We start from the raw sequence: 72,089 nt of genomic DNA on the forward strand, positions 1-72,089 counted from the left end.
CTACTATCGCAGATTCATCTAGAATTTCTACTGGATTGCTAAACCGCTTACCACACTGACACAAAAGGGTTTGATTTTTAGTTGGGGAGAGAAACAAGAAGCAACGTTCCAAATGTTGAAGCGAGCCCTATGTAGTGCATTGATCTTGTCTCTTCCTGGAGGGACAAAATATTTTGTAGTGTATTGTGATGCTTCTAACCAAGGGCTTGCATGTGTTCTTATGCAACAAGGAAAGGTTATATCCTACGCCTCGAGACAGCTCAAGACACATGAGGTCAACTATACAACACATGACCTTGAACTAGGAGCAGTAGTATTTGCTTTGAAGACCTGAAAACATTACTTATATGGCACGAAATGCATAATATTCACGGACCATAAAATGACTTCAGCATATCTTCGACCAGAAGGAGTTGAACATGAGGCAATGACTGTGGGTGGAGTTGCTGAATGATTACGAATGCGAGATTTGTTATCACCCTTGTAAAGCCAATACATTAGCTGACGCCCTTAGCAAAAATGAATACTCGGGACGCCGAGTAAAGTCGTTGACCATGACGATCCATTTACATCATCCACACAGATCAAAGAGGCTCAACTCGAGGCCATAAAACTCGAAAATGTGGCAGCTGAATCCCTGAGAGGCATGGATAAGAACTTCAAAGTTAGAAGTGATGGAGTCTATTGTTTCATGAACCGGATCTAGACACCAAAGTTCGATGGTTACAGAGACGTGGTTAAGAATGAAGCACACAAAACCTGACACTCCATTCATCTAGGTTCAGACAAGATGTATCTAGACCTTAAGAAACTTTACTGGTGGCCTAACATGAAGGCCAAATTTGCTACCTTTGTGGGCAAGTGACTTACTTGTGCCAAAGTCAATGTAGAGTACCATAAACCTTCAGGTTTATTGCTACAACCTAAAATCCATGAATGGAAGTGGGAACGGATTACGATGGATTTCATAACTAAGTTACCCAAGACAACGAGTGGTTATGATATTATTTGGGTAATCATTGATAGATTAACCAAATCTGCACATTTCTTAGCAATAAAAGAAACTGACAAGATGGAGAAGCTAAGAAGAACTTACATCAGAGAAATAGTTAGACTGCATGATGTGCCAATATGTATTATTTCTGAATGAGATATTAGACTCACTTCTTGTTTCTGGCAGTCTTTACAAAACTCTCTGGGAACTAGGTTGGACATGAGTACAACTTACCATCCACAGACTGACGGACAAAGTAAGAGGACGATTCCATCACTAAAAGATATGTTGTGAGCCTGCATGATAGACTTTAGAAAGACATGGGATACTCATTTACCCCATGTCAAGTTCTCTTACAATAAAATTTATCACAATAGCGTAAAGGCTGATCCGTTTGAAGACATCTGTGGCTGCAAGTGCATATCACCTCTATGCTGGGCTGAAGTGGGTGATACACAACTAGCTAGAGGTCAAGTTCCAGACAGTACTCTCACTCGTCCGGAAATTATTCGAGAAACTACAGAGAAAATCATACAAATTCGGGAGCGACTTAAAGCATCCAGAGTTAGACAAAAAAGGTACGCTGACAAAAGGAGAAAACCTTTGGAGTTATAGGTTGCTGACCGCGTCTTGTTGAAGGTCTCTCCCTAGAAAGGCATGGCACGCTTTGGAAAGCGTAATAAACTGAATCCAAGGTACATAGGACCATTTGATATTCTTTCCAAAATCGGTCTTGTAGCTTACAAACTCCGGCTACCTCAAGAATTAAGTAACATACATCCTACCTTCCATGTCTCTAACTTGAAAAAGTGTCTATCCGACGAGACTCTTGTGATCCCACACGACGAGATCGAGATAAATGAGAGCCTCAACTTTGTGGAAGAAGCCGTAGAGATGCTAGACGTGGAAGTTAAGAGAACCAAACAAAGCCGTATCCCAATAGTGAATGTTAGTTGGAATGAAAAACGGGGACTTGAATTCACTTGGGAGTGGGAGGATCAAATGCAACAAAAGTATCCACATCTTTTTGTTGGATTAGTGTCTAAGTCCATAACTATTTTGGTATGTACTTGACCCGATGGTGCATGGTCCTTTTGGGTTGCCTTCACCAAAGCAACTTGATTGGAGAAATAAATAGAGAGAGAGGTTATTATGATTTATTAATATGTTATAAGAATAATATATTAAAGGAGAAATCATATTTGTCTAATTAATATTGGTCAATAATTCATTAAGAATTAATTTTGTGATCAAGTGTAATTAATTAAACTAGAGGGGCTGAATTGTAATTATGTGATAATTACAAAATAAGGTAAGGATTATCTTATATATAGGGTGAACGAATTTAAGGTGATAATGACTTAGAATTCAACTAGGATAAGGGTTTCTAAGACTTATCTTATGGTTTCTTGGTGGGCAAGCAACTAGATAAGGATAAGGACAAAAATCCTAATCTTTACACCTATATAAACCCCCTAAGGCTCATGAATTTGTCTAACCCTTCCCAAGAAGTCCTAGGGACGAATTCTAACACCTCTCCTCTCTCTTTATACCTTCTCCATTTGCTCTTGGTGTATGTAAGCCATTAGAGGAGTGACACTTGTGACTCTAAGCCTTCCAAAGTCAATTCAAGGAGGAATTGGGATTGTTATTGCTACATAACAATCAAGGTAATATCTTAAACCTAATTATATGTTAATATTGATTTCCATATGCTAGAATTAGGGTTTATAGTCTTGGATTCAAAGCATGTACAATAGAGAAACCTAGATCCAAGCATTAGGGTTTGTATGAGCACATAGGATGTCTTATGACCAAAACCCATCAGTGGTATCAGAGCCTAGCTTGGTTTCAATTGTATTGATGCATTATATATCTAAAAAATTTGATTTTTGGTGTTTTGGAGGCTGGACTCGCCGAGTCCATATCTGAACTCGCCGAGTCCAAGGTGACTCGACGAGTCAACTCGTCAGATAGAGCTTATCTCGGGATTTCTTGTTGTTTTTGCATTGGGATAGTTACCTTATCATGTTAGATAAATATTAATCCGATTATATGATATAGTTGACTATATTTTTGATCTAATTGAAGATATTTATCAATTAATAAGATAATTGTTTCCTTATAAGATAATTGATTAATTATTTTGAGTAAATTGATAAATTGTTTTGCAAGAAATCATTAAACAAATCAAATATGGATAATTATGTAATTAAATGTTAGTTTAGATTATTTGTTATTTGATCCTTGTTGTTATGGAAAGTTTCATATTTTTCCCTTTAGGTTTTATAGTTTAAATTTGAACCCAATAGTTTTGTAGTTTTGAAATTTAAATAGTTGAAACCCTAATGCTTTGAAAAAAAGGTTTCAAAACTTGCCCTCAAGTTTTGGAATTTAAAAGTTGATTAAAAGTTTAATTAGGAATTTTAAATTCTAAAAACCTAGTAATGTTTTGAATAGTTCAAATCACTCCCTTATGGTTTTATTAATTAATTAAGGTGTATAATTAAAAGAAGTTTAATAAATCCATAAAAGTTTAGGTTTACAATTTAATTGAATTAAAGGTATAATTATTAAATTAGACCACCTAGTATTTTGAAAGTATAAAATACACCCTATACTATATATAACATTAAAAGTCTAACATTATATATATGTATGAGTAAAAGTCAGTCTTACTGTTAGTAGGCCTCATTCACGAAGCTAGTCTATAAGGGGTGTTTAAGGAAATTGTCTATAAAATGGCGATTGAATAGGTATCCACTCTTACCCACCGCACTCTTGACTAGTGGAGGGTCGTTAGCCGAACGGGTAGGATAGGATGAAACCTTCCATTATAAGTATAATGAAGTATAAAAGTAACTAAATGTTTTCATAAAATTCCCAATCTTAGTTACTTAGGCAAAGTGAATTGATGCAATTCCATGAAATTACACTTTGTGCCCTTGTGAAGACGTTAGTGGAGCGTGTGTGGTTTACCAGCACACTAAATGGTTCTAAGCAAAGGTAGCAAAGGGTGACTCAATGTTTGTCATAGTTTGGTGGAGCGTGTGTGGTTTACCGGCACATCGAATAGGTAACTGTAACATGTGAGGGCACCATGTAACTTTGCATGGTTATTCACACCCGCTTTGTGATCCTCGGCATCCCAGTCACAAACTAAAGGGGCATATCGAGATTTAAACATGCAATTGAAAGTTTAATGTATCTCAAAGGATCTAGGAGTTTTCATAGATTTAAAACTTAAATTTCTTTTTCGTTTTTCATGGTGGAAATTAGTGAACCGTCATTCACTTACCTTCAAATGTTCTGCAATTTGGCTTACGGCATCCCTCTCCCGAGCTATAGAATATTGTGTTGGGTCCTAGCCTTAGTATTTCATTTGGGTGATTTACTAAGGACTCAATCAATCAACTAACTTGAATTTGTTTTTCTCCCGTTTTGTAGATGTCAAAGTTCGACAACTATGGTCTTCCCAAATCCCGTGGAACAAGCTTTCCACATGAAGATGATATTCCACGATTCGATCGAGGAACAAGAAATCATGCTTCACTTCCCCCTCCTCCTCCAATTATTCTCCCTAACCCACAAGTTCAAATGCTTGAAAAGTTCAAGATCACTCAAGCCCTTTTGGCAAGTAAACGTAAAGAAGGAAAGTCCGTGTGTGCACACGTCCTAGGGATGAAGTCACACATTGATAGGTTAAGAATGTTGGGATCCGTTGTCTGTGAGGAAATGGCTGTTGATTGGGTTCTTCAGTCACTTCCCAACTCATATAGTGAGTTCGTAAGAGAGTACTATATGATAAACTACGACATAACCCTTATAGATCTCACCTATATGCTTATTGCTGCTGAATCAGCAATGGTTTGGCGCAATAGAAAAGCAAAGTTGATTGGTGAATCTGCCTTCAAGATCTCTATGGATATAGACAATGCCAACGAAAGACATGATATGATCGAAATCTTTGATCATAAGAGAAAGGCAATGTCTGAAGTAGTTCCATGTCATGTTCCAAAAGAATCAATTTGCTTTTATTGCCAAGAGATAGGGCATTGGAGACGAAGCTGCCCCATTTACATAAGAGATCTAAGAGATGGGAGAGTCAAAACGTATGGCTTTGCTTTAGGTAAAATCCATTAGGTTGATGTTGGTGAGAAAAGAAACTTTGAAGGAACATCTGGTTCCGATAAGAAAGGAAAATTTTCGAAATCTGATTCGAAAAAGTTTGGGGGAAAAGGAGGCGAGGCGAAGTGGTGTGATAAGTGTAAGAAAAAGCACTTTGGGAAATGTAGCGAGGATGTGACCTGCTACAAGTGTGGAAAGGTTGGACATTTTGCCAATGAATGTCCGAACAACAAAAGAATGTGTTTTGGGTGTAATGAAGAGGGGCACATTTTGAAGGACTGTCCGAAGAAGAAGGAGGCAGCAAAGCCCAACATTCCACCAAAGCCGAAGGCGAGAGCCTTCCAGATGACACTTGAGGCTGCAAAGGATGAAGCTGATGTCGCTTCAGGTACCTTTCTCGTAAATGAATTACCTGCTCAAATATTGTTTGATTATGGAGCCAACTACTCCTTTATTTCGCATGAGTTTGGTAGAAAGCTAGCTTTGCATGTTGATAGACTAGATAATGCTTTATTAGTTGAAGTAGCTAGTGGCAAGGTTGTACCTGTTAGCCATCGTATGAAAAACATCTTGATTGAACTTAATGGGAATAAGTTTCACGAGGCGTTATTGCCTATCAAACTTAATGGTTTCGACATCGTCTTGGGAATGGATTGGCTTAGCGCCAATGATGCCGAAATTTTATGCAAGACGAAGATAGTTAAAGTAAACCCGCCTGGAAAAGCTTCGTTTATGGTGTATGGGGACAAACGGCGAGTGAATTCTGGGATCATTTCTCTAATGAAAGCCAGAAAGCGTTTGACCAAGGGATGTACATCATATTTAGTGTTTGTGATTGATGCTAAGAAAGAAAAGAAGGTGATGCAGAGCATTCCAGTGGTGTGTGATTTTCCGGAAGTATTCCCCGAGGATCTTCCTGGATTACCACCTGATAGACAAGTGGAGTTCAGAGTAGACTTGTTACCAGGAACCACGCCAATAGCAAAAGCACCTTATCGATTAGCACCGACGGAGATGAAGGAGTTGATGATGCAACTTCAGGAGTTATTGGACAAATGTTTCATTAGACCTAGTTCATCACCCTGGGGAGCTCCGGTGTTATTTGTAAAGAAGAAAGATGGAAGTATAAGATTGTGCATCGATTACAGAGAGCTGAACAAGGCAACAATAAAGAATAGATATCCGTTGCCGAGGATTGATGACCTGTTTGATCAATTGCAAGGTTCGAGCTATTTCTCGAAGATCGATCTTAGGTCAGGATATCATCAGTTGAAAGTAAGAGAGCAAGATATCGAGAAGACTGCATTTAGAACTAGATATGGACACTACGAGTTCTTGGTTATGTCGTTTGGACTAACCAATGCTCTGGCAGCGTTCATGGATTTGATGAATAGGGTTTGTAATCCTTTCCTTGATAAATCTGTGATAGTGTTCATAGACGACATTCTGATTTACTCAAAAAGCCAGGAGGAGCATGGCAGACACTTGCGAGAAGTGTTAGAAGTTTTGAAGAAAGAGAAGCTTTATGCAAAGTTCTCCAAATGTGATTTTTGGATTCGTGAAGTCCAATTTTTGGGTCACGTGGTCAACCAAGAAGGGATAATGGTTGATCCAGCGAAGATCGAAGCTGTGACGAAGTGGGAACAACCGAAAAGTCCCACGGAGATTCGAAGCTTTTTGGGATTAGCCAGATATTACTGTAGGTTTATCCAAGGCTTTTCTTCGATTGCTACTCCATTGACAGCTTTGACCCACAAAGGAGCTACTTATGCTTGGAGTGAGAAGCATAAAGAAGCATTCGAGAAGTTAAAGAAGAAGTTATGCGAGGCACCGATACTTTCTCTACCCGATGGAGTTGAAGACTTCGCTGTTTATAGCGATGCGTCTAGTGTTGGATTGGGTTGTGTTTTGACCCAGAGAGAAAAGGTGATAGCATATGCGTCTCGACAGCTGAAAGAGCATGAAAAGAATTACCCGACTCATGATTTGGAGTTGGCAGCGGTAGTTTTCGCTCTGAAAATATGGAGGCATTACCTCTATGGCACGAAGTGCAAACTTTTCACTGATCATAAGAGTCTCCAATACCTCTTTAATAAGAAAGAATTGAATATGAGACAACGACGCTGGCTAGAATTACTTAAAGACTACGACTGCAAGATACTTTACCACCCCGGTAAAGCTAATGTTGTTGCTGATGCTCTCAGTCGGAAAGTCAATCTTGAAAGGAGGAGGCCAAGAGCGTTGAGAATTGAAATTGTCTCGACCATTGTCAAAAGTATAAAGAAAGCTCAAGAGGAAGCTTCTGAGAAAAATGACCGAAAGGAGGAACGTTTGGGTAAAACGTTGGTGTTTGGTACAAACGGTCATGGACTTAAGGTATTCCAAGATCGTATTTGGGTACCTAAGTCAGGAGGAATTAGGGATCTTCTGATGGAAGAAGCTCACAAAACCATGTACTCAATTCATCCTGGTAGCACTAAAATGTATAGGGACCTGAAACCCTACTACTGGTGGCCGACGATGAAGCTTGATGTTGCAAAGTATGTGGCCGAGTGTGTGACTTGTGCGAGAGTCAAGACACAACATCAGAAACCTTACGGGAGTTTAGAACCATTGCCTATGCCTATGGGTAAGTGGGAAGACATTGCTATGGATTTTGTCACTAAACTGCCCAGAACAAAGAATGGTCACGACATGATTTGGGTGGTCGTTGATCGATTCACTAAGAGTGCGCATTTCATAGCAGCCAAGGAGAAATGGTCTATGGAAAAGCTTGTGAATTCTTACGTGAAGGAAATTGTGAGGCTTCACGGTGTTCCGTTAACGATTGTATCGGATCGTGATAGCCGTTTCACCTCAAGGTTTTGGAAAAGTCTACAAGAGGAAATGGGTAGCAAGTTATGTTTAAGTACAGTTTACCATCCGCAGACTGATGGTCAGAGTGAAAGAACAATACAAACACTTGAAGATATGCTGAGAGCATGTACCTTGGAATTCCTAGGTAATTGGGATGAACATTTACCTTTGGTAGAATTTTCCTATAATAATAGTTTTCACTCGAGCATTAAGATGGCACCTTATCAAGCTTTGTATGGACAGAAGTGTCATACGCCGTCTTGTTGGGTTGAGGCTGGGGAAAAGCAGTTTATGGCACCAGAGATGGTTCATCAAACTGCTGAAAAGTTGAAAATAATTAGGGAAAGAATGTTACCAGCCCAAGATCGTCAAAAGAGCTATGCTGACAAGAAGCGAAGACCGATGACTTTTGAGGTTGGAGATTCGGTTTTGCTTAAAGTCTCGCCGTGGTAGGGACTTATAAGATTTGGAAAAAGGGGAAAGTTGAGTCTAAGGTTTATTGGACCGTTTAAAGTTCTTTAGAGGATAGGGAACCAAGCTTACAAGCTCGAATTACCCGAAGAACTGAATGGAATTCACAACACTTTTCATGTGTGTTATTTGAGAAAGTTCACGGGAGAAGTTCCCGATATAATTCCAATTTCTGAATTGAGAATTGATGAGAACAAAAGGTTGATTGAAGAACCAGAGGCAATTGTTGACCGAAAGACTAAGAAGTTGCGATGCAAAATGGTTGGGTTAGTGCTTCTCCGATGGAAACACACGAATGGGCCGAATCTCACCTGGGAGACGGAGAGTGACATGTTGAGTCGCTATCCGCATTTGTTTGTTGATGTGTGATTCCGGGGATGGAATCATTCTAAGGTGGAGAGAATTGTAATGCCTGTGTTTCCGGGCTTGCCATTTTTAGCAATGTAATGGTCTAGGTTAACCTTTGTAACCCATTTTGAAGTAATAAGATTGTATTATTTGAGTATTATGTGTTTTGTGCTTAATTGCTTAATTATGTGGTTTGATTAATTAAGAATAAAAATAAGCGTCAAAATTTAAGTGTAAAATAAACTTAATAACTTTGATTTATGTTGTAGTAGTTGAAACGAGGTTTCCGAATATATATAGAACGCCTAAATCTGACTTCGTATGAGGAAGTTATGATTTATCGAAGTTTCGGCTTAGCAGTATGCAGCCTGTTTTACTCGATTTAAGATCGAGGGGTTTTTAGCCGAAGCAATCTAAATGAGAATCGAAGATCTCATTGTTGGTATCGAAGCGATAAAAAGTTAGGCGAGAACGGACGTCAAACGAAGAAGTTATGAATTTATAACGAAGTTTGTCTGTCGCAGCCTATTAAAAATAAATAATAAAAATAAATTCCAAATTAGCCGACGGAGTCTAAACGAAAGTCGTAGAGCGTAGTCTCACCTTCGCGTGGAAATAAAGAACGTCGAAAACGGAGTTCGTATGAAGAAGTTATGATATTCCGAAGTTTATTAATCATTTTGTATTTATATTTAAATCAGAAATCGGAAGCATTATCCGAAGCGAGTCATTGATATGATCCGAGGTATGCGCTGCGTACTCGAGTACGCCCCGCGTACTCCGAAGGGTGTCAACATTTCGGATGACGCATGCAGTGACAATTCGGAGCCCTGTACGCCCCGCGTACAGGCGTACGCCCCGCGTTCGTGCGAGGGTCCAGCACTATAAAAGGGGATCCGAAGGTAGCCAAAATTTTTGTTCATTTCTTCTCTTCTCTCTAGTCCTTTGCCTCGTTTTGCATGCCGATTCCATCCCGAAGCCCCAGTAATATTCCCGAGCCCCGAGGCAAGTCCCGAGATCCCGAAGATCCTGAGAAGTGCGGTTTCTGAGTCGAAGCTCTGCCCGCGAGAAGTTCGATTTTTGTGAAGATCTTCCAAATCTGCTATGGATTACTACTTCTGCAAGTCGTAGTGCTGTCCGATCATCTTCTGATCAAGTGAGTGTATACTACCTTTCATAAACACGATAATAATACAAGTTTGGTTCGAGTGTATTAAATATATTGTCGTTTATAGGTGTGAGTGTGTAGTTATTTTCTTCTAATACAATAATATTAAGTATTTTATATAAAATACGTGTTATGTGTATATATTTGGTTGTGTTATGTGTGAATGTGTATTCACTCTCTTCTATCGTATAGATCTGATTATTTCTCTATGAGATATGTGTTATGTGTGTGTGTGCCTCATCTGTTATGTGATATATGTGTTGATTAAAGCATGCTATACAGGTTTTTAAACTATGTATACAAATGTATATTTTTGTCTACTAATATGTTGGGTAGAACATGGGTAGATAGTTGGTGTGTAATAAACAGATGAGAGGCCTCGTTGTTGTTTGATTTAGTCATCTAGCGGAGTTTAGATGACGACCACATACTTTTCTAGATAGTCTTGTGGAAACATTAGCAGGTTCGCCACCTGTAGGTGTTAATGAACTTGGGTGTTCATTCGCTGTACTCCATCCCCCTCATGGTTGCCTTATTTGACTTATATTGCTAAGGTACCCCCGAAGCATGTGTTGTCACGCCGATGAAATATTCTTAGACTAGGTCCGTTATGTTAGTTGTTTTAGGGACATTAAAGTGAGAATAACGGGAATGGGTAATTGGGTTATTGTTGGTTGGTGAAAATTAAATATGATATTTATTGAGGGTTGAAAACCTATATGCTCACCAGGCTCCCAAGCCTGACCCACTCAGTTTAAATTGTATTACACGAAGTGGCGGAAGGGCATGAGATGGATGAACCATCAAGTTGTTTTGTTTACAAGTCTGAATATGTTTATATTTGCTATATGACTTGTAATGTATTCGTTTATGCTTATTGGTCTGTATCGGAACATGACACCCCGAGTTATGATTATAATGAAAATACATTTCTTTTATGAAATGCTTTGGTAAACATTGTTTTATCATGCTTTGTTTTTGGGAACAAATTACGCAACTCTTTCAAATCAAAAGGCTTTACTCTGAAAATATTTAAAACCATAAATGAAAATCGGTCTTTTCTGGCCGAGATTTTGGGGATGTCACACAAACCCTCGAATGGGGTGTTTTGGTGTGGATTGGAAGCAAGTAGAGGACCTGCTCGAGGAACTCAGCGAGTTGCTCGCAGGACTCGGCGAGTTGATACTCGAGTCGGCCCCAAAGTCCCTGATAGCGATTCAGGGGTGACTCAGTGAGTGAAAAGAGGGACCTGGTGAGTGGGACCGGATCAGTGAGGGATGGACTCGGCGAGTTGCTCTCTGGACTCGGCGAGTCCAGTCAACTGGAAGTTGATTTTGACCTGGTCTTTGACTTGGTGAGGGGTAAAAGGGTCATTTTACCCTAAGAACATCTAGTGTGTTTGACTGATCGTTTTGTGGGAATTACAGTCGAGGGACGTTAGCAGCAGTAGTAGACAGCCAATTCCTACACAGACTTGCAGCCTATTCGAGGTAAGTAACCTTCCAGTAGCGGTGGGTGTACGGCTACAATGTCGTCCCACCAATAGGAGTTATATGTAGATGATTGTCTCTGTGATATTCATCTAGGGATTACTACTACCAGTGTTGCGTTTATATGCTAGTATGATATGATGCTATGTGACAGTAGGGGGAGATAGTCCCCGAGATATCCGGTCGGTAGGGCCGAAGGGGTAGTCATACCCAGCCATGTTAGTAGGGGGAGATAGTCCCCGAGATAGTCCCCGAGTTCTCCAGTATCCGGTCGAGAGGACCGAAGGGGAGGCCAACACCCAGATATTCTAGGCAGAGTCCGGTCGAGAGGACCAAAGGGGAGGCCGGCACCCAGATATGCTAGGCAATGTCCGGCCGAGAGGGACGAAGGGGTAGGTCGGGCACCCAGATATGCCTGACAATATGTGTATGTTATGTGATTATATGGTATGTGGTACAGTGGGGGAAACTCACTAAGCTTTGTGCTTACAGTTTGTAATTTTGGTTTCAGGTACCTCTTCGTCGAAGGGGAAAGAGCCGGCGCGGTAGCGGCACATCATACACACACATTGTTTCCGCACTTACGAGACTCTCTAGGACTTATACTCTGATATTTTGATGGTTGTATGATTTGTCTTTTGGACATGATTTACATTTTGATATGGTTGATCAGACAATGTTCTTTCTTTTACTATCAATATTTTCTAAAGTAATGTTTTTAAAACGAAATTTTTTTGACATGAAATTTGGGTCGTTACAGTTAGTGTATAATTAACTAAACATGAGTACATTTTCAAAGTACTAGTTTACAAAGATACAATTTATAGTATTACATTACAGTTTAGAATAACAGCTGGTGGAGCTAGGCACATTCACTCATACAGGTTTTACAAAATGATACAAACATAGAACAATGGCTTACAAACAGAACGGTTTTATGAGATTAAAACTACTTTTCATATACAACCGAAAATATAGGATTTTCCTGGAACAGTTTACATATTCAAAGAAAAGAAAACATACTGTCAGACATAAATACTTATGCACTCATTCAACTTTATGTTGATACTCTCATTTCAAATTACTTGTATTCTCAGGGAATCAATAATTAGGTACTCCCTGAGCTTTTGAGAAGATGGAGCTGTTTTGAGTCATATTTTTTGTCTTTTGCTAGAACTATTTTGGTGTCAATATACAGTGATTAAACACATGTAAATACTTATACTTTTTAAATTCAATGGCTGCTAGGTAGGTACGGTGAAGAGAATGTCTCACTAGAGCGTTAACAGATTTACGTGAACTATGACTCCCTTTTCCTTGTATAATGAAATAATTGAACTATTGAAAATTTATGACATGTGTTTTAGGACACCTAAACTATAACATTTATAGTTTGCCTTGTATGCTTTTTTATAATCTATTTAGATAAACTTCATATGAATATCAAATAGTAAATCTTGTCTAGTGGTAATATATGTTGTAAAAACATAATATTCTTCGGTTTTAACCCACCAAAACAGTGACGAGTAAAAATATGACCTTTTTTTACTAGAAAAGCTATTTTTTTAGTAAAACTTTTTAAAAATTTGTTGTTTGTACATCACATATTTTTTAGGTTGACACTTGTAACACAAAATAGGTTATATTTGTATTGTATTTACATGTCAACTTCATATGAACGAAATTTATGCATAAAGAATGATATCTCTATTTTTATACAAATGATACATCATATTCAAATAACTATGTAAACTCCCCATTTTTTGAGTCCAAAAATTTCGTTTTCAATTAAGTAATTCATAAAAATCGTTTACGTAAAACATTTTCAATATCATATTCATCTATAAACCATCATAAACATGTCTCAAAAACAAACATCGAACAATAATAAAAATTAGAGTACAATCCTAGAACACTCAATGCGGAAATCATGTGTGTGTGACGCGCTGCTACGTTGCTGGCTCGTTCCCCTTGGATGAAGAGGTACCCAAAACCAAAATTGAAACTGTAAGCACAACGCTTAGTACGTTCCCCCATCATACCACATACCATACAATCATATAGCATACATATTGTCGAGCAATTCTGGGGTGCCCGACCTACCCATGTCAAGCCATTCTGGGGTGCTGACTGCCCATGTCAAGCCATTCTGGGGTACTGACCGCCCATGTCAAGCCATTCTGGGGTGCTGACTACCCATAATAACATATCATAAACATGATGTCAGACAAATCTGGGGTGTCCGACCTACCCTTTTGTGTTAACAACCGATCGGGGGACTATTCCCCTCATACTACCACTATTACATAGAACATAATATACTGGCACATAGAACACATCAAATAATAGAAAAATAGATAATTATTACAAAGACAATCATCTCAACAGTAATTAACTACCATTGTGCCGGCCTTGGTGCCTTAGACCCACTTCTTCTAGAAGGTAACTCACCTCGTAAACTGTGTGTCAAATCTTGCGGAGGACATCTCTAACAGCTACTTCGATGACTCCCGGCTACCAGAGACACATAATACTTAGTCAGAGTCTATAACATTACTCAGGGTAAAATGACCGTTTTACCCTTCGGTCCAATTAGGACATACTTAAGTCCCGATTCTAGCTTATCAAGCCCAGCTCTCTTATGGGCCATTAAGGATTCCCTAAGGGCCCACTCATTGTCCAATTTCTGATATAGACCTTATTTCCCCAAATGGACCCAAAATTCCCAAGTCCAATATAATAATCCTCAAGGGCCCAATCTTAACCCCAAAAGGCCCAATACTCAAGTTTCTTATTCCTAAGTCAAAAATGACACTTCTTAGTGGGCCATGGGGTGCAAAATCCCAAGCCCATCCTCTTAGGGCCCAAAAGCCGAATTTGCCCAATCTACATGTGTACGCGCAACGTACCTGGCATGTATGCCCAACGTACGCTGGCCTTGACCAACACAGGGAGCTTGACCTAATACGCGCGACGTACCAAGGAGTATGGGCGGCGTATTGGCCAGCTTCTTTGGGAGTTTATTCATGACTTAATATGTTAAGTCTTTACGTCCAAAATGCAGATCCAGGTCCTTTTAGACCTCCTAAACCATAAAGTCACGAAATTTATGTGCTTGCATGCAAGGTTGGGATAAAAACATAATTTTGGTCCATTATACGAACTTTAAGACCATCTAGCCCTTGCATGGTTTTGGCTTAACCACCAAGATCCGATTTTTATGACCCCATGTGCTTCTAAGAGTCCAAAAGGACATTTCTTAAGCTCTAGAACCAACAATACTCAAACACTCCCAACAATGGGGTCCAAAAAGGACATACAAACCCCCCAAATAAACAAATCTAAGCATACAATGGTCAAGTATGGAGCTTGATACCTGAAAAGAGTCAGAAATGGTGTCAATCCTCTGGATCTACAAGCTCTTGGTGGATCCTTGCTTCTTCTTCATGCTCCTTTTTCTTCTTTTATCACTAAAATAACACACAAACACTCTCAAATGGCTTCTAGAACACAAAGCCACACAAAGGGAGCTAGGGTTTTCGTGGAGGCTGGGTAAGAGTGAAGGGAGGCTGAACCAACAGGGGTTATGTTCTTTATATAGGGAGGAAACTAGAATTTTTAGGGTTTAAGGATCTGCACACGTACGCTGGGCGTACTCCTGGTACTTTGGGCATACATGCTTGGCCTCCACGCTTCCTTTCCACGAGTACGATAGGCGTACACGGAAATGTACTTCTCGCGTACGCAGCTTCCTCAGCCCACTAGCAAGGCCCAAAGGTCAATGCCCAAACTGAACCACACCACACTTCAATCAGGATGAATAATAATAATAATAATAATAATAATACCTGGAAAACACCGGATGCAAAAAATCTCCCCCACTAGAATTACACTTTGTCCCCGAAGTCCATTGTCGCTGCTGAAAATAACTCGGGATAGTGCTCTCTCATTTCATCCTCCGGATCCCAAGTCCATTCTGAGCCCTTGCGGTGCTGCGACTACTCATTCACTAGCTCTACTTAGTTGTTCCTCAGTGTCTTCATCTTCCTATCTAGAATGGCTATCGGTCGCTCGATGTAGTTCAGGCTTTCATATACGTGAATATCCTCGTGAGTTACTACTGCACAGTCATCTACCAAGCATTTTTGCAACTGGGAGACGTGAAAGGTGTTATGAATTTGGCTAAGCTCGGCTGGGAGATCCAGCCTATATGCCACCTTGCCCACCCGGGCCGCAACCCTGAAAGGAACGATGTACCAGGGGCCCAACTTGCCCCTCTTCCTGAATCGTATGACGCCTTTCCAAGGCAAAACTTTCAGGAGTACCATATCCCTGACTTGGAACTCCAGGTCCGATCGATGCTTGTCAGTATTGTTGGATTAATGTCTAAGTCCATAAATATAATTGGTAAGACTTGACCCGACCCGGCATGGTCCATTTGGGTTGCATGGCATCATGCACTTGGATAGACTAAATGAGAGAAATAAGACACTTATGGTTATTAATATATTATAAGTTCTAGTATATTAATAATAAGAATAATGAGATTATTTAATTAGTATTGATCAAGAATTAATCTAGGATTAATTAAGTGATCAAAAGAAGACTAATTAAATATATGGGTTGATTGTGTAAATCATCCATACTTGTATAGTGGGCTAATGCTCCATGGATTATCTAGTTGGGCCAAAACCCATATGATGCTCCATGGATGCTCCATGGTGTATTTGAACCCATGGATCCAAGGAAATGGAAAGTCATGACAATTAGGGTTTGCCCTAATTGTAACACTATATAAAGATATTATTCTTGGCAAAAATCGGCCGCTAAAGAGACTAGTATTATTCTAGAGAGGGCTAGCCGATTTCATGAAGTGTAGAATTCTCTCTAAGTTATTCCAAGTGTATTTGGTGTTGTGTGAACCATTTGAGGTGTCACACTTGGGGCACTTGGCACTCAAGCTTCATGAAGACTTTCTACACCAAAGAGGTATGTATTCTATCTTGCTATAGTTATTGTTTTGTATGCTAGATTAGGATAATACCTTGGAAGTTCTTATTTGCATGTATAATAGAGAAAACATAGATCCAAGGTATTTAGGGTTGCATGTACACTTAGGAGTGTTAGAATGCTCAAAACCCAACAGTGGTATCAGAGCCTAGGCTTGCTTTCTCTTATACTTGATGCAAATTGCTGAAAAATGCTGAAAAACTCGATTTTCTGGCTTTCTGGGCACTGTACTCGCCGAGTCCACTGATGAACTCGCCGAGTACATGAGTAAAATCATCCTACTCGCCGAGTAGGTTGATGCCACTTGCCGAGTAGGAGCCCCAGACAGCATATATTCGAGGTTTTTGGCTAGAAATGGACTAGGAACATTACCCTAAGTTGTTTTTGAACTTATAAACTTGTTTTTGGTGTGGTAATGTTCGTGCTAATCCATTTTCAAAGATAATTGTCAATAGATTCATGTTTTGTATTAGTTTAAGGTTTAGACTAATTACATGAAAAAGTTTGATTTGAATTATCTTGTTCTTATGAGTTGCTTAGATTAATAGAAATGTTGAGTGAAATAGTTGTTTTCCATCCATTTTAATCGAAGATTTGAGTATAAAATGTGTTTGTGTAACTTGTCCTCAAGTTACATGAAGAGTCACATTAAAGACTCATAAAACTCATAGAAGTTGGCAATGGTTACAAAATGAAGAGTCTTGTGTCATTGAATAATTTTTATGACTTCATAACTTGTCCTCAAGTTATGGAAGTTCAAGAGTCACTGCATTAAAAGAAAAATATGTAACCATAATTAAATCCATAAGTTATAAAATAAAGAAAAAGTTAGTTCTTTTATTAGTTTAAAGGCTTCCATAACTTGTCCTCAAGTTATGGAACTTGAAGAGTTTTTGGATTAAAACTACTTTAAACACATAAGTTATGGAATTAATTAGTTTTGAATAGTTTCAAAACTTGCCCTCAAGTTTTGGAATTTGAAAAGTTTTCACTTATGAATACTTTAATTCCAAGTTAGCCCTTAGAATTTTAAAAGTTAAAATTCAACCCTTATACTTTATAATATTATAAGTTAATAATATATATATATATATGTATAAGAGTAAAGTCAGTCTTACCGCTAGTACGCCTCATTCACGAAGCCGGTCTATAAGGTGGGTATAAGGTTGTTGCCTATAAAATGGCAACTTAATGGGTGTCCACTCTCACCCACCGCTTGCTTGACTGGTGGAGGGTCGTTAGCCGAACGGGTTTGACAGGACTATAATTCTCCCTTCATTAAAAGTATTAATGATAATACTAAGTAACTAAACTCTTAATAATACCCAATCTTAGTTACTTAGGAAAAATGTGAATAAGGTGCTAACCCATGAAATTAGACTTTACACTTTGTCTAAGTCGTTAGTGGAGCGTGTGTGGTTAACCGGCACACTAACTTGGACTTAACAAGGTAGGTAAAGGGTGACTTAATATTTATCATAGTATCGATGGAGCGTGTGTGGTTAACCGGCACATCGATTGAGGGGTAATTTATTAAGGGTACCAAGTGACTTGCATGGTTACTTCACACCTTGTTTTGTGATCCTCGGCATCCCAGTCACAAAACCTGAAGGGCACACTCGAGATTGAAACATGCCTTTGAACAGTTCAATGAATCTCAAAGATCTAGGAGTTTCAAAACCAATTAAAACCTAATAATACATTTCGTTTATCTTGGTGGAAATTGGTGAATCGTCATTCACCTACCTTCAAATATTTTATAGCTTGGATTACGGCATACCTCTTCTAAGTTATAAAATAGTTTGTTGGGTCCTAGCCTTAATATTTCATATTGGGTGTCATATTAAGGACTTTAAATCAACTATCTTGAATATCTCCCAAAACATGTCTGGTTTAGACATTTATGATCTTCCCAAATCTCTTGAAACAAGGTTTCCTAATGAAGATGATGTCCCATGGATATCATACTTCTTTCTCCTCCTCCAACCATTTTCCCTAACCCACAAGTTCTTGAAAAGTTTAAGGTCACTCAAGCCCTATTGGCAAGGCAAGGTCTAGGTGTGATCACATCTTGGAGATGTAGTCACATATTGACAAGTCGGGAGAGTTGGGTGTCAAAGTCTTGAGAAAGTTGGTGGTTCAATCACTTTCTAAGTCACATAGTGAGTTCCTTTGGGACATCTATGAAATAGACTATGACGAGACCCTTAATGATCTTATCTATTTGCTAAGATCAACTTCCTTAAAACTTGATGGACATTGACAATAGTGACACAGGAAATCCAGAAAAACATTCTCTTCCCAAGGAAAGGGATTGGCCATAGTCAACTGGGTTGACCAAATGGTAAAGGGAAAAACTAAGTTTGTGATAGTCCCGTGTACTATTATCAAAGGGTCCATATGTTTATATTGCCAAAGGAAGGGGCATTGGTTGTGAAGCTGCCAAAATTTACAAAAGGATGTTAAAGTCAATAAGTTTGACTCTACTTCAGGTAAAGTCCACTATCTAACTCTGTTAAGTTTCTATTCTGAGATTCTTGATACATGATGTGACTGGGTCACATGGTGATGTTTTAAGAATAAAAGAGAAGTGAAGAAACTTAAAGAAAGAATATGCTAAATCTGATGGCGTAGATGGATTTCTATCGCATAGTTTGAAGATCGGATTCTTGAGCTACTTCTTAGGAGTTATGAGATATTGCTTAGGAATAGGTAACAACAAGTTTTCATATGGATTGTAAGGATAAGTTTTCCGCAAAGTTTAAAATAAAAGGAAATTTTTATTTTATTTATTTTAAAATATCCTTACAATGGCATTTGAGGAAAAATTGTTGCTTATGTGATTCCATTAAGAGCAAGAGTGGAAATATGAAGTTGATTCTTTCTGTCACACCCCTGAACCAAGGATGGCGGAAACGTCCAGGGATGGAGGACTTCATGTGTAGTATCATAACAACAATGGTAATAGTGATGAAAGTAAACACAACCAACATATATATAATTGAAAAAGTTACATCATTGTATGTATTACATGTTTCAAATTCAATTACAATATGTTGACAAAATGTAATAAGTTTGACGCCTCGACGTCCCATCCTCAAAAGTACTTTATTACCTGTTTAGTGATTTCCTGAGAATACAAGCAGTTTGAAAAAGTGTCAACACAATGGTTGGTGAGTTCACAAGTTTTTGTATATCTTTATGAAAAAGCTCGTCAAGTAATGGCCTAGTTATTCCAGAAAAATCCGATATTTTTCTTAAAATGAATAATGTAGTTTTGTATCCAAAGACTGTAATGTATGAGTAATCTTCCTTATTTACAGAAAATAATGTATGTTTATTTCAATTTAAACGCGTAAGATATTAGTGAAACTCTTGAAATTTCTTAAATTTGTTAATATTTTCTGTGCGTGTAGTTCTAAATCTTAGGACCAAGAAAGTAACAAGTATTGTCCATACTTAAAGTTATAAACGTGGTATCACATTGTAACAACTCAAGTTTTCAAACAAATTTTTTTTTCATTTTAAAAATGTATTTATTTCCATTCAAAACAAGGCATGATAGTTAAGTATTCTGTCAAATACAAATAATCAAAATCCCAAGATCATAAAAGTAGTCTTCAGTGTGTATCGATCACGCCGGCGCCTTCCCACGGTCCTCGCTAGTACCTGAAATACATGCACAACAACTGTAAGCATAAATGCTTAGTGAGTTCCTCAATATACAACTTACGCACATACGCCTTTCCAGGCCCGACCTTCCGGTCCATGTGTCTCAGGGGACTTCCGTCCCTGCTGGGTAAACCTTCCGGTCCTACCCACGCCGACCTTCCGGTCCATCACACAACATATTGCCTTCCGGCCCATAACATATTGCCTTCCGGCCCATAATATAATCGCCTTCCGGCCCACAACATACATAGCACATATAACAAATAACATACCCACATATAGCATACATATCGCATATCATATTCGACCTTCCGGTCACACAATCAAACCCTTCCGGGTTCAGTATAGTGAGAAGACTCACCTCGTAAAAGCTGAACGCTAGCAAATCCCGAAATGACTCGTGCACAACCGACGAGCTACAACCTCCCTATGACATCACATATCTCATTAATACTTATATCTTCTAAGTGTGACTATCCCTAAGAAGTCAGACTTAGGTCAACTCTGGTCAACGGTCAACGGTTAACTCGACCGGACTCGACGAGTACCATGGAGACTCGGCGAGTCTAGACGTCCTCCAACTTTCTGAGATTCATTATCTACTCGTCGAGTATCCTCCTTGACCCGACGAGTTACCCCTGGAAGAATCGCGGGGCCACCCCGACTCCACTCGCCGAGTCTGAAGAACAACTCGGCGAGTCCATGCCATGCAGACGAGTAACTGCTTTCTGAATTACGTATGATCCCGAGATATACAATCATGGGACTTTCTGGACTTCTAAACATCTTATTACTGGGGTATAAACGTTCGGGTAATAACATAATAACCCATCTAATCACTAAATGGGTTTCATAAACCCTAATTTCGCATACACATCAAATAACCGAATTGGAATCCGAAATATTACCTGGAATATGCCCTCTCTGAGTCTCCAAACCGCAGAACTCGAATCCCTTGCTGTTCCTCTAGCCAAAACCCTTCTCCTCATTGCCCAACAATCTCTTCAAGCCCTAAAATCCTCCAATCTTGCTCTAGATGCCCACAGCCGTTTAGGGTTCCTCTCAATCGACTAAAGACGGACAATGATGGCATATAAGGGCATTATATACGATCCAAAACCGAACGGTTAGGGTTTCTGCTGAACAGCGTCGACTCGCCGAGTCCATATCTGGACTCGTCGAGTCCAGTCGCGAATCCGCGACCAAGTCTGCGATCCTACTCGGCGAGTCTAGGCTCCAACTCGCCGAGTCCCCTCTTAACTCACCCCAAAAACATAATTAAACAATACCTGAGATTTCGGGCTGTTACAACTCTCCCCCACTTGGATTAGACTTCGCCCTCGAAGTCTCACTCTGCAAATAGTTCCGGATGCTGCTCCCGCATCTCGCGTTCCGGTTCCCAAGTCATTTCCGATCCCTTACGGTGTTGCCATTGAACCAACACCAGAGGTACCTCCTTGTTCCTCAGAACCTTGATCTTTCGATCTCTGATAGCCACTGGTCTCTCCGCATAATTCAGGCTCACATCCACCTGAATATCCTCCAATGGAACCACTGCCGACTCATCGGCTATGCACTTCCTCAACTGCGACACATGAAAAGTGTCGTGGATCTGACCCAACTCCGCTGGCAACTCCAACCGATAGGCTACCCGGCCTATCCTTGCCATCACACGAAATGGCCCAATATACCGGGGCCCCAATTTGCCCCTCTTCCTGAATCGAATCACTCCTTTCCAAGGAGAGACCTTCAGGAGAACGAAGTCGCCGACCTGAAATTCAAGCTCGGATCGGCGCCTGTCTGCATAACTCTTCTGTCGGCTCTGGGCAGTCAATAACCTTTGTCTCACTTGCTGAATCTGCTCTGTCGTCTGGAGCACGATCTCTGTGCTGCCCATCACTCTCTGTCCCACCTCTCCCCAGCAAATGGGGGTCCGACACCTCCTACCATACAACAGCTCAAAAGGTGGCATACCAATGCTCGAATGATGGCTGTTGTTGTAGGAAAACTATGCCAATGGTAAATACGCATCCCAACTACCCCCGAAGTCTAACACGCACGCTCGGAGCATGTCCTCCAGCGTCTGAATCGTCCGCTCGCTCTGACCGTCTGTCTGGGGATGGTATGCGGTACTAAAATGCAATTTAGTACCCAGCTCCTCGTGGAATTTCTTCCAGAATCTGGAAGTGAAGCGCACATCACGGTCTGACACAATCGAGATTGGCACCCCATGCCGAGATACCACTTCTCTCACATATATCTCTGCCAACTTCTCCGCTGAAGAACTCTCACTGATGGCAAGGAAGTGTGCACTCTTCGTCAACCTATCCACAATCACCCAAATTGCATCAACTCCCCTGGCAGTCCTCGGCAATTTGGTGATAAAATCCATAGTGATCTATTCCCACTTCCACTCGGGGATCTCCAATGGCTGTAACTTGCCATGCGGTCTCTGGTGCTCGGCCTTAACCCTACGGCAGGTCAAGCACCTCTCGACGAACCATGCCACGTCCCTCTTCATACAGGGCCACCAATACTCCTTCCTCAAATCCAAATACATCTTCGTAGCACCGGGATGGATCGAGAATTTCGACCTATGAGCCTCTTCCATCAAAGTAATACGCGTACCGCCCACGAACGGTACCCAGATCCGACCCTGAAACGTCATAAGCCCTCGACTATCCTTAACAAACTCTGAAACTAACCCCACAACCCGCTCTTTCTTCTGCATTTCTGGTTGCACCGCCTCTGCCTGTGCCCCACGAATAGCGTCCAATACTGGAGTCATCACAGTCAGTCTCAAGCATACATCTCGCAATGGAGTGCTCTCCGCCCTGCGGCTCAACGCGTCGGCTACCACATTAGCCTTGCCTGGGTGGTACAGGATCTCACAATCGTAATCCTTGACCACATCCAACCACCTCCTCTGACGCATATTTAGGTTGGGCTGATCCATCAAATACTTCAAGCTCTTATGGTCCGTATATATCGTACATCGAACCCCATACAGGTAGTGACGCCAAATCTTGAGAGCGAACACTACTGCTCCCAACTCTAAATCATGCGTAGGGTATCTCGCCTCATTAGGCTTCAGCTGTCTCGACGCATAAGCTATCACATGACCCCTCTGCATCAACACTGCACCCAATCCCGAAATCGATGCGTCGCAATATACCACAAAATCTTCCATCCCTTCTGGAAGAGCTAATACCGGGGCTTCGCACAACCTCTGGCGAAGTGTCTCAAAGGAGGTCTGCTGCTCGGGCCCCCATGAGAATGCAACACCCTTCCGGGTCAATCTGGTGAGTGGCACTGCGATCTTGGAGAAATCCTTGATGAATCTCCGGTAATACCCTGCCAACCCAAGGAAGCTCCTGATCTCAGAAGGAGACTTCGGCACCTCCCAACTCATCACCGCCTCAACCTTGGCCGGATCGACCAATATCCCTTTCTGATTGACAACATGTCCTAGAAATTGGACCTCTCGCAGCCAGAAGTCACATTTGGAGAACTTTGCATAAAGCTTCTCCGACCTCAATACCTCAAGGACCTCCCTCAAATGCTCCTCATGCTGCTCTCTAGATCTAGAATACACCAGGATGTCGTCGACGAATACAATCACTGACCGATCCAACATCGGTCTGCATACCCTGTTCATGAGATCCATGAACACCGCCGGGGCATTGGTGAGTCTGAAAGGCATCACCACAAACTCATAATGCCCATATCGCGTCCTAAACGCTGTCTTCTGGACATCCTCCTCCCGCACTCTCACCTGATGGTACCCCGACCTTAGATTGATCTTGGAGAACCAAGATGCTCCCTGCAACTGATCGAATAAATCATCGATCCTCGGTAACGGGTAACGGTTCTTGACCGTCAACTTGTTCAACTCCCGGTAATCAATACACATCCGGTGTGAACCATCCTTCTTCTTGACGAACAGAATAGGTGCTCCCCACGGCGAGCTGCTCGGCCGAATGAATCCCTTCCCCAACAGTTCTTGGAGCTGCGAGGACAACTCTTGCATCTCTGGAGGTGCAAGACGATAAGGCACCTTAGCAATAGGCACGGCCCCCGGAACCAGATCGATACCAAACTCTACTTGCCTCACAGGAGGTACTCCCGGCAGCTCCTCGGGGAAAACATCTGGAAATTCACGCACCACAGGGACCTCCTCAACTGATTTCGGTCTCTCGGGAACCTCCCGCGTATCCATCACATACGCCACAAAACCCTTACAGCCCTGCTGTAGACACTGCCTCGCCCTAGCGGCCGAACAAAAAGCTGATCCCGAACGGGTACCCTCGCCGTACACCGAAAGGACTCCCCCACTATGGTCTCGTATGGTCACCAGCTGACGCTCACAGTCGATAACAGCGTCAAATCGGCTCAACCAGTCCATGCCTACGATGACACAAACATCACCCATCGCAATAGGGATTAGGTCAATCGGGAATTCCACCCCGAAAATCTCTAGCACACATCCCCGAAAAACCTCCGTGGCACAAATCACTTTCTCGTCAGCTATAGAAACTCTCAAAGGTCGACTCAACGACTCACGACTGACGCTGATATGCTGACTAAAGGCTAAGGACACAAAGGACCTACTCGCACCCGAGTCAAATAACACTAAGGCAGGCACAGAGTTCACAAGAAACATACCTACGCATGTAATAACATAAGCATAACATCTCGACATTAAAATAATTACATGAATTACAACATACCTTCCACAACATCGGGCGCAGCGCGGACCTCCTCCGCAGTCAGCTGAAAGGCTCTCCCCCGAGCCCTCGGGGCCTCGGCCTTCACCGGTCGAGTCGCAGCAGCTCCGGCAGCAGGTGCAGATCCCTGAAGAAGCTAAGGGCACTCGACCTTCCTATGGCCAGTCTGGTTGCAATGAAAGCAAACCGTAAATCCCTTGGGACACTCCCTAGCAATGTGCCCCTCCTTGCCACACTTGTAGCAAGCACCAGATCGACACGCCCCCTCATGACCCTTGCCGCACTTTCCGCAAGTGCGGCTCTTCGAACCTCCCGTCCTCGCATCGGCGGACTTGGTCCGCTTGGCTGCCGGCTGGAACTGAGCCGGTCGCCGGTCCACCCGCTGAGACTCGGCCTCCTCCCTGGCCTGGGTCTCCAACTCGATCTCGCGCTTCCTGGCATTCGCCTGAAGCTCAGCAAAAGTATGGTAGGTGGAGTTCGACACAAACTCCCGGATATCCCTCCTCAACACTCCCAAGTACCGGCTCATCCGAGCCTGATCAGTGGACACCAGCTCGGGGCAGAACATTGCCCTCTCATGAAACTTCCGCGTAATCACCGCAACAGAATCAGTACCCTGCTTGAGGGTTAAGAACTCCTGCACCAATCGTTCCCTCTCCACCGGGGGAACGTACTCATCCCTGAACATGGCAGTAAATCCCTCCCATGTCACCGCTGTAGTCTCTACCAAAGTGAAGTTCGCCGTCACGAACTTCCACCAGTCCTTTGCTCCCAGGCGGAGCTGGTTCAAAGCGAACCGTACCCTCAGGTGCTCTGGGCATGAACACGTGTAGAAGCACCCCTCTATGTCCGCGATCCACCTCATCGCAGCAATCGGATCCTGCGTCCCATCGAACTCCGGTGGCTTCGTGTTGCTGAACTCTCGGAACAGCAACGAGTCACCTCCCTGTGGCCTCGCAGCGACCACAGCCGCGGTAGCTGCAGCGGTTGCAGCCTCAGTCAACGCGGCGTACCGCTCATCGAATGTCTCCATCAGGGTGGTCTTAATAGACCCAAACATCTCCGGGATCTCAGCCCGGATCGCGGCCGCCACCTCCTCGTGAATCATCTGACGAATATCCTCGTCACTCACACCGCTCGTACTCGCTCCGTGGTGTGGTCTAACCATGATGTCTCTGAAATACAACATAAAACTATCAGAGACTCCTCCGAGTATAATCGTACTCGATACGCAACCCTACTCAGTCCCCGATATCCAGGGGTTCTTACTTGGGTCTCCCACTGACCCGGTGTCCTCGGTAGTACGGGCCCAATACTACCGACCACACCACATCAGTGTTCATCCCAAGTCCTCCTCCCCAAACTCCGGATAGTGAGTACTCTACTGCTGATATGCACTATCTACCCGCATGCTAGCAACACATCTCATATAGGCAAATTTCCCTAGACTAAGGCATCACAAATCAGGCCACTCTAGTCCTACCATGGATACCTAGTCTTCTAGCATGCATAACAATTCATATCATATAATATTGTAAGGTATTTTGGGGATCTTTACCGTTCGGGCGCTGACTGATCGTACACACTGCTTCTTTCTTGCTTACCACCAAACCATTTACAAAAGTTTATGCCTTTATTTAAAAAGTTTCCCTCAAATCCTCGGTTTGAGTTCAGCTACTCCCGAAGGTGCACCCGAATCCCTCAAACCAAGGCTCTGATACCAATTGTAACAACTCAAGTTTTCAAACAAATTTTTTTTTTCATTTTAAAAATGTATTTATTTCCATTCAAAACAAGGCATGATAGTTAAGTATTCTGTCAAATACAAATAATCAAAATCCCAAGATCATAAAAGTAGTCTTCAGTGTGTATCGATCACGCCGGCGCCTTCCCACGGTCCTCGCTAGTACCTGAAATACATGCACAACAACTGTAAGCATAAATGCTTAGTGAGTTCCCCAATATACAACTTACGCACATACGCCTTTCCAGGCCCGACCTTCCGGTCCATGTGTCTCAGGGGACTTCCGTCCCTGCTGGGTAAACCTTCCGGTCCTACCCACGCCGACCTTCCAGTCCATCACACAACATATCGCCTTCCGGCCCATAACATATTGCCTTCCGGCCCATAATATAATCGCCTTCCGGCCCACAACATACATAGCACATATAACAAATAACATACCACATATAGCATACATATCGCATATCATATTCGACCTTCCGGTCACACAATCAAACCCTTCCGGGTTCAGTATAGTGAGAAGACTCACCTCGTAAAAGCTGAACGCTAGCAAATCCCGAAATGACTCCTGCACAACCGACGAGCTACAACCTCCCTATAACATCACATATCTCATTAATACTTATATCTTCTAAGTGTGACTATCCCTAAGAAGTCAGACTTAGGTCAACTCTGGTCAACGGTCAACGGTCAACTCGACCGGACTCGGCGAGTACCATGGAGACTCGGCGAGTCTAGACGTCCTCCAACTTTCTGAGATTCATTATCTACTCGTCGAGTATCCTCCTTGACCCGACGAGTTACCCCTGGAAGAATCGCGGGGCCACCCCGACTCCACTCGCCGAGTCTGAACAACAACTCGGCGAGTCCCAGTAAATCTTCAAGCTACTCGCCGAGTCTGAAGAACAACTCGGCGAGTCCATGCCATGCAGACGAGTAACTGCTTTCTGAATTACGTATGATCCCGAGATATACAATCATGGGACTTTCTGGACTTCTAAACATCTTATTACTGGGGTATAAACGTTCGGGTAATAACATAATAACCCATCTAATCACTAAATGGGTTTCATAAACCCTAATTCCGCATACACATCAAATAACCGAATTGGAATCCGAAATATTACCTGGAATATGCCCTCTCTGAGTCTCCAAACCGCAGAACTCGAATCCCTTGCTGTTCCTCTAGCCAAAACCCTTCTCCTCTTTGCCCAACAATCTCTTCAAGCCCTAAAATCCTCCAATCTTGCTCTAGATGCCCACAGCCGTTTAGGGTTCCTCTCAATCGACTAAAGACGGACAATGACGGCATATAAGGGCATTATATACGATCCAAAACCGAACGGTTAGGGTTTCTGCTGAATAGCATCGACTCGCCGAGTCCATATCTGGACTCGTCGAGTCCAGTCGCGAATCCGCGACCAAGTCTGCGATCCTACTCGGCGAGTCTAGGCTCCAACTCGCCGAGTCCCCTCTTAACTCACCCCAAAAACATAATTAAACAATACCTGAGATTTCGGGCTGTTACACACATGATGTGTAGTCATAAATACCAAAACCGAAAACGTACAGTAATGCCCGTACTTATTGAGATAAATGTGATTTCAAAATCGTCATAAAACTCGTTTAAGTTTTATAAAAGTCCCGTAAACTTTATGTATTGTTATATCCTTATGTGAGTCGCTATAATCATACTATGACTAATGAACCTGCCACGACGTTTCTCAGGCGTCGTAAAACTGAAATGACATTTGTCACCCGTAGACCTGCAGGTCCAACTGTAGCTAGCAGCAAGGTGTGGGGTGTCAAACCCAATATAGATCTATATACAACTATCACGTTCTCCCTCCAGGAGACTCTGATTATAACTAACAGGATTTTATATCCCGCACTCGGACGTACGGAAAGAGGATGTCTTACAATTTAGGTTAACAAGTTTCAAGTTGTATGCGGGAGTGTAAAATTCTTCTGTATGAATGTACCCTTTTCGTACGTGTGTGTTATGTGATGTATCATAAACTATACCTATTATAGTTTATCCAAAATGTTTGTAATATGTAAGAACTATTTTATGAAAAAGCGATAGGATTATGAAATCCATTAAACTATGCTTTTTATAGTTTAGATATGTATGCGTGTTCTAAATGATTGAGTAATCTTATCGTGAATGACATATTTTCAGTTTATGATGATAAAATTTACAACGTATCACATTCAATACTTAGAACTTGGCATTATACACTTTTCTCAACATAATACAAAGTGTTATAAAGATTACAAGCTGTTAACAAATTTTCAGCCTTTCTACACTGTTTTTGAAAATTCATAGAAAAATCATACGAAGTCGAAAACTAAATCCATAAATTTTGGGAGTTCCCAAAATGTGTCTAGTTTGCTCATAATTTTTACCATGATTTTTAATGACCTGCAACTTAGGTGAAAAAGTCCATAATCACAGACTGGTCCGGATTGGTGTTTGAAATGATAGGCAGTTTTGTAAAAATCACCACAATTGTAGAAAAATCGTATGGAGATGTGCAAGTAGTCATTTTAAAGCTAAGAAGTGGAACTACATGCACCTAAAACAGTTTTGAAAACTAAAATGTTTAAGGTGTCCAAAACAGTCCGTGAATGGGGTCCAACTTTTCTGATGAAAGCTGTTAGAAGGATTTAGATATGTTCTTGGTGTTTTGGCTTGTATTCCCCCCCCCCCCCTAAAAACTTGAGAAAACATGAAAATACAGGGGTATGAACTCACCTTGTGTGATTTCAGTAGATAAGTGTTGAAGAAGAGAAGTGTTCAACCCAAGAACACTAGAAGAATCGCTTGAAGATTCGAAGCTCTAACACAAATATAATGGAATTTGTGTAAGATATCCATGATTTGAGTGGAAATAATTGAGATAATCATAAAGGAAATGGATTATGCTTACCAAAGGTGGAGGAAACTCTCAATATTAGCCCTTGAATCTCGGATTTCTAGAGAGAGGGAGTGAGAGAGAAAGGAGTTTGATCTTCTTGTGAAATGAGAACAAATGAGAGAAAATGAGGAGAGAGGGTGAATATCCAGCTCTCAAAGCATGGAGATGACTTGTGAGGGAGGTAAAAAGTACAAGGTATGGTGGGGAGGAGTGTGGGTTGTCATGGAGTGGGTGTGGGGGTTGCTTGCGTCATAACTAAGGTAAGGTCAACACTCTTCTTTTTGTACTTTACCAACCCCTTTTTAAATAAGATTTTATCCTTAAAATGTGATTAAATCATTAATTTAGAGGTCTTATAATTAAAAATAAAGTTTTGGGTGAAAATCTCATGTTAAAATAATTAAAAATGGGTTTAAAACGCAAAAATATGCAAAAACGGGCGAAAAATGTAATTTCCAGCGAGTTTCTTCTGACCTAGGCCGAAGCTCGGTCCCTAGGCCGAAGTCCGGTCAGGCGGAGCTTGGTTCGGACGCGGGTGGCTGGTCTCGGAAGCGAAGGCGCGAGCCAGAAGAAGGGGCGAGGCGAGGGTCTGGTCCGAGGCTCGGTCCGAAGGGAGGCAGTCCGACGCGAAGGCAAGGTTCGGTCCGAGGTCAGGCTAGAACCGAAGGTACTGTTGTGAACAGTAATGAACAGTACTTTTGGTTCGGATTTTCCCTTCTATGCTGGTTCGGTTCGGACCTTCCTTCAGTGCTGGGTTCGGTTCGGATGAACAGTACTTTCGGTTCAGCTCATGAACAGTACTTTCGGTTCGGACCCCCATGAATAGTGCTTTCGGTTCGGTGGGTTCGTTTCCTTAAGTCCGTTTTTCGCGTAGACTTCCGTTCTTGGGCTATTTTTCGCCAATTTCGAGGGTCGGGATGCCCCAAGTGATTATAGAAAGTCGGGAGAGATTTCGAGAGAGATTCCTCGTTCTCAGAGAGATTTGGGAGAGATTTGACGTACTTGGAGAGATTTCGCATACGAAGAGATACGTGAGAGAGATTTCACATACTTAGAGAGATTTGGGAGAGATTTGACATACTTGGAGAGATTTGGGAGAGATTTGACATACTTGGAGAGATTTCACATACAAAGAGATATGTAGGAGAGATTTCACATACTTAGAGAGATTTGGGAGAGATTTGACATACTTGGAGAGATTTGGGAGAGATTTGACATACTTGGAGAGATTTCACATACAAAGAGATATTAGGGAGAGATTTCACATACTTAGAGAGATTTGGGAGAGATTTGACATACTTGGAGAGATTTGGGAGACATTTGACATACTTGGAGAGATTTCACATACAAAGAGATATGTGGGAGAGATTTCACATACTTAGAGAGATTTGGGAGAGATTTGACATACTTGGAGAGATTTGGGAGAGATTTGACATACTTGGAGAGATTTCACATACAAAGAGATATGTGGGAGAGATTTCACATACTTAGAGAGATTTGGGAGAGATTTGACATACTTGGAGAGATTTGGGAGAGATTTGACATACTTGGAGAGATTTCACATACAAAGAGATATATGGGAGAGATTTCACATACTTAGAGAGATTTGGGAGAGATTTGACATACTTGGAGAGATTTGGGAGAGATTTGACATACTTGGAGAGATTTCACATACAAAGAGATATGTGAGAGAGATTTCACATACTTAGAGAGATTTGGGAGAGATTTGACATACTTGGAGATTTCACATACAAAGAGATATGTGAGAGAGATTTCACATACTTACAGAGATTTGGGAGAGATTTGACATACTTGGAGAGATTTGGGTGAGATTTGACATACTTGGAGAGATTTCACATACAAAGAGATATGTGAGAGAGATTTCACATACTTAGAGAGATTTGGGAGAGATTTGACATACTTGGAGAGATTTGGGAGAGATTTGACATACTTGGAGAGATTTCACATACAAAGAGATATGTGAGAGAGATTTCACATACTTACAGAGATTTGGGAGAGATTTGACATACTTGGAGAGATTTGGGTGAGATTTGACATACTTGGAGAGATTTCACATACAAAGAGATATGTGAGAGAGATTTCACATACTTAGAGAGATTTGGGAGAGATTTCACATACAGGGAGATAGAGTGAAAACGATTGAGAGTGTTTTCGTGTGTGATGAATGAGAGTGTCCGGCTTCGCAATGCAAGGTCCTTAGACCCCGTTGTGCCATGTTTTAGGATCTTACGCACTCTTTATGAGTATGCAACATTGTATTATTGTTTTTTTGTTCATTGTTTAGCACTAATGCTAAGGAAATTTAAACACATGAACTTTCCAAGTGGTGTTTTCTCATTAAAATAGTGAGTTATACAGTATTTTCATAATATAAACCCTATCATACAAGGTTTTAATTGCGTTGACCGGTTTGACTCGTTGACCTTGTCCGGCTTAGACTTGACCCGATTTTGACTATTGTCACACTTTCATTTGTGGTAATGTCTATATTTACCAAATAAGGAAAGATTCTCATCACCCAAGTTTCATTTGGACCGAAACTTGGAATCATGCAAGTTGTATAGCATGATGAATGAGAACTTTCAAGTTTTGGAAAAATTAAGACTAATTACTTGTTCACATGGATGTGTGAGTCAAGTAAAGGACTAAAGGATCGAGTACACATTCTTGTGCACTGATTAAGTCCACCACAAAAGTTTGATAAGACTATTCATCATAGTTTACTAAAGCTCAGTAAATATGATTATACTTACAAGCTTAAGTGTAACTCTGAGACATTGGAAAAGGTCCCAATGTATGGCAGAGTGAATAAGAAGAATCAACTTAGGCAGAAGGATAAAAGTTTCTCAAATCTGAAAAGATGGGAGAGTACTTTAGTATCGGTTTTGTGATCATCTTAATGATTAAGAAACCATAGCACAATTAGTTCTCTAAGGAAATCTTAGTGCATTCTTATGACTAAGAAGAGGAACTTGAATTGTTGAAGTGGTTAAATCAAGAAGATGAGTCATACTTCGTTCCAATACAAGTCTTAGAGTCATACTCCAAGATTGTAACTTGAGTGACATGTCTTAAAGAAGGTTTAAAACACTTGTCAAATGTAAGAGTAAAAGTTTTCTACTCTTGTACATTTGAAATTGGTAAGTTGTGATGTTTTGGATAGAACAAAGACCAACTTAGGCCAATTGTGTGAAGTATTTGTCTTGATTAGAATCTACACTATCTCTTGGATGTTTGACAAGGGAGTCTTATATGTCAAGAGGACAGTGGGAGTCTGAAAGGTCTTGAAAGTCTCAAGAACTAATCAAGAATGGAATCTGAAGTTCTTCACTAGCACACAACTTGAGGTTCATAACCTATCGTGTTGACATATTCTGTGCTCATTCCAGTTAAAGTTGGCTTTTCAAATGAGTTCTTAGAGTTCTCAATTAGTTGCACAACTACTTGGAAGCAATGGCAGGCCCTTGAGCTGCCAGGTGGCAAGAAATTAAGATTGAGTTCAATCCATATGGTTTTGGATTTGTCATTATCTGTGTCTTGTGATTATGGTTTTGACAAATTCATATGGGTAGGAACTCATACACCATAAAAATCTAAGTGTCATAAGGTTTCTCTCCGATTCATGGAAATGATGGTGAGGAAACACTTTCACTAAGTAGATTTCATCTAGATAGCAATTGTGATTCTCAAAGTCGTTAGTGGAGCGTGTGTGGTTTACCGACACACTAACCTGGACTTGTGAGAAATGGCAAAAAGGTCTAACCATTATGATTACGGCATACCTCTTCATAATTGTTTAGATACACAAGTGTGCTATCTAAGGGAAGGTATATGATTTTGATAAAGTTTTATCAAAACAATCTAGTATCAGAAATCTGAACTTTGGTAAGAAAGTCAATGAAGTATTGATTTCTAGAAGTTTAGGTGATTTCTGAGTACATGTCAAAGCTAGTGGGAGCATAAGTGATATGCTAATAATCATCATGTTAGTGGGAGCATGATAATTATGATAAGTATTGCAAGTTAGCAATGTTAATTATAGAAAACAAAAGTTTCAATTGGGAAAAAGTTGTTTTGCTATAATTAAGGGAGAGAAAATTATACTTCATCTCAAATCTATAAGCTTAGATCGTGAGGTTTTAATCATTTAGTCAAGGATATATATATGAATTTCATGTTGGAATGGCTCAACATAAGGAAATTCTGTATATGGGTCCATTATTTGCGTTCTAAAATTCGATTATGATTACGGCATCCCTTTTCATAATCTGAATTATGAGAACTTGGCAAATTGAAATGGACATATTATAGCAAAAGACTGGTTTAGTCTTTATATGAGACATCATGAACCGTGTCCCATATGCTTCGGATATAGGATCGATTACATGTGCTATAATCATCCGTTCTAAAATTTTCCAAATGCCTGGGGCATTAAGAAGGGAAAAGGTTTAGAACTGGATATGACTAAAGGATTAAACAATTATCGAGAACAATCTAAGGTTTACCAAAGATTGGTTGCTCAAGGACAGTTGGAAGTATAGTGATAATTCTGGAAGGACCATATTGACATAATCTGTAAGGAGGCAACTCTTGTTCAGAAGTGATAGTCAAAATGGAATCTGGAAATGTTTCAAAGTTAGAGATTTCAATCTGTGTAAGATTAAGGAAACTTAATGCAAGAAGGATATTTCCAAGGAGTTGATCTCCTTTGGAATACTCTGTAATGATTGTTGCCAAGTCTTTGTGAGTTTGTGCATAATCATTACAAGAGTATCAATGCATATAAGTTTAGAATCTAACAGATTTTAGTAAATGGCATGAATTTGGAATTCTTGCATTTGCGGTAAGGATTTGGGAGTGTGAAAAGAGAATCATTGAAGTTATGTTCAATTGATCTAGTTCACAAAGTAAAGGTCATAGACAAACATAGTATGCATACTTGGTGTATGGCATGACTAGTGTTTAGAAAACATAGTGTACATGCTTGGAGCATGGGACAACTATTGTTTTAAATTCAAGAATAAAGTTGATAGCTGAAATAGTATACAATGAATAACATGTAATCATATGGTGATAAATAAAAGGTGTTTTATTTATGTTCAAAGAGTTGATACCATATTGGATTCAATTATTATTGTGTTTCGTTTTGCATGTTTTGACTTCCCGAATAAACTAGGTTATTCTTCCGGAATGACTAAGTTATTCAAACCATCCACAGTCGGTCATATGTTGGAAGTAGATATGAATCAAGACTGTCATGGGTTGGCTTGTAGAGGTCTAAGGTGTTGGACAAAGGGCTACAACACCCATGAGTGCTCATAAGTTCTGAGTATTGGATTCAACCCGCGCTCATTGGAATCACTTCATGGATTTTATCACGAGTGATCATGAGACGATAATATCTTATATTCTTCAAACCTAGAGATATGAGTTGTTACTATGAGTTGATAGTACATTGATTGCACGAAAACGCATTTGGTAACTCGGTGCTATAAAATGTGCCTTTGTGTATGATTCAACAAGTAGTAGAACAAGCCATATGAGTCGAAGTTTATCCATTCCTTTTGCCTTCGGGATAAAAGCGATATCTGTGGGCCCCTCGATGATTTGATGATGACAAATGGAAGTGCTCGGCCGGGCCAGGACTGATTTGATTTGTTCAATTAGTCAGTCGTCATAAATCGGAAATCGGGAAACAACAAATGGACAGAGAGAATGATTATAATCCATGTCTCAGTCCATATGATATCTAGAACGGAGGAATATATGATCCCTTATCTAATAGACAAGTCATTGACAAAGGTCAGAGTTCATCTACAAGGTCAGAGTTTGACGGAAGCTTTTGAGAGCTACGATTGCCAGTTGGTTCCTGAAGTCATACGTAATAATAGTTTTAGACTTATCCAAGTGGGAGACTGTTGGATTACTGTCTAAGTCCATAACTATAATTGGTAAGACTTGACCCGACCCGGCATGGTCCATTTGGGTTGCATGGCATCATGCACTTGGATAGACTAAATGAGAGAAATAAGACACTTATGGTTATTAATATATTATAGGTTCTAGTATATTAATAATAAGAATAATGAGATTATTTAATTAGTATTGATCAAGAATTAATCTAGTATTAATTAAGTGATAAAAAGAAGACTAATTAAATATATGGGTTGATTGTGTAAATCATCCATACTTGTATAGTGGGCTAATGCTCCATGGATTATCTAGTTGGGCCAAAACCCATATGATGCTCCATGGATGCTCCATGGTGTATTTGAACCCATGGATCCAAGGAAATGGAAAGTCATGACAATTAGGGTTTGCCCTAATTGTAACACTATATATAGATATTATTCTTGGCAAAAATCGGCCGCTAAAGAGACTAGTATTATTCTAGAGAGGGCTAGCCGATTTCATGAAGTGTAGAATTCTCTCTAAGTTATTCTAAGTGTATTTGGTGTTGTGTGAACCATTTGAGGTGTCACACTTGGGGCACTTGGCACTCAAGCTTCATGAAGACTTTCTACACCAAAGAGGTATGTATTCTATCTTGCTATAGTTATTGTTTTGTATGCTAGATTAGGATAATACCTTGGAAGTTCTTATTTGCATGTATAATAGAGAAAACATAGATCCAAGGTATTTAGGGTTGCATGTACACTTAGGAGTGTTAGAATGCTCAAAACCCAACAAGTATAACTTTTCTGCCGACTCTGAGCAGTCTGAAGCCTGCTCCGAACCTGTTGGATCCTCTTTGTAGTCTTGACTACCACTTTGGTACTCCCCATGACCCTCTAACCAACCTCACCCCAGCATATCGGGGTCCTGCACTTCCTCCCACACAACATCTCGAAAGGAGGGAAGTCAATACTCGCATGATAGTTGCTATTATAGGAGAACTCAACCAAAGGAAGGTATGTATCCCAACTACCTTCGAAGTCTAAAACACATGCCCGCAGCATGTCTTCCAGGGTCTAGATGGTTTGCTCGCTCTGAGCATCTGTACGTGGGTGAAAAGCAGTGCTGAAGTGCAGACGAGTACCCAACTCGTCGTGAAACTTCTTCCAGAACCTGGAAGTAAACCACACGTCTCGTTCCGAAATCACTGAGACTGGCACTCCGTTCCGAGCTACTACCTCTTGAATGTAGATATCGGCCAACTTCTCGGCCGAGATAATCTCCTGGATCGGTACGAAATGGGCACTCTTGGTCAACCGAGCCACGATGCCCCAGATCGAATCCACTCCCCGTGCAGTCCTGCGAAGCTTTGTGATAAAATCCATAGTAATATATTCCTATTTCCACATTGGAATGTCCAAAGGCTGCATCTTGCTGTGAGGACTCTGGTGCTCGGTCTTGACCTTTCTGGATGTCAAGCACCTCTCGACGTACCAGGCGATGTCCCACTGCATGCAGGGCCACCAATAGTTTGGTCGAAGGTCTTTGTACATCTTATCGCCCCAGGATGGATAGAAAACCGGGATTTGTGCGCCTCTTCCATTAATACCTGGCACACACCTCCATGATATGGGACCCACACCTTACGGTGAAGAGTCAACAATCCACGACTGTCAAAGTCGAAGGAGGAAACTTGCCCCACAATATGCTCGCTCTTCCGATGTTCCTCCTTTAGGGCCTCCTGCTGGGCCTCCCGAATATGCTCCAACAGCGGAGTCACAACTGTCATCCTCATATAGATATCCTTGATCAGTGCTGCCTTGCGGCTGAGTGTGTCGGCCACGACATTGGCCTTCCCTAGGTGGTAAAGGATCTCACAATCATAATAATTTACCACATCAAGCCACCGACGTTGCCTCATATTCAGTTTTGGCTGATCCATGAGATACATCAAGCTCTTGTGGTTCGTGTAAATGGTACAACGAACCCCACAGAGATAATGATGCCAAATCTTCAGGGCGAAAACAACATCCCCCAGCTCCAAATCATACGTCGGATAGTTCGCCTTGTGAGGCTTCAATTGCCTCGAAGCGTAAGCGATAACATGCCCTCTCTGCATCAATACCGCACCCAAACCCGAGATAGACGCATCACAATATACTACAAAATCAACCATGCCCTCTGGCAGGGTTAAGATTGGCGCCTCGCACAATCTCTGTCTCAACGTCTCAAATGCGGCCTGCTACTCAGGCCCCCAACAAAAGACCATGACTTTTGTCGTCAACCGGGTTAAGGGAACGACTATCTTGGAGAAGTCCTGAATGAACCTCTTATAATATCCTGCTAGTCCCAGAAAGCTCTAAATGTCAGATGGAGACCTTGGAACCTCCCACCTCATCACGGCCGCTACCTTGGCCGGGTCAACCGAAATCTCGTTCTGGTTGACAAGGTGCCCAAGAAACTGCACCTTGTGCAACCAGAACTCGCACTTGGAGAACATAGCATACAAGCTCTCCCTCCTCAAAGTATCCAAAACCTCCCGCAAGTGCTCCTGATTTTGTTCCTGCGTCTTGGAATAAACCAAGATATCGTCAATGAAAACAATCACAGACCTATCCAACATCGGCCTACATACGCGGTTCATGAAATCCATGAACACGGCAGGAGCATTGGTGAGCCCAAAAGGCATCACCACGAACTCAAAGTGACCATATCGCGTCCGAAAAGCAGTCTTCTGCACATCCTCCTCTCTGACCATCATCTGCTGATAACCCGAATGCAAGTCAATCTTGGAAAACCAAGATGCTCCCTGAAGCTGTTAAAAGAGATCATCAATCCTCGGGAGTGGGTAATGGTTCATCACCATAACCTTATTCAGCTCCTGGTAATCTCTATGCATCCAATGCAACCCATCCTTCTTTTTCACAAATAAAATCGGGGCTCCCTAGGTTGAACTGCTCGGCCTAATGAATCCCTTGTCTAACAACTCCTGCAGTTGTGTAGACAACTCCTACATCTCAGGAGGAGCCAACCGATACGGTGCCTTGGATATCGGAGCCGCACCGGGGACATGGTCGATCCTGAATTCTACCTACCACTTCGGAGGTATCCCAAGAAGCTCCTTAGGGAATATATCCGCGAACTCTCGTACCACCGGCACATCGCCCACCGCTGCCTTACCCGCCACCCGGGTATCCATAATGTTGGCAACATATCCAGTGCAACCCTGCTGGAGTTAGTGCCTAGCTTTCGCTGCTGAACATATGGCTGGTCCTCACTGTGCCCTCTCGCCCTGAATCACCAGCTCTCCCCCACTTGGGGTCCTGATCCGCACTGACTGCTACACACTGTCGATCACCGCCCCATTAGGGCTCAACCAATCCATCCCTATGATAACCTTGTTCCCCCCGCATTGATATGGGAACCAAATCTACCAAGTAACGCTCTTTGTACAACCACAGAACACAATCTCTGAAAACCCCTGACGCCTGCACTAATCGGTCGTCCGTAATCTCAACCTCTAGGGGGAAATCTAACATGCCCAATGACCTAGGAAACCTCTTGCTCACCGCAAGAGAGACAAATGATCGCGTAGCACCCGAATCAAACAACACCTGAACTGGAATGTCGTTCACATGCAACGATCCTAAACAGAGCATATATATAACATATCAAAATCATAGCGACATATCATAAAAGATTAGAGAGAAGAAATCATACCCATCATCACATGGGGTGAAGTGTGTGTCTCTTTGGCTGTCAACTGAAATGCTCAGCTCCATACCATTGGAGCCTCTGCCTTAACCTTCCGGCCATCTGTAACTCGTACAGTCATTGGATTTGGCGCCACCACTGGCGCTGTTGCTGCTGATGCTATCAATATAGGACAATTGGCGTTTATATGGCCCCTCTAATTGCAATGGAAGCCAATCGGGTCTGATGTCAAAATTGTCGGGGCAGGGAAGTACAATCCCTGCCAAAGTTCCTTGTCTTGCCGCACTTGTAGTAGCCTTACGATCCTGCTCAACAAGCTCCCTTGTGCGGCCTGCCGCATTTTCTGCAGCAGCTTTGGCCCGGCTGGCCCTTCGACCTAATGTCGGATCCCTTAGGTTTCTTCCCTTAAACCCTTGTAGCCTGCTCAGTCTCTGCCTTCCTCTTCTTAAGGTGCTCCAAATTAATCTCCCTCTCCCACGCCCTGGAAATCACGGACTCCAGGGTCGGGCAAGCTGAATAGCTGACACACTGCCGGATATCAGTCCTCAACATATCATGGTAGCGGGTCTTCCACATCTCCTCCTCCCCCGCATACTGAGTTACCAACAAGGCCCTCTCCCTAAACTTGGCAGTGATCTCTGCCACTGTCTCGGTCGTCTGTCTCATGTGAAGAAACTCTCTGGCCAAGAGTTGAAGCTCCACAACTGGCGCAAACTTATCCCTGAACCTGGTCACAAAGTCTGACCAAGTCATGGCCTTAATGGTTGGGGCTCCCAGCGAGTCACTGACTAACTCCCACCAATCTCTAGCTTTGTCCTTGAGACATCCCATAGCAAAGCGGACATTCGACCGCTACGGGCAGAAGCTCGTCAACTGTGGATACTCAATGGCTACGATCCATCTCCTGGCAGCAATGGGGTCCTTCACCCTGTGAAAGTTCGTGGCACCACTCCCTCGAAAGTCCTTGAAGGACAGTGTACGCGTACTCGACTGGCTCGACGCAAAATCACTACTGAATATCCAGAGGCGATCCTCCATCAGCTCAATAATCCCCTCCTTGATCGACCCGAAAATCACTGGGGTCGCCTCAAGGATACCTCTCCTAATCTTAGACACGATGAACTCGCGTAGCCCATCATCAACCTGCTCGGACCCTGCACCTGAGCCTGGCGCTGTTCCTGACCCATATCCTGCTCCATGTCGTGTAATCGCCATACTAAAAGCAAACATAATAATGTCAGGGTCGTACATACTCTCGAGAAATCTCACACACTCTTTAAGTTTTGTGGTTCCATCTCAGCCTTCCTTGATTCGAGTACGAATCCTCTGCTTTTCGTAGTACAGGCCCATACTACCATCCACATCTATCCATACCTTCCTCAAGAACTGCCTTGACCTCACCAAGTCCCTTTCTACTAATACAACTTCCCAACTACTCTCATCATAGGCCTTCCTAGGACACCCTCCGACCTACTCTCCACCATCAGCTGCACTAGGAATCCCTACCACCTTTACCTAACTTGCATGCGAACACTGTTACATATTCGCCGACTAGTTAGTTAAAGCTAGCCAGAACCCTTGTAGCAAAATCAAGCAACATTCGGGCATCGAGTGACAAAATCAAGCATAACCTAATTAGGCTTTCATATTGTTGACTAACAGCCCTAGCATACAGCTCAGTAAGCTCATACAACTGACATATAAGGCATCCTTCCTAGATCCGTAGTTCTATTCTAGCATGCACTTCTCAGCATCATATCATATAACATAACGTAACAAGTATGGGTATCTTGGGGAAAACTTACTTGAGCTCGGCCGATCGCACGCATCACATACCTTGTTCTTTCTCAAAATTCTTTAAGTTAGATTTTACAAAACTATTTTCTTGTAAAATTCCTTGAAGCCCTCGATTTGATTCCAGACACCCCCGAAGGTGTGTCCGAATCCCTCAAACTAAGTCTCTAATACCATCTGTAACATCCCAATTTTCGAGTCCTAAAAATTTCATTTTCAATTAAGTAATTTATAAAAATCGTTTACTGAAAACATTATCGATATCATATCCATCCACACACCCTCATAAACATGTTTCAAAAACAAACATCGAATAATAATAAAAATCAGAGTACAATCCCAGAACACTCAATGTGGAAATCATATGTGTGTGTGATCCATTGCTATGCCGCCGATTCCTGCCCCTTGGATGAAGAGGTACCTGAAACCAAAACTGAAATTGTAAGTACGAAGCTTAGTAAGTTCCCCTATCATACAGCATACCATACAATCACATAGCATACATATTGTCGTGCTTTTATAGGGTGCCCGACCTACACATGTCAAACCATTTTAGGGTGTTGACCGCCCGTGTCAAACCATTTTGGGGAGCTGACTACCCGTGTCAGGCCATTCTTGGGGTGCCTGCTCACCCTTCGGTCTATCTCACCCGGTCACAGGGACTATTTCACCCCTACTACTATCACAAAATAACATATCATAAACATGGTGTCAGACAAATCTGGGGTGTCCGACCTACCCTTCGGTGTTAACAACCGATCAGGGGACTATTCCCGTCCTACTACCACTATCACATATCATATAATATACTGGCACATAGAACACATCAATTAATAGCAAACCAGACAATTATCACAAACACAATCATCTTAATTGTTAATTAACTACAAGTGGCTCGGCATTGGTACCTTAGACCCGCTTCTACTGGACGGCAACTCACCTCGTAAACTTCATGTCGAATCTCGTAGAGGAAATCTCTAGCAGCTGCTCTAATGACTCCCGGCTATCAGAGACACGTAACACTTAATCAGAGTCTATAACACTACTTAGGGTACAATGACCGTTTTACCCTTCAGTCCAATTGGGACATACTTATGTCCCAATTCTAACTAATCAAGCCCAACTCTTATTGCCGATTAAGGATTCCCTAAGGGCCCACTCATTGTCCAATTTCTGATTTGGACCTTATTTCCCCAAATGGGCCCAAAATTCCATAGTCCAATATAATAATCCTCAAGCACCCAATTTTGGCCCAAAAAGGCCCAATACTCAAGTTTCTTATTCCTAAGTCCAAAATGATACTTCTCAGTTGGCCATGGGGCCCAAAAGCCCAGGCCCATCCTCTTAGGGCGCAAAAGCCCAATTTTCCCAATCTGTATGCGTACGCGCGTCATACCCGGAATGTACGCCCAACGTACGATGGCCTTGACCAAGACGGGGAGTTTGACTCAGTACGTGCGGTGTACCAAGGAGTACACTCAGCGTACTGGCCAACTTCTTTGGGACTTTATTCATGACTTAATCCGTTAAGTCTTTACGTCCAAAATGCAGATCCAGGTCCTTTTAGACCTCCTAAACCATAAAGTCGTGAGCTTTAAGTGCTTGCATGCAGGCTTAGGGTAAAAACATTATTTTGGTCCATTATACTAACTTTAAGGCCATCTATCCCTTGCATTGTTTTGGTTTAACCACCAAGATCCAATTTTTATGACCCTATGTGCTTCGAAGAGTCCAAAAGGAAAACTCTTAAGCTCTGGAACCAACAATACTCAAACACTCCCAACAATGGGGACCAAAAAGGATATAAAAACCCCAAATAATCAAATCTAAGCATACTGATGAGTTAAGAAACTCTTTGATCGTTTAGATCTTTAAAAAGGTTAATAAAAAAAAACGTAAACAGAAATATCAAACACAAGAGTGAATCAAAATACGTCGAATGATTCAATAGATTCAAGCCTCAGCAGAGCTCGACAAAGAACATCCGTTGTAGAGGCTACTAGGGTTACAAACGTTAAACAGAAAGTTTCTATCAATGATCGACTCCAAATCTTACGTACTAAGATGCATGCAAGCATCTATAAATACTAAACCCTAGAAATAACTCACGGATGGACAGGCCTAATCCGGAAACAAAATTGGACTAAGAACGAGCCCAAGACGCAACACATAATAGACCCTACAATCTCCCCCTTTGCGTCAATTGGAGCGAGATATCACTTCGGCTTGCTGGGTCCAACTGCAGGAACTTTCTTTGTGGTTTCGAACAGACGTGGAATGAGGGCAAGGATGGTCTGTCTGAAGCGAATGTACCACTGGATCATATCATCGAAGTATTTCATGTCGTCATCAGTGTTCTGCTTGCATCGATTGATGATTCCCAGAACATGTTCTAAGCATGTAGTAGTATACAAATGCTTATCTCCCAAGGCAAACATGAATTTTTGGCCTTCGTTCCTTGTGAACATGACAGAGTTCCGCTTCGGGTCGTATCTTCCCATCTGCATCATATTTAAATCACTTGCAGAACCAACAGGAGAGATGGTAGGCTTTTTCTTTAAAATACTTGCGATCTCCTGATCCATCTTGGCAACCTCCATGATGTAGCAAACTAACATCCTTTTGAAGTGATCTATGATTGGCCTATATTCAGCTTCGTTGGTGAGGAGAATGTTGTGCAGAATGATCCAATCATGTGGATTCAGGTTGGGAAAATCAGCAAGCGAAATAGCATGTTCTTTTTTAGTAGACCCCCTCAGCACTTTGAACCGAACGTTTGTGAAGTTCGCATCCTTAAAAGGTTTGAGGACCCGAACGTTTATGATCTTCTAAGCACTCCATGTCTGAAACTGAGGCTGAGCAGACCTCAGATAGAATTCAACGAGCTCCCTATCAACCTTTGGGTGAGGATGAGGGACATCAGCAACATGGGAGAATGCATGAAATATGAAGGCCTTTCGGGTCATGGGCATATCAAACTGAGAGTCGACAGAATTGACCCTGTCCAAGGAAATCACCGGTTCGAGCCATAGGATGCTGGGAGTATTAATAGCTTCTTTGACAAGCTTCTCGAGAGTCCACAGAGGAAATAAAGTTTTTCTACTCTCAAGAAGATCATGAGCCTCCTTCATTTTTCTTTCGTTCGCCTCGGCCTCTTTGGCAACACGAGCATTCATGTCAGCATCCTTTTCCCGGCCTTGTTTCTTCAAGAGATCAGTGATGGTCTCTTTATCATCATCACCATCACTGTCTTCAACAATCTTCTTCCCTTTATCTTTAGCACCCGAACCTAAAGGTTGACCCGTTGGAGGAGGTTCGGTTGCTTTAGTTGATGTAGAGGCAGGAGGCGGTTGAGATACATCTTCTCCCCCTTGTTTTCGATGGGCCACGAACTCAGGAAGCGCTTCAATTTTACTGAGTAGGTCAAGGGCAGGAGCAAGCTTCTCAGCTAGAGTGCGCCTCATAGAATAGTTCAGGATGGGATCATGTGCTTTGATAATGTTGCAGAGGGCGGAGTGGACATCCGAAACACACATGGAGATGACCGCTCGCTCAGATCGGAGAGACGCAACTTCCTTTTCTGATTGGAAAAGTTGAAGACTCTTGACCTTGAGAGCAGTGGTCTTGTGAGCAAGAGCATCCATCACGGAGTTCTCTGAAGCGAGATCTTCTTGCATCTTTGTCAAGCGCTCCTCAACAGTCGGCTGGAAGGTTTTATTGTCAGCTTCAAGAGACTGAAGAAGACTGGCAAAGAATTGTTGTTCTGATGCGAATGAAGTGACCAGCTTCTCGACAAGAGAGTCAACCTTCGCTGCATTGGTTTCAGCAGCTCCCTGAAAAGACTGTAAAAAATTGTTAGCATCGACAAATAGTTTTTCGACTTTTTTGGTCGCAGCAGCACACGCTTTGGTAGATGCGTCGATAGCAGCAGTGGCAGAGTTGATGGAGGCTTTATGTGCCTTGGGGAACATATCAACTAGACCCTGAATGTCAGCCTCTGAGATAGTGGACCGAGAGGAAGAGGAGGAAGCAATGAGACTGTCGATTTTCTCATGGAGTTCCTTGAGATGCTTTTTAGTGACAGGAGCATCATCGTCATCATCAGTTTGAACCTGGTACGGACTATAGTAGACCGAGTGATTGGGAGATTAAGGCGAAGGTGAAGGTTCGGCTGTGGGAGTAGGTTCGGGTGCGGAAGTATGTTCAGTGACGGGTATGTGTTTGGGTGCTGAAGTATGAGCCCCCGTATCAGATACGTTGGTTCGAACTCCGGTGGTGGTTGTTGTCGTAGCTTATGAGAAAATAGGAGGTGGTATAGGGATAGAGGTGGGTGGTATATGAGTAGTGGAGGTTATGGGGGAATAGAAATAGAGATGGAGATTGGAGGAGGAGAGACAGGTTGAGATGAAATAGGTACCTCAGGTGAAGGCGAACGGGGAGGAGTGTTACCTCGAAGCGACTCCTCTGAGTCTGAACTCTCATCCTCTGATTCATTGGAGGAAGAGACAAGGATGAGTTTGCGCCTGGGCTGAGTTTTCCTCTTCTTTGGTGGAGGTGATTGAGCTGCCTTCGAAGGTTTTCGCTTCTTTGGAGAAGCACCTTTCGCTTCTTTGACAACTTTCTTGTCTTTCCCCTTTTCTGGTTTCTTCCCCCTGGGTGCAGGCCTGTCAGCGTCGTGGAGAGATTGAATCATTTCTGGAGTGAGCTCTCTGGGGCCTGAGCGAAGAAACTCCTTGTAAGTCTTGATGATGCGACTATCCCTTAGAACACACGCATACATTGACTCAGGGATTGAGCCAACGAACTGAAACTTGGAAGAATCAGTCACAATGATCTTTGTTGTGTGGAAAACACCGATCGAGGAGAGAGGAGAATCAGCAACGATAGGGACATGATACTTGTCCATTGCCCACTTTGTGACCACCATCCAGAATTTGGCATAAGATATTTCAGAATGGCGAGAAGTAGGAGCGAGGCTTTGAATCAACTGCTGCCATAAAACCAAGCCATAGTCGAGATTGATGCCGTGGTACAGCCCGTAGAGAATTGTCATAAACAGTAGCCCCATCAGAACCTACACTTCGTTCTGATAATCCTTTGAACAGCACAGTGAAGAAGCCATTCCACTGAGGAGGAAGACATGATTTCTTGAACTTGGTAACAGTGGTTAGAATCTCGGTGTAACCCATGTTGTAAAACATGGAGAACAACTGTCCCATAGGAATAGACTCAGGGTTAACCCTTGACTCATCAGGTTCGAACCCTAGAAGCGAACAGAATCGTTGTTTGGAGATGGAGTTTTGGTGTCAAGAATGTTAAAGAAAATGCGATCGATAGACTTGTCATAGTGGGCTGTTGAGAAGATCTGCGATAAACACTCCATTGGAACGATTTCAGCCTTGGTCAATGCTGGAACCAGTGGAGAGTGTTTAAGACAGTCCACAATTGGGAACATGAAGGCGTTGTAGGCATGTGGGATGAGATCAATGATCAGGCTTTGTTGAGGTCAGTTAGGCAGAATGTGGGAAGTACTGTGAACAGAAGAAGAATCCGCCATTGAAGAGTGTTTTGGAGAAGAAGATGAACAGTGGGAGAAAATAATCGTTTCTTTCTCTTTGAATATTTGGTGCAGTAAAGAGGTAAAAGACTTTAGGGTTTACCCTTTATACCGTGGGTAGAGGAGAGAGAAGAATCTGCCCCCAAATCTTCTTGAAAATCAAAGCGTTTCCTGAGGTGATTGACGCGTGACATTTTAGCAACCCTATGATTACGCATGAGAGAGAAAAACTCTTCTGTTTTGCACGCGTTCCCATCAAATACCCTTTTGAATTCTTGAACCGATAAACACGTGTAGCATTAACAACAACATCCCATTTAGAATATAGAAATAAATCCCGGAGTCAAAAAATAGCTTGTAATGAAGGAAACCAGATTTTTTTGGAAAATCAAAAAGATTTTCGTGCATAGAGTCTCAAAGATAAAGAAATAAATCAACATATATGTGGGAATTTGTGATGTCAATAGAGACACAAAAAAGTGGATCACGGGCACAAATCTCTTCCTTCAAAGTCAAGAGAGACTTTAAAGTGTTTGTATGGTTTCCTGTTGAATTACGATCAATCACTTGTTAAGAAGTGTTGAAAGGCATCTTTTAATAAGGCTTATTTGGAGGCTTTCGCTTCAATTCAGAATTCCTAATATTAACATAAGACAGAAATCGACTGAAGAACTTGTGAGACCAATGTGGTCTGTTGAACAAGTAGGTTTGGATGATGTGATAGTGACTCGTTGGAAATACTAGATGTGAAATCTCAAGAAAATAAAAAACTGGATTCTAAGGGAAGAAATGTTATGGTATGTAACAATTTCATAAGAATCACACAAAGAGAAAATTAGAGATTTCATGGTACAACCATTTGGGTGGATTTGTTAATTCATGATTGAAAACTAGAGCAAATTTAATTGTTCACCGTCAGTGCATAGTAGGTATTGAATTGTGGGTTTCACTTAGCACGTAGTGACACGAAGCTAAGATCATAAACACAGAGATTATGTAACCATAAAGCTTTGTGGTAATTTCTGAGAGTCTCAAGGATTACTTGTATGAAGCGAATATGATGGAGAAAAATATCGGAGATGGTGCAAAGAAACCAAAGTACCTCTGCTATAACAATAGTGACCAAGCAGAAAACTCTAATCTCATATGAGAAGAGAGTAAGGTAGCTCATGATTAGAATAAATGTTGTAGCCTAATTGGGAAGACAAGGTTTGTAGATACCAAGTCAATAAGGCTTTATTTAGAATTAGTTGAGGCTTTGGACAACATGCAGCAACATGCTTCTAGGGAAACTTAGCTATTAAAAGGTGTGAGAATGATACCTGCCCCATCAATAATCCACAAACGATAAATACAAACAGAAGTAGAGACAAAAAAAGAAAAAGAAAATATTTTTGGAGTTTTTGAGAATTTGGTAAAGATAAAAGTAAAGTGAAAACAAACCAAACAAAAAAAAATTTGGAACCGAACCCGAAATGGACCGAACGCTCAGTTCATTTCGGTTCCAAAACAGAATTTTGGAATAAAAAATTTTTGGAAAACAATTGTACAAAAGTTTACAATCAAAGAAACTACCTTTTTGAGATAAGTGAAAACAAGTGCAATGGGACCGAACCCGAAATAGACCAAACGTTCGGTTCATTTTGCTTCCTACTTTTAGTTTTGAGAAGGTGTTTTTGGTACTGACTCCGATTCCAGCATACCTAGTCCTTGTAGAATTTTATTAAAACTTGCTTCAGGAAGGAATTTGGTGAAGATGTCAGCCAGTTGATCAGTGGTTCGAACAAAGTGAATCTCTACGTTGCCGTCTTCCACATGATCCTTAATAAAGTGATAACGCAATGCAATATGTTTTGTCATGGAATGTTGCACTGGGTTATGACAAATCCTAATTGCACTTTCTGAGTCGCAATATAGTGGGATCTTTTTCATATTGAGTCCATAGTCCCGAAGTTGGCTTTGGATCCAAATCACTTGAGATGTGCAGGAGGCGGCTACAATGTACTCTGCTTTGGCTGTAGAGAGAGAAACACATGTTTGTTTCTTAGATTGCCACCTCACCAACTTCCCGTCGAGGAATTGACAGCCTCCTGTAGTGCTTTTCCTGTCTAAACCACATCCTCCAAGGTCTGCATCTGAGTAGGCTTGAACAAAGAGACCTGAGTTTGAGGGATACCAGAGACCGAGATAGGTGGTTCGCTTCAAATACCAGAGTATATTCTTCACTGCCAGCATGTGTGGTTCACAAGGATTTGCTTGAAACCTGGCACAATAGCGCACAGAAAACATTATATCAGGCCTGCTAGCTGTGAGGTACATCAGGGAACCAATCATTTGGCGATATAGCGTTATGTCAACTGCCGGTTTTTCCAAAGATGGTGTGAGCTTGGTCCCGAACACCATAGGGACTTTGACCTTTGAATCTCCTATCATGTCGAACTTGGCAAGAAGAGGCTTGGTATATGCTTCCTGGTTGATAAAGATGCCTTCAGGTCCCTGTCTAATTTTTAAACCAAGGAAAAAGATAATCGGACCCATTGAGCTCATTTCAAATTTTGTCTCCAAAAACTTTCTGAATTCAACTGTTAGGTTAGGATTCGTTGAGCCAAAGATGATATCATCGACATAGATCTGAACTATCATAAGGTGGTTACCTTCCTTTTTACGAAAGAAGGTTGGGTTAACCGAACCTTGTTTGAATTTAGACATCTTTAAAAACTTAGTTAGTGTTTCATACCATGCCCTAGGTGCTTCTTTAAGACCATAAACTGCCTTATCTAAGATGTAGCAGTGATTTGGATACTTTTCATTCACGAAACCAAGAGGTTGCTCCACGTACACGGTTTCTTCAAATTCCCCATTCAGAAAAGCGCACTTTACATCCATTTGGTAGACCTCGAAATTCTCGTGTGCAGCATAGGCAAGAAAAATTCGAACAGATTCCAGCCTTGCTACCGGAGCAAATGTCTCTTCGTAATCAATTCCTTCTTCCTGGCAGTATCCTTTTACCACTAGCCGAGCCTTATTCCGGATTACATTCCCCTCCTTATCCATTTTGTTCCTGAAAACCCATTTGAGACTGACAACCGAAGCATCTTTTGGTGTTGGAATGAGTCTCTAGACTTTATTTCTTTCAAACTCGTTGAGTTCGTCATGCATTGCCTGGACCCAATCAAAATGATCAAGGGCAATATTGACGGTCTTCGGCTTAATTTTGGACACGAAAGAATTAAACATGCAGAACTCTACTTTGGAGAATAAAGTAGTTTGTTTCGCCTTCAGTTGTGAACGAGTTAGAACTTTCTCTGATGCGTCACCCACTATTTGAGATACAGGATGATCTCCGGTCCATTTGGTGAGTGGAGGATAACTTGGGTCATAGGACGGATCCAATTCAGCATTCACCATTTCTTCGAATTCTGATTAAGTATCATCGCCATAGAGCATGTCAGAATTCTCCCCCTCGACAGATGATGAACCATTTGGATTTGACCCAAAAATTCTTTTTTCAACCGGACTTTTAGCTGTCATTGGACTTTCGGTTGTCACTGGACTTTCGGGTGCTACTGAACTTTCGAGTGCTACTAAGATTGGATTCTCCCCCTGAATATGTGAGTCCTGTTGTTTTGAAGAGAATTGATTCTCCCCCTCGACCGAAGTACCACTCTGGGGAGGTTCGTTTCGAACTGGTTCTCCTTCTCCCATTTGTTTGGCTGCATCTTCGATAATCTGCTTAAGGTGATTGATTTTGTTGTCTGCTGCCTTGGCTTCCGAAAGAGTGGCTTTCTCAGGTTCATCAAATAAGTCTATGAACTGGTCAAATAAATTGGCGATTGAGGCTATGACTTGACCTGTTTGGGAGAAAATCTCTCCAATTGCTTCTTCGGTAGACTTTAGCTTCTTGACGTAATTTTCATCGAACGTCACATAATAGGTTTCTTTAATTCTTTTAAAACGCTTATTCAAAACCCTGTATGCCTTTGAAGTAAGAGAATATCCCAGAAAGATTCCTTCATCAGCTTTGACATCAAAGCTGTTGCGATGTTCTTTGGAGTTGAAGATGAAGCACCTGGAACCGAACACGTGAAAGAACTTGACATTCGGCTTCCTGTTGTTAATATTCTCATAAGGAGTGAGTGAGAAACGCTTGTTGAGATAAGACCTATTCTGAGTAAAACATGCTGCAGCAATAGCATCAACCCAGAAATATAAGGAAAGAGAAGCAAAACTTAGCATGGTTCGGGCCGCCTCACACAGTGATCGGTTTCGCCTTTTGACAATTCCGTTTTGTTGACGTGTATAGAGGGCTGAGAAATTGTGACTGGTGCCTTTTTCAATTAAGAAATCTTCAAATTCTTTGTTCTTGAATTTCAGTCCAGTGTCGCTCCTGATGTTTCGAATGACTTTCCTCAGTTGCACTTCAACTTGCTTGATAAAGATCTTCAGCTTGGCAGAAGCCTCAGATTTGTGCTTTAGAAAGAATACCCAAGTAAAACGTGAGAAGTCATCAACAATAACAAGGATATACTTATTACCGCCAATGCTCTCGATTGATGATGGACCACATAATTCGATGTGAAGCAACTAAAGTGGTTCAACAACTTTGGTGTTTATGATGGTTGCGTGACTTTGACGACTTTGTTTTCCCATTTCACATGCAACACATAAATTGAGATGTGAATGCCTTCAGTGCCACAACCAACTTTCGTTTGAATGAGCTTTGGACAGTAGACATATGGCTGGATTACCTTTGATTGGTCTGAGATTCAGAGGAAACATTTCACCTTTTCGATCTGATTTGAGAATGACTTTGTTGGATTCTTCTCTATAATTTATGAACATTCGTCGTCGAACGAGACTTTGAGACCGATACCTCCCACCAGTTGAGATACGCTGATGAGATTATGCTGCAACTCTTCTACATACGCCACCTGCCTTATTGTAAAGTCTCAATTGGTTATCATCCCATAACATTTTATTGTCCCATAAGAGTTGTTACCGAACTTGACATTGCCACCACTTTGAAGTGACCGAAACTCCCTTAGCTCTTCTGTCCTTCCTGTCATGTGACGTGAGCAGCCACTGTCTATGTACCATTCATCGTCAAACTGCTCGTCACTAATAACCTGCAAAAATTAGGCAGATTTAGGAACCCAAAGTTTCTTGGGTCCATGTGAGCCTTTTACAAAAACAGGAATAGTAATAGAAACATCAACAAGATATGTTCGTTTTATTAAGGTTGTTTCATCTTTGATTTTATTAGAATTAGATGCAGGTATTTTGTATTCAGGTTCTGGTGCTTGGACTTTAGCTTGCTTTCGGTCTTCATGAGCTGAGGAAATCTTCCTTTTTCCCTTCAAATCCTTTGACGATCTTGAATTTGGTGTAGGACCAGAATTAGGCTTAGAAGAAGATTGAAAACGAGAAGAATTAGAGGAAAAGAAATTAGAATGAGAATCTTTCCTGACTTGAGGTTCAAAATGACCATATCGGTTGTGGTCATTTGAGGGACCGAACCTGGAACTTCGGTTGTTGTTTGATGATGAACCGAAGCTTGATTTTTGGGTGTTGTAGATTGGTGTCTCGAAATTTGGTCTTTTATTGTAAAAGCTTAACGGGATGAAATCTGGTCTTTGCCTGTTGTTGTTTGGCGAACCGAAACTAGCTTTTCGGTTGTTGTTGCTTTCGGGTCCGAACCTATCCTTTCGGTCTTGTTCTTCCTGTGGCCCGAAAGTCTTCCTCTGGTTCTTTTGAGTTGGTGTTTCGAAGTTCCTTTGACTCTTGTTTTCTTCTCCTTTTGACATAGAATTTTTGTCAAAGTGAGTGTAGTGAGAAGTTTGGGAGCGCCAAAACTGCTTTCGCTCTGAGAGATTTTTCTTGTATCTCAAGTTTCTTTGCTGCTTTTGATTTTTCACCTGTTTCGGTTGTCTGTGGATATTTGCTTTCTATTTCAGCTTCTTAGCAACATGTTCACTCTTCATGGAAGAGGTTTCGCTAGTTGAGGTGACTTCTTCCACTGGAATCTCTTTTGTGCCACTGGAACTTGGTATGTCAAAGTTGGTAGGCTTATTCAGAGGTTTGGGCACATATCTACCTTTGGCCTTCCATGATGTTCGCTCCGACAGACCAGCTGTTTCTTCTATATTGTCTATCAGTGCAGACCAGAAAAACTCATCACAGCCATCTGCATTATCTTCATTCACTATGGCAGTGAGCTCGGCTGTCTGATCTTCAGTTACTCCTGTGACCTTATAAACCTGATTGGGAGTTGTTCTAAACTTTTGAAACACCACAGCCTTTTCTTTAAGGATTGGGGACTTAGTTTTGGACGAACGAGCGAATTCCTCAGAATTTTTAGAAATCAAGTTTTTGTGGTTTTCAGGTTCGCTCCTAATGAACTCGGAACAGTCAACTTCATCCTCTACATAAATTTCACTCATGTCATCGTCCTCATTAAGTTCAGATGCATTTTCAACATCAATTTTGTTTTCTGAACTCAAATTGGTACTCAATGAGTCAAATTTTTGTATGGTTTCGGCCCTAAGTTTCAACTTATCATTTTCATCCAAAAGATTTTAAGCATGTCCTTATGGTCTTTGGACTTTATAAAAGATTCAATTTTGTCCAGACCATACATATAAGTAGGATTGACATCATCAGAAGATACAACACTTTCACAGTTGTATGCTTCGGCATCAATTTCATCCTCCTTAAACTCAACGAAGGGTAAAATCATGCGATGTATCTTCTGTTCTATTTCACAGTTCAAATGCAGCTGAGTAATGTTAGCATAAAGCCTTTTGGCAATCAAACAAAAAACATTCCTTTGTTTTAATAATTTGAGATTGTCTCTTTGCAAATAAATGTTTTCATCCCTAGACTTAATCAGCTCCAACTCTTTCTGCTTTATCCACATCCTTTGCTCCTCACTCTTGGATGACACCCTGCTTATTTGGTCAGTTAGATTAGAATTCGTGACCCGTGTTTGAGTTAAACAACTATCTAGATTTGAAATTATTGAATTCAAGTTATTTAATTCCTTTTCATATGATTTTTGTGGAACTTTAAATGAAATAAAAATAGATTGTACCTTCTTGATCAGTTCATCAAGCTCACTGATCTGCACACTGAGAGGTTTCGCTATAAAGCATAAGTCCTCTCGCTCCTTAGCCTCTTCGTTTCCACCATCAGTGTTGTATCCCTCATCTGAGATACATCTGTCACCATCAGACACCTTCCATCAGCCTCACCACTCTTTGCTACATAAGCCTTTCCATGAGAAGGCTTTCTCACTTCATCATCTTCTGAGTCAGTCGACCACACTTGCACGCCTTCGAACTCATCATCATCTACCGAACCCTGCACAATAAGAGCATTCATAGAGGGATTAGTAGCAGCTTTCTTCCTCTTAATCTCCTCTAGTCTTTTTAGGAGACTTGCTTCTTCATCCTTTTCTTCATCTTTCTCTGCCATCTTCTTTAGCACGCAATCTTTTGCATAGTGATTCTTCCCACCACAGTAAAAGCAACTGACACCAGAGTCAGCTTCACCCATTGCTTCCTTCTTTGATTCTTCAACCTTCGTCTCCTCTTTCACCTTTTCAGAGCTGTAGCTTCCCTGCCAATTTCTATTTTTGTTGGTAGGGAACTTTTTCTTAATGAACCTTCTGGGATTTGACACCATTATAGCATAGTCTTCAGCTGTCAAATCATGATCTCCCAGATTTAAATCCTCTTCGTCTTCTGCGACTCTCTTACCTTTGGACAGAAGCGCCAAAGACCCCAAATTTGAAACAACGCTTTTCTCTTGTAGCACTGTCTTTTCCTGGGATTTCAAAATCCCCACCAGTTTTGCCAGCGAGTACGATTTGAACTGCTCGTGTGCTTTAACCGTTGATACAATAGCTCTCCATTTGGATCTTAGGCCATTCAGGAAAGTGACCTTCTGTTCGATGAGCTTCCTTTCAATATCATGTTTGATCATCTTGCTGAGAAGATGATTGAAATGATCAAATGTTTGTGTCACAACCTCTTCTGGCTTCTGCTTGAACTCTCCAAATTCAAAGAGAAGTAAGGTCTGAATTGAGTGCTCCAGATCTTCATCTGTGGAATACAGCTCTCGCAGCCGATCCCAGATTTCCTTTGTTGTACTGCAAGAACTCACCAATCGAAACGTGTCGGATTGAGGAGCGAATCGAATTAGTCTCAATGCCTTAATGTTGCATTGAAACTTCTCCTTTTCGTCCTGAGCAACGTCTTTCACGTCTTTCAACAAATCATTGTACTCCTTTTGAGTTTAAATGATTCTAGATGTTCCTGAATGAGCAAAAGGGCCAGAAATAATAGCTTCCCATATCAGATACCCATTATCTTCAGATCCAATAACGTAGTCTTCAAAGTGGTGCGTCCACACTTCGTAGTCTTGAGTGTAGAGAATTGGAATCTTGGTTGTTGATCCTATACAGTTGGAGATGTTAATAGGATTGGATTGAGAATCGTCCATGCTTGATCGTTTAACATGTTATAAGATCAGACTTTGTAATACGTAATATTAGGGCAAGATGAATAATTAATGAGATACGTCAATTATGGAGTGACCGCTCAATAAATATCAATGAATGCGGAATAAACCCTAATCACTTCTTTCACAGAAGAGATGTGTATGAATTACACAGTCTCCTGCTCTGATACGAATTGATGAGTTAAGAAACTCTTTGATCGTTTAGATCTTTAAACAGGTTAATCACAAAAACGTAAACAGAAATATCAAACACAAGAGTGAATCAAAATAATTCAGCTGATTCAATAGATTCAAGCCTCAGCAGAGCTCGACAAAGAACTTCCGCTGTAGAGGCTACTAGGGTTACAAACGATAAATAGAAAATTTCTATCAATGATCGACTCCAAATCTTACGTACTAAGATCCATGCAAGCATCTATAAATACTAAACCCTAGAAATAACTCACAGATGGACAGACCCAATCCGGAAACAAAATTGGACTAAGAACGTGCCCAAGATGCAACACATAATGGACCCTACACATACAACGGTAGAGTATGGAGCTTGATACCTCAAAAGAGTTAGAAATGGTGTCAATCCTCTGGATCTACAAGCTGTTGGTGGATCCTTCCTTTTTCTTCAAGCTCATTTCTTCTTTTCTCACTAAAATAAGACACAAACACTCTCCAATGGCTTCTAGAAGACAAAGGCACACAAAGGGAGGTGGGTTTTCGTGGTGGCTGGGTAAGAGTGAAGGGAGGATGAACCAATAGGGGTTATGTTCTTTATATTGGGAGCAAACTATAATTTTTAGGATTTAAGGATCTGCACACGTACAGTGGATGTACTCCTGGTATGCTGGCCGTACGTGCTTTGCCTTCGCGCTTCCTTTCCACGAGGATGCTGGACGTACACGACAATGTATGCCCCGCATACATAGCTTCCTTAGCCCACTAACAAGGCCTAAAGGTCAAAGCCCTGACCAAACCACACCACACTTCAATTAGGATGAATAATAATAATACCTGGAAAATCCCGGATGCTGCAAACTAAGTTGAAACATGCTATTACCCATAAGGTAAACATATTTTGACTGTAAAATCCTTATATGTCACGATTTGGTCTCATAATCGATCTAGTCTCTATATATTTTTTTATTCAATTAAGTCCCAAATACCGGTAGTCGTATTCAATTTAACCCTTTGACCCGGTCAACAGATCATCCAATTTTCAAAAATTACATTTTTGGCCCAGATTTCAAAATTTATTACAAATTTGGTCAAAAATTTACACTTTTGGCCCAGATTTTAAATTTTGTTACAAATTTGGTCCAAACTTTACCCTTTATGCCCATATTTTAGAATTTTATTAAGAATTCATCATAACTTTAGTTTTCTTTACAAATTTTTTTTTTTCAAATAATAGTTTCTAATATGTTTTTTCATTATAAAATCATATTTATACAAAAAAACCGTATTTTCACTTAAAAATCTTATATTTTCTATCAAAAAAAAATTAAAAGTTTTTGTATATGAAATATCTAAATAAATATAAATATTTATTAAGTATATAAATATATACAAATCGGTTTCAATAAAAACTGTATACAAAAACATATTTTATAAAAAAAATGTACAAAACACCTATTTTATCTATATTTTTTTTATAAAAACGTGTTTATTTATATTTTTTTTATAAAAACATATTTGAATAACTTTTTATATAATATGTGTTTGTATACATTTTATAAAATGTATACAAACACGTTTTTATAAAAAAAAAATATAAACAAATAAGATTTTATAAAAAAATATAGATACACACCTATATGTGTGAATATATATATATATATATATATATATATATATATATATATATATATATATATATATAAAGGTGATAGGTGTTTGTATATATTTTTTTTATAAAAACGAATTTGTATATATTTTTATACTTAATAAAATATATATTTTTATAACTAGATATTTCATATAAAAAAAGTTTTTAAAAAAAGTTTTTATATAGAAATTATAAGATTTTTATGTGAAAATACGTTTTTTTTTGTATAAATATCATTTTATAAAGAAAAATTATATTTGAAACAGTTTTTTGAAAAAGAAGTTGTAAAAAAAAAATTAAAGTTAGGATGAATTCATAATAAAATTCTAAAATTTGGGCAAAAAGGGTAAATATTGGACCAAATTTGTAACAAAATTTAAAATATGGTCCAAAAGTGTAAATTTTGGACCAAATTAGTAATAAATTTTGAAATTTGGGCCAAAAATGTAATTTTTGAAAGTTGGGTGACCTGTTGACCGTGTCAAAGGGTTAAATTGAATACGATTACCGGTATTTGGGACTTAATTGAATAAAAAGAAATATATAGGGACTACATCTTATGCACATTTTACTCATGAATAAGTTGAAGCATGCTATTACTTATAAGGAAAACATATTTTTGCACATGAAACTATAGATGTCACGAAATTTTTGTGTGAACAAGTGGTGATGTTTACAGTTTTATACAAATATCAAACCACATTCAATTTTTAAACAAGAGACATGGAAGTAACCAAAGGACAAACATATTTTTACTTGTATCCCCCCCCCCCCCCCCCCCTTAAAAGCTTGTAAATGGGGGTATGAAGCTTACCTTAGGTTGGTTTTATGATTTGAAGGAAGAAGATGGTAATTTTTGAGCCTAGCTCCCCCTTGAGTGAAGTAGATGAGCTTTTTGGAAGAGTATCTTTCCTAGGGACTTCACACACGAAAACTAGGTGTAAACATGAGGAAACTAACCTAAAAATGTATAGAAACACCAAGTTATTTTCGAAAATACTTAACAATTTCTACGAACTACTTTTTGAAAATCACTCCTTGAAGCTCCTTGCTCGAATTTGAGAGAAAGAAATGAGAAAATGATGAGAGGATATATTTTTGGTGTGTGTGTGTGTGACCCTCAGCCGAAACCCTTAAATGGAGAGGGAGTGCTTGATTTCTAGTTATTTGGTGGACATTTGAGTGTCATATGTGGAGGTTCGGTGTTTATTTGCATGCATGTTATGGATATTTGATGGTTAAAGGAAGGTAGAGTAATGTCGTGTCACTCTTAGGTCAACTCTTTTTGTCTTACACCGAAGATGAATTCCCATGGGGTTTTTGGCCTTGAGGTATCCGAAAACACCAAGCCAAGGGTTTTCAGTTTTGTTACTTTGCACGAAAGGGTTTGCGGTTTTAGGGGTCACCCATTAGGTGTTTGCGGGTTTTTGGATCATCCATTTGGGATGATTTCGGTTTTTGGAATAATAAAATCACAAGATAAAGGCCTTATAATTCGAGAGATTAAGATCATGCATAATACACGTTGGTATGCAGTAACAATTTGATTTTTGTTTGATTATATCAGGATTGCATTAGATAAACATTATAGATACATTCACACATATGGTCCCTTGGACTTGGTGTGACCCAAAAAAAAATTCTAGTTGTCACATTATGGAGAAGTACTAGAGGGGTTCTCGCTAAGGGCCAGTGCATGCCCTATAGTGTTGGTCAATGTACTTGGAATTGTAATCCTTAAAGTTTGTGTAAATGCCATTTAAAACGTAGAAGTAAAATAAAAAAAAAAGTTTTATGTGTCTATATGTTACAACAATATGTTTATGGATGAATAATACTTAATAATAAGTGTAAATTTATAAAAATACAAAAATGATCAAAAGATGAATGACGAAACTTTTGGGTTTTTACTAAAATATTTACCATCTCCAAAATAGACATTTTAGGTTTACATAATTTATAATGTTTTTTTTATCATTAGAAGAAATAATTATCAAAAAAAATTACAACTGAAATTCCAAAATTTTTAACATTATTGTTTGTTTAACTAAATAGTATATTTTTATGTCTTCAATCATAATGTATTTCACTTCTACTTTCTTTAACATATTGCTAGAATTTAGAAAAAAAAATGAAGCATTTTCTTGTTATTTCGTATTTATTAATTACATTTGTGAGATTTCATGAAATTGTGATATAATTATTTTTGTGTCAGGAATGTTTTGTGTGGAATTAACAATTTGAAATTTAAATCTGACATATATTTTCTTTAGAAAATATGCATAAGCACATGTACACATATGCATATACATTTGCATGTACAGACAATGCATGCACACATAAGCACGTCTCATACATAGACATGACAATTCAATACACGACACTGCTTAAATGATGTGATAACAACATATGTACTCCTTTCATGATTTTTGGAAATTGTTGATCATGTGTATTCATGTCAAAGACGACTTATATGTTTTAACACATGAGACTCAAAATTAATTTGTGTGAAACGTGGCACATATATGGTGGATTAGGTGTCTAAGCCCATAACTATAATTGGTATGTACCTGACTGTAACACTCGTGTTTCTAGCCTAGGCATATATATTGAGTTGATAGTCTAGGTTAACCTTTGTAACTCATTTTGAAGAAATGAAAAGGAATTATGTGAATATTATGTAAATTATGTGTTTTATGCTTAATTATTAGCGTTTAATTAATTAAGAATAAAAATAAGAGTCATAATTAAAGTGTGAGAAAAGCCCGATATCTTTACATAAAGTTGTAGTGGTCGAAACAAGGATTTCCGGGATATAAAGAATACCAAAATCCGAGTTATAACGAAGAAGTTACGACATGTCGAAGTTTCGCGACAAAACCGGCACGGTGCTGAATGTCGTAAAAAGTGAGTTTTCGATAAACTACTTTTTAGCCTTAGTAATCTAAACGAAATTTGTAGTATTCGTTAAACCGAGAAGTTCGATAAAAAGAACGCCCAAATCTGACTTCGTATGAGGAAGTTATGATTTTTCGAAGTTTTAGCTTAGCAGTAGACAACTAAAAAACTCGAATTTCAGATCGAACGATTTTTAGCCGACACAACCTAAATGAGAATTGAAGGTCTCGTCATTAGGGGCACAATGGTAAAAATTCTGACGAAAACGGATGTCGGATGAAAAAGTTATGAATTTTTAACGGATTTCCTGTCCCGGTCGTTTAAAAATAACAATATAAAATTTAAATTCAAAATTAGTCGATGAAGTCTAAACGGAAGTTGTAGAGCGTAATTTTAGCTACGCATACATATAAAGAACGTCAAAAACGAAGCTCGTATGCGACAGTTATGGATTTTATAAGTTTTGGCGCGAAAATCGAGAAAATTCGCAATCACACTTTGCCACGTCACCCTCGCTTAGAATGTGACACGTGTCCTGCTAAGTCACCAAGCTGCTGAGTCACCGAGCTTCTGAGTGATGCAAAGCCACGCGTCGAATCCTAATTCGACCGAGGAGGAGGCCCAATCCGAAGCAGCCAGCTCTCCGGCCGAAGCTTCGCCCTGCTGCTGCGTGTTCCGAGCCTCGCATAGCCTAGCTCCGAACCTCGCATGTGCAGCAGTAGACCTTGGTCCAATCAGAAGCTGCCACCGAGCCCCTTGCACGTGCAGCCCTCGTGCGAGCCACCCCCCTACGAAGCCTCTCAGCCGTCGGATCAGAAGCCTCTCTGCCCTTGGATCAGGACTTTGGACCCTAGAAATAGAAGGGTATCTGCGAAGGCTCTCGGTTACTTTTGGAATTTTGCCATATTTAACCCCTAAACCCATATTTTCTTTATCTTAACATCCCGCAAAGCCCCGGTATCGATTGTAAAGCTCGGAATACTCCACGAAGTGCCCGAGAAGCCCGAAAAATTTATCTTTTCGGTTTCGAAGCCCGACTTTTGCAGAGCCCGGTTTCTCAATAAAACTCTCGGTTTTATTAGAAACGATCGTTTTAGAAACAAATTACTGCCCGATTTTCATCAAAATAGTGAGTGTATAGTCACTTGTGACAAGTGTTTAGGGACATAAAATGAGGATAATGGGAACGGGTAAATCAGGGTTATTGTTGATTGATGAACTTAGTAAGTTTATTATTAATGTGGCTTGAAAACCCTATATGCTCACCAGGCTCCCAAGCCTGACCCATTCAGCTTTTTATGTTACAGGTAGTGGACCCTGAGCATAGTCGGAGGACGATGAGATATTTTTGGATTATAGGCCAGTAGTTGTAAATAACTGTTGAAAGGCTTATAATGTCTTGTTTATACTTTTGATCTGTATCGGAACATGACATCCCGAGGTTTTGATATATATATGGAAAACATATACCTTCTTAATGTGGGGTTATGATAAACTTTTATTATATTTTGTTTGTGGACCAATTCCGCAACATCTTTTAAAAAGATTTCTCTGATTTTATTTTAAAAAGCATAAATTAAATCGGTCTTTTCTAGCCAAGATTTTAGGGGATGTCACAGTTGGTATCAGAGCATTAGTTTAAGCCAACTAAGAAATTGTAGAATTTCTAGACTTGAACTTAGAATGGTAAGTGATGATTGTGAGATGAGTGTCTACCATATTTTAGACACGAGCACTAGTTTATTTTAGGGAAGATGCCTAAAATGCCCTTTATATGCTAAATGCTATGTGTTTGCCATATGTGCCATTATTTGTTCGGATCTATGGTCTGGTGCCGACCGGATCTGGAAACCTTATGTGTGTAGGATTCTAAGCGTATGATTACGAGATTAGAACTAACATGTAAACGTTTCGGAGTGATAAGGGAATTGACATGTCTAACAAGGATAAAGACCAAAATTTTCATTATTTGTTATATAGATTGTAATGGCCAGAACTCGTAGTGGAGCTGCAAATGCAAACGGAAATCGGGATCAACAGCCTCAACCTCAAGTAGTTGAGCAAGTACCTATTGTTGGAGCTGCACCTGATCCAATGACGATGGCTAGGGTACAAGCAATGATCCAGATGATGTTAGATCACCAAATGGAGGAGACAAGGCGATTACTACAACAACATAGGGAAGAGACTACGATGCCTGTTGAACAGCCCGTATTGAATGAAGGGCAATAAGTAGGAGGAAACTACAGTGGGACTCTTGGTCAAGCCAACCCACCGATAGTTAGACAAAACAACCAAGATGGAGGATTTGATGGACGCGGATGCAAATACGAAGATTTCATGGCATCTAAACCACCGTGTCTATCTGGAAGTCCGACATCGGTGGAAGTCATGAATTGGATCTCCGAAATGGAGACGATGTTTGAAAGTTGCGAGTGCAGCAACAAACAAAAGACCGCACTTGCAATCCCTCTGTTAAAGTCTAGTGTGTTGAGCTGGTGGAAGTTACTTGCTGATTCGATGTCCAAGGGTGAAGCTAGTAAGATGTCTTGGGAAGATTGTGGTACAACTGAAATTGCAGTACTGCTCTGAGCAGGATCTTCTGGAAATCAACAATGAGTTCTAGAATTTAATGAAAGGAAAGATCAGCGTTACTAAATACGCTGCTAGTTTTATGGAAAAGATGAAGCTTGTTCCTCATCTAGTTCCAACTGAACTCTCTAAGGTCAACAAGTTTGCCCTCGGATTACCAGCGGACTTTGCTCCGATGGTTACGCAAGCAACCACTTTGAAAGCCGCCATCTGGGCTGCTAAGAATGTTGAGGTTCAGATCAAAGAGAAGGCTCTGGAGAGGGCAGAAGTTTGTGTAAAGAGAAAATTTGAAGGAAATTCGGGTTCCAACAAGAAAAGCAAATTTTCTAAGTCCAAGAAGTTTGGAGGAGGAGGAGGTGAAGTGAAATGGTGTGAGAAGTGCAAGAAAAAGCACTCTGGGAGATGTAGTGAGGAGGTGACTTGCTTCAAATGTGGAAAGACTGGGCATTATGCCAATGTGTGTCCGTCCGACAAGAGGGTATGTTTTGAGTGCCATGAAGTAGAGCATGTTCTTAAAGACTGTCCAAAGAGGAAGGATGCCGAAAAGCCCAATCTACCACCAAAGCCGAAGGCGAGAGCCTTTCAGATGACACTTGAAGCTGCAAAAGAAGAAGTCGATGTCGCTTCAGGTACCTTTCTTGTAAACCAATTGCCTGCCCAAATTTTGTTTGATTCTGGAGCCAATTACTCCTTTATATCGCATGAATTTGGTAGAAAGCTAGCTTTGCCTGTAGATAGGCTAGTTAACACCTTATTAGTCGAGATTGCTAGTGGCAAGTTTGTACCTGTTAGCCATCGTATGAAAAACATCCTCATTGACTTGGATGGGAATAAGTTCCACGAGGAATTATTGCCTATCGAGTTAAATGGATTCGACATAGTTTTAGGAATGGATTGGCTTAGCGCCAACGATGCAGAAATATTACATAGAAAGAAGATAGTAAAAGTAAACTCGCTAGGGAAAGAGTCGTTTATGGTGTATGGAGACAAATGCAAAGTAAACTCTGGAATCATTTCCTTAATGAAAGCCAAAAAGTGTTTGGCCAAGGGATGTACATCATATCTAGTGTTCGTGATCGATGCTAAGATGGAAATGAAGGAAGTGTAGAATATTCCGGTGGTGTGTGATTATCCGGAAGTCTTTCCTGAAGATCTTCTCGGATTGCCCCTTCATCGACAAGTAGAATTTCGTATCGACTTGTTACCAGGAACAACGCCGATAGCAAAAGCACCCTATCGATTAACACCAACAGAGATGAAAGAACTTATGACACAACTTCAGGAGTTATTGGACAAGGGTTTCATTCGACCTAGTTCATCGCCCTGGGGAGCCCCTGTGTTATTTGTAAAGAAGAAAGACGGAAGCATGAGAATGTGCATCGATTGCAGAGAGCTGAACAAAGTGACGATAAAGAACAAGTACCTGTTTCCAAGGATCGATGACTTGTTCGACCAGTTGCAGGGTTCGAGCTATTTCTCGAAGATCGATCTTAGGTCGGGATACCATCAACTAAAGGTGAGAGAGCAGGATATCGAAAAGACTATGTTTAGAACAAGATATGGACACTATGAATTTTTTGTTATGTCGTTCGGACTAACCAATGCCCCAACAACTTTCATGGATTTGATGAATAGGGTTTGTAAACGATTTCTAGATAAATCCGTGATAGTATTCATAGACGACATATTGATTTATTCGAAAAGCAATCAGGAGCATGAAAAGCATCTGTGTGAAGTGCTAAAAGTCCTGAAAAAGGAGAAGCTGTATGCAAAGTTCTCAAAATGTGAATTTTGGATTCAAGAAGTCCAATTTTTAGGTCATGTGGTTAACCAAGAAGGAATAATGGTTGACCTAGCAAAGATTGAAGCTGTAATGAAATGGGAACATCCAAAAAGTCCTACGGAGATTCGAAGCTTTTTAGGATTAGCTGGATATTACCGAATGTTTATCCAAGGCTTTTCTTCGATTGCTACTCCATTAACAACTTTGACCCACAAAGGAGCTACTTATGCTTGGAATGAGAAGCATAAGGAAGCCTTTGAGAAGTTGAAGAAGAGATTATGTGAAGCACCGATTCTTTCGTTGCCTGAAGGGGTTGATGACTTCACAGTTTATAGCGATGCATCTGGAGTTGGGTTAGGTTGTGTTCTGACCCAAAGGAATAAAGTGATAGTGTATGCACCAAGGCAATTGAAGGATCATGAAAAGAACTACCCCACTCACGATTTGGAGTTGGAAGCGGTAGTATTTGACTTATAGATATGGAGGCATTATCTTTATGGCACAAAGTGTAAACTTTTCACTGATCATAAGAGTCTCCAATATCTCTTTAATCAGAAAGAGTTGAACATGAGGCAACGACGCTGGCTAGAGTTACTTAAGGACTACGACTGTGAGATACTTTACCACCCTGGTAAAGCAAATGTTGTTGCTGATGCTCTCAGTCGGAAGGTAAACCTTGAAAAGAAAAGGCCAAGTGCGTTGAGAATTGAAGTTGTCTCGACAATTGTGGAAAGTTTAAAGAAAGCTCAAGAGGAAGCTTTGGAGAAAAGTGACCGAAAGGAAGAACGTTTGGGCAAAACGTTAGTGTTTGGTACAAACAACCAAGGGTTGAAGGTATTCCAAGAGAGGATTTGGGTACCTAAGACGGGTGGAGTAAGAGATCTTCTGATGGAAGAAGCTCACAAGACCATGTACTCGATTCATCCCGGCAGTACAAAAATGTATAGGGATTTAAAGCCTTATTATTGGTGGCTGACGATGAAGCTCGATGTTGCTAAGTATGTGGCCGAGTGTGTAACTTGTGCTAGGGTTAAGGCACAACATAAGAAACCGTATGGGAGTTTAGAACCTTTACCCATACCCATGGGTAAATGGGAAGACATTACCATGGATTTTGTGACTAAACTGCCCAGAACAAGGAACGGTCATGACATGATTTGGGTGGTCATTGATCGCTTCACTAAGAGTGCGCATTTCATAGCAGCCAAAGAGAAGTGGTCTATGGTTAAACTTGCGAATTCTTATGTGAAGGAAATTGTGAGGCTTCACGGTGTTCCGTTAACGATTGTGTCCGATCGTGATAGCCGTTTTACCTCAAGATTTTGGAAGAGTCTACAAGAGGAATTAGGTACCAAGTTGTGTTTGAGTACAACTTACCATCCGCAAACCGATGGTCAGAGCGAACGAACGATTCAAACATTGGAGGATATGTTGAGAGCATGTACCCTAGAATTCCAAGGTAACTGGGATGAACACTTACCTTTAGTAGAATTCTCCTTTAATAATAGTTTCCACTCTAGCATTAAGATGGCACCTTATCACGCTTTGTATGGGGAAAAGTGTCGAACGCCATCATGTTGGCTGGAAGCTGGGGAAAAGCAGTTTATGGGACCTGAAATAGTCCATCAGACTGCTGAAAAGTTGAAAGTGATAAGGGAAAGGATGTTAGCTGCTCAAGATCGACAAAAGAGTTATGCTGACAAGAAAAGACAACCAACATCCTTCGATGTTGGAGATTCGGTTTTACTTAAAGTCTCGCCGTGGAAGGGACTTATAAGATTTGGTAAGAGAGGGAAGTTGAGTCCATGGTTGATTAATAGTCTAGGTTAACCTTTGTAACTCATTTTGAAGAAATGAAAAGGAATTATGTGTTTTATGCTTAATTATTAGCGTTTAATATTAAGAATAAAAATAAGCGTCAAAATTAAAGTGTGAGATAAGCCCGATATCTTTACATAAAGTTGTATTGGTCGAAACAAGGATTTCAGAGATATAAAGAATACCAAAATCCAAGTTATAACGAAGAAGTTATGACCTGTCGAAGTTTCGCGACAAAACCGGCACGGTGCTGAATGTCGTAAAAAGTGAGTTTTCGATAAACTACTTTTTAGCCTTAGTAATCTAAATTAAAGTCATAGTATTCGTTAAACCGAGAAGTTCGATAAAAAGAACGCATAAATCTGACTTCGTATGACGAAGTTATGATTTTTCAAAGTTTCAGCTTAGCAGTAGACAGCTAAAAAAACTCGAATTTTAGATCGAGCGATTTTTAGCCGACACAACCTAAACGAGAATTGAAGGTCTTGTCATTAGGAGCACAACGGTAAAAATTTTGACGAAAACGGACGTCGGATGAAGAAGTTATGAATTTTTAACGGATTTCCTGTCCCGGTCTGTTAAAAAAACAATATAAAATTTAAATTCAAAATTAGCCGACGAAGTCTAAACGGAACTTGTAGAGCATAATTTTAGCTACACGTGCATATAAAGAACGTCAAAAATGCAGCTTGTATGCGAAAGTTACGGATTTTAGAAGTTTTGGCGCAAAAATCGAGAAAATTCTCATAGTCACACTTTGCCACGTCACCCTCGCTTAGAATGTGACATGTGTCCTGCTGAGTCACCAAGTTGCTGAGTCACCGAGCTGCTAAGTCATGCCAAGCCACGCGTTGGATCCTGATTCGACCGAGGAGGAGGCCCAATTCGAAGCAGCCAGCTCTCCGGCCGAAGCTTCGCCCTGCTGCCGCATGTTCCGAGCCTCACATAGCCTAGCTCTGAACCTCGCATGTGCACCAGTAGACCGCGGTCCAATCAGAAGCTGCCACCGAGCCCCTCGCACGCGCAGCCCTCGTGCGAGCCACCCCTTGCAAAGCCTCTCAGCCGTCGGATCAGAAGCCTCACAGCACTTGGATCAGGACTTTGGACCCTATAAATAGAAGGGTACCTGCGAAGGCTCTCGGTTACTTTTGGAATTTTTCCATATTTAACAACTAAACCCATATTTTCTTCATCTTAACATCCCGCAAAGCCCCGGTATCGATTGTAAAGCCCAGAATACTCCACGAAATGCCCGAGAAGCCCGAAAAATTTATCTTTTCGGTTTCGAAGCCCGACTTTTGTAGAGCTCGGTTTCTCAATAAAACTCTCGGTTTTATTAGAAACGATTGTTTTAGGAAACGAATTGCTGCCCAATTTTCATCAAAACATGTGAGTGTATAGTCACTTTCATTTTACACATAAATATGAAGTATTTACCTTATAATACGTGCTATGTGTAAATATATTAATTGTTTGTTTGAGGTAACTGTTGAGTTGATGTTTTATACAAGTTTTAAACTGTATAAGTATTTTTGTCTACAAATATGTTGGGTAGAACATGGGTAGATAGTGATGTGTGATAAAATAAAATTGATGAGAGGCCTCGATGTGTTTTGAGATCCAGTCATATATCGGAGTTTGGATGACGACCACGGACTTTCTAGACAGTCCAGTGGGAAACATTAGCAGGTCCGCAACCTGTAGGTTTTAATGAACTGAGAGTGTTCATTCGCTGTACTCAATCCCCCTCATGGTTGCCTTTAGGACATGTATGGCTGAGGAAACCCCTTAGCAGTAGTGTCAATCCCGATGATATTCTTTAAGCTAGGTCCCTTGTGACAAGTGTTTAGGGACATAAAGTGAGGATAACGGGAACGGGTAATCAGGGTTATTGTTGATTGGTGAACTTAGTAAGTTTATTATTATTGTGGGTTGAAAACCCTATATGCTCACCAGGCTCCCAAGCCTGACCCACTCAGCTTTCAATGTTACAGGTAGTGGACCCCGAGCATAGTCGGAGGACGACGAGATAAATTTCAGTGCAATATTAAAGCATTGAGATTAATCAGATTCGCTCTTCAATCTGACACTTTCAGGCTGGTGAGTTCATGCACAACTGCAAAAGAAATATGGGACAGGCTACGAGAATTGTACTCTACGGACAAAGATCTTGAACACTCCATTCAAACCTTGCTCTTGTCCGAGTTTGGTGAATTCAAGCAAGGAGCCGAAGAAACCGTGACTCAAACGTTCGATCGCTTCAATCATCTTCTTAGCAAGATGATTAAACATGACATTGAAAGGAAGCTAACTGAGCAGAAAGTTACGTTTTTGAACGGCCTCAGGTCTGAGTGGAGAGCTTTAGTGTCCACAGTTAAAGCGCATGAAAAATTCAAATCTTATTCTCTGGCGAAACTGGTAGGCATTCTGAAATCTCAAGAAAAGATTGTGCTACAGGAGAAAAATGTGGTTTCAAGCCTGGGTTCGTTGGCCCTCCTGTCCTAAAGCAAAGCGGTGATGGAAGAAGAAGACCTCAACTTGGAGGACTATGACCTCACTTCTGAAGACTACGCTATGATGGTGTCAAACCCCAAGAGGTTCATCAAGAAAAGATTTCCCACCAACAAGAATCAAAATTGGCAGGGAAGTTATAGTTCTGAAAAGGTCAGGGAAGAACCGAAGGCGGAAGAACCATAGAAGGAACTGAAAGCTGAAGGAGATTCGGAAGTGAGCTGCTATTACTGTGGAGGAAAGAACCACTATGCGAAACATTGTGTCCTCAAGAAAATGGCAGAAAAGGATGAGGAGAAAGATGAAGAAGTTTTGTTGCTGAAAAAGCTGGATGAGATCAGGAAGAAGAAATCGGCTGCTAACCCTTCTATGAATGCTTTAATTGTGCAGGCTTCGGTAGCGAATGATGAGTTCGGTGGTGTGGAGGTCTGGTCAACCGACTCTGAAGATGATGAAGTAAGGAAGCCTTCTCACGGAAAGGCTTATATGGAGAAAGATGAGAATAGCGGGGGCAAATGCTTGATGGTATCTGATGTATCTCAGATGAGGGGATACAACACAGATGGTGGGAAAGAAGACATGAAGGAGCAACAGGATTTGTGATTTACAGCTAAACCGCTCAGCGTGCAGTTCAACGAGCTTGATGAACTGATCAAGAAGGTACAATCTGTTTTTGTTTCATTCAAAGTCCCACAATGCTCATACGAAAAAGAATTAAAAAGTGTCAATTCAAGAATCTCTCATCTAGACAGTAGTTTAACTCAAACTCGAGTCACCAATTCTAACCTAACTGACCAAATAAGCAGGGTGTCTTCGAAGAGTGAGGAATGGAGGATGAAATTGATGCTGAAGCATATAGTTATGAAAGTGTTATTTCGTCTGAAGATGTTAATCCGACGTATATGTATGGACTAGACAAAATCGAATCCTTCATAAAGTCAAAGGACCATAAGGACATGCTTAAAAACCTTTTGGATGAAAATGATAAACTGAAACTGAGGACCGAAACCATACAAAAATTTGACTCATTGAATGCCATCTTGAGCTCAGAAAATAAAATTGATGTTGAAAATGCATCTGAGCTTAATGAGGACGACAATATGAGTGAAATTTCTATAGAGGACACAATTGATTGTTCAGAATTTGTCAAGAGCGAACCCGAAAACCACAAGAATCTCATTTCAGAAAATTCAGTGGAGTTTGCTCGTTTGTCCCAACAAAAGTCCCCGATTCTTGCAGAAAAGGCAGTAGTATACCAAGAGGTTAGAACCACTCCGAATCAAGTGTATAAGGTCACAGGCGTAACCGAACATCAGACCGCTGAGCTCACAGCCATTGTAAACGAAGACAATGCTGATGGCTGCGACGAGTTCTTCTGGTCAGCTCCCATCGACAATGCTGACGAAACGGTAGGTCTGTCTGAAAGGACTTTATGGAAAAGCAAAGGCAGATATGTGCTAGAACCTTTGAATAAGCCTGATAGCTTCAATGTGCCAAGTACTAGTGGTACAAAAGATATTCCTCAAGAAAAAGGAATTCCTGCAAAAGAAGTCACTCCTTTAAGCGAAACATCATCAGTTCAGAGTGAACTAGCTGAAGGAAAACAGAAACCAAAAGCCAATATCCATCATCAACCGAAGCAAATGAGAAATCAAAAACAATAAAGAAATCAGAGATAAAAGAAGAATCTCTTTGAAAGAAAACAGTTTTGGAAATCTCAAAATGCCTATTTCTCATATCATGACAGGAACTTAAAGTCAGAGAAAAGTCCTGTTAAATCACAAGAGAGCAATAACAACTAAAAGCAGAGGTTCGGTTCAGAGAATAACAACAACCGAAAGCAGAGGTTCGGTTCAGAGAATAACATCAACCGAAAGCAGAGGTTCGGTTCGGAGAATAAAATCAACCAAAAGCAAAGGTTCGGTTCAGAGAACAAAAGAGATCAAAGTTCTAGGTTCGGTCCCACTAATGATCAAAAGCAAAAGGGTCACCTAGAATCTCAAGTCAAGAAATCATCTCAGTCTAAGTTCTCTCATTCTAACTCTTCTAATTCTTCAAACTCTTCTAATTCCTCTCCACCCCATTCTAAATTCCATTATGTTCACTCTCAAAAACCTCAATCATCAACCGAACTAAAAGGAAAATTGAAGGTTTCGTCAGTTAAACCAAAGTCCGAACCAAAAGCAACAAATCCCAATAAAATTAAAGTTTTCACCATCAAAAAGAAAGATGAAACAACACTAATAAAAAGAACATATCTTGTTGACATCTCTCTTACTATTCCTGTTCCTATGAAAGGCTCACGAGGACACAAGAAACTTTGGGTTCCGAAATCTGCTTAATTTTTGCAGGTTATCAGTGACGAGCAGTTTGACGAAGAATGGTACAGTGGGTGCTCACGTCACATGACAGGAAGGAAGGAAGAGCTAAGGGAATATAGATCTCTTTCACACGATGGAAATGTCAAGTTCGGGAACAACTCCTTCGGCACCATAAAAGGCCATGGAATGATTACAAACGGTGATTTCACGATTAGGAAGGTTGCATACGTGGAAGGACTACAACATAACCTCATCAGTGTATCTCAGCTTGTTGGAGTTACCGGTCTCAAGGTTTCATTCGACAATGAGGGTTCTGAAATAATTGAGAAGAAGACGAAAAGAGTTATTCTCAAATCAGAGCGTAAAGGTGAGATGTTTCCCCTAAACCTCAAATCTATCAAAGGGAACCCAGCTATCTGCCTGTTATCCAAAGCACAATCTGACGAAAGCTTGTTGTGGCACCGAAGGCTCTCTCATCTCAACTTTAAGGATATCAACAAACTTGTCACTAGAGGTCATGTTCGAGGTCTTTCATTGCTCAAGTACGATAGAGAACATTTGTGTGCTGCATGTGAAATGGGGAAGCAGAGTCGTCAAAGTCATCCATCTATAATAAACACTAAAGTTGTTGAACCACTAGAGTTACTTCATATTGATTTGTGTGGTCCATCATCTATCGAAAGTATCGGTGGTAGCAAGTACATTATTGTTATTGTTGATGACTTTTCGCGTTTTACATGGGTGTTCTTTCTGAAGGTCAAATCTGAAGCGACTCACAAGCTAAATATGTTCATCAAGCAGGTCGAAGTACAGCTGAAGAAAGTCGTTCGCAACATCAGAAGCGACAATGGGCTGGAGTTCAAAAATAAAGAATTCGAAGAATTCTTGGAAGAAAGAGGAACCAGTCACAACTTCTCAGCTCCCTACACGCCTCAACAAAACGTAATTGTCGAAAGATGAAACCGATCTTTGTGTGAAGCAGCCCGAACCATGCTAAGTTTTGCTTCCTTACCTTTATATTTTTGGGCTGATGCTATTTCTGCTGCTTGTTTTACACAGAACAGGTCATATCTCAACAAGCGATTCACTCTCACTCCTTATGAGATCATCAACAACAGGAAGCCGAATGTTAAATTCTTCCATGTGTTCGGTTCACGTTGCTTCATCTTCAATTCTAAAGAACAACGCAACAAGTTTGATGTCAAAGCCGATGAAGGGATTTTTCTGGGCTATTCTCTCACTTCTAAAGCGTACAGGGTATTAAACAAGCGCTCGAGGAAAATAGAAGAAACTTATTACGTGACTTTTGACGATAGC

Source organism: Lactuca sativa, chromosome 1 (assembly GCF_002870075.4).
Source record: "Lactuca sativa cultivar Salinas chromosome 1, Lsat_Salinas_v11, whole genome shotgun sequence".
In the NCBI taxonomy this organism is placed as follows: domain Eukaryota; kingdom Viridiplantae; phylum Streptophyta; class Magnoliopsida; order Asterales; family Asteraceae; genus Lactuca; species Lactuca sativa.